Genomic DNA, 72,089 nt, shown 5'->3' with positions numbered 1-72,089 from the left:
GCTTAAGTGTCAAGTCACCATCTAGGACAACGCCAAGATTCCGCACACGATCAGTGGTTTGTGATTCTGAATCCCGAGTGTTCTTAGAGTATATACATACATACAAATATACTGACGGTTTACTCAGAGGTTACTACAGACTCTTACCAAGTCACCTGAGTGCTGTAATACTTTGTTGCCACACAGCCGTATTATCAGGTATAGTCGCTCATGAATACAATAGATTATGAAAAAAGATTATAGACAATTAGAGGAGAAATCCACCTACAGAAAATGAAGTAATAATCCAACAGATTTATTCCTAACCAAGTCAAGAGCAGTGATAGAAATATATAAACAAAATGGAACCCTAAGTAAAACTGAAGTGAAGTTCCTAGTACCAGAAGAGCCCATTGTACCAGTGTTATATATGCGCCCATAGGTGCATAATGATCTAAATAATCCGCCAGGCTGTCCTATAGTGGTTTGGAATTGGATCAATAAGTGCTAATTTATCACAGTATGTAGATTACCACCTTCAACCTTTGGTAGCATAAAACAGGTCACATCTAAAAGACACTAGAGACTTCCTGAACATACTGACTAATATTGTATGGGAAGATCTCTGGCTTGTAAGTGCCAATGTGAGCTCTCTATACACAATTATTGAACATACACAGGGAATAAAAGCATTGTCCAGAAGCTTACAGCAAACATAAGGACTTGCAGGAATTTAAAGTCAAAGGTATAATAATAATAATAATAATAATAATAATACCAAAAACATCCAATTAAGATTTGACAAAAGCCAGGCATCAGTTATATAAAGGATAATAATATTCAAACATCAAAAGCGTATGTCATATATCACCGCTCACAGTTGTCATCTTGCTAACTGGATACATTCAATACCAGGCGGACAATTTAAATGTTTAAAGCGCAACTCCAGTGTTGAGTACGTTTGAAGAACAGGCTTTAGACATGAAACAGAAATATATCTCCTGTGGTTATGATAAGGAAAGAGTAGAGGAGGACTTTAAAAAAGTTGATAAGATTGATAGAAAAGAACTTCTAACTGTAAATAAGAAAGGAAAAGATGAACCGCCTGAAAATAAGTACTCATGGGCACTGATTACTAATTACAATGCACATCACAAATAATTAGAAATGGTACTTAGAAAGCATTGGTCCTTGCTGTCAAGAGATCCTGTTTTGGGATTGTTAATCTCATTCACATCTCTCCCACAAACTCACACCCCCTATCCTGTGCCCTCTGGAATGCTACAGATCTGTTTGTAACAAACTGGTCCCCACTCATGACCTTTTCATTTCCAACTCCCTGCACCTACTAGTCATTACTGAAACCTGGATAACTCCCTCTGACACTACTTGTCCTGCTGCTCTCTCTGCTGGGACACACACACACACACACACACACACACACACACACACACACACACACACACGACCTGGGGGTCACCATGGTGGTGGTGTTGGGATCCTTTTACCTTCTAGTTACTCCTACCAATTCGTACCACCAAAACCATCCCTTACATTCTCTACATTTGAGGTCCATGCTATACGTCTCTAACAACCAGTCCATCTTAGAGTAGCTGTCATTTACCACCCCCCTGGCATAGCCTCCAAATTCGTCGACAACTTTGCCTCCTGACTTCCACTCTGACATTCCCTCCATTATCCTAGGCAATTTCAACATCCCTATCAATATCCCCACATAATCCCCTGCCTCTAAACTCCTTAACCTCACCTCTTCACTTGTTCTCTCCTAGTGGACCTCCTCACCCTCCCATGTGAATGGGAGCTCACTGGATCTGGTCTTCACTCACCGTTGTGGTATTTCTGATTTTTCCAACTCCCCATTTACCCTCTCCAGGGCCGAAACTAGGGGGGGGGGCTAGGGGGGCATACGCCCTGGGCGCCGGATTTGTATGGGCGCGAGATTCCCATTCAGCACCCTCAGACAGCTGCAGTAAGTCCCCGCTGTCTGAAATCTCTGCTTTCTCCTTTGCCGGCATCAGAGATTTACGGATCCATAATGCTGTCTGCTGCAGTCTAGATCAATCGACTGCAGAGCAGCGTATAGTGAGCGTGCCAGATCCCAGGCCAGCAGCAGCATATATCACACTGACAGCGTGCAGGATGTCCTATGAAGCTCTCTGTAGCAGCACAGCCCACATCCCAGGCAGCAGTCTCCTATCCTACAGACGTAAACCATGTATGTACAGTGCTATTATATGGGTCCTCTATCAGTATCTGCATACTGTCTATACCTGTAGCTGCAAACGTCTCTAGTGCTTATTAGGGTCATTAGATGGCTCTATGCAGTGGGATTTTTTTTAAATTCACTAACTTTCTTTTTTTAAAGCTAATTTAATATATTCTGTATGATGCAGTCTCTCTCTCTCTCTCTCTCTCTCTCTGTTATACCGGCAGGCACTCACATGTTCACACATAGAATACTTCGCCAAGTGTTCTCCAGTTGTGCTGCCCTCAGGCAGTGCGTCTAATAGCGCCGCCTTTTAACAGATATATAGATATATATATATATATATACACACACACACACACACATATTTCTTAAATTACCACTGCTCCATTAGTTGCTGCGCTGATCGCACTGTCAGGATTAACTGTTCAACCCCCCTAAAACAATAATCTAGATCCGCCCCTGCCTGCACGCATTACTGCTGTGTAGCACAATATGTATATGGGATACTAATGTGCAGTATATTGTGAATAAGGGGCTCTATTGTGTAATATGTGTGGCGTAATTTGGATTTATTGTATTTTGTATGGGGGGGGGAGGGGGCAAACTACTGCCTCGCCCCGGGTGCCGAAAATCCTAGTTTCGGCCCTGCCCTCTCTGACCACCACCTGCTCTTCTTTAACCTATCTCTCTCAGCTTCCCCATCTCTCCCTCCTAAGGCTACCATCACTAAGTGTAACATTGAGTCTACTGACACCACATTCCTTTCCTCCCTGTTTGACTCACTCTTCTCTCCTATTCTCTCTCATGCCCTGAACAAGCCACTTCCATATACAATGCATCCCTTACTTCTGCTCTTGACTCTGTCGCTCCACCAACCACTATTCACCTTCGCAAATTAACACCTCAACCCTGGCACACTAGGGGAAGTCACACTCTATTGCAGACTTCCTCTATTTCAAACTTATTCTCTCATCCTTCAATCCTGCCCTTTCCCTTGCTATACAGTTATTCTTCAAGAACCTCATCTCCTCCCAGTCTTCCAACCCACAGTGCCTCTTTGCCACTCTCAACTCACTCCTCTGCCCACCTCCACTTCGTCTCCGCTCCTCACTCTCTGCTCTTGACTTTGCCACTTACTTCACGTCCAAAATTTACTCCATATGTCAGGACATCACATCACACCAGACCATCAGCAACCAGCCTCCTCCCATAACTTACCACCCCTCCCCATCCCTCTCACCAACTCTTAAATCTTTCTTACATACATCTGGTGAGGAAGTCATGGCCCTCATTTGTTCCTCTCCCCATACCACCTCCCCTCTTGACCCTATCCCCTCCCGCCTCCTCCGCTACCTCTCTCTCTGTCACGCTCGGCTTGAGTTGGGGATCCGACGACTGATCAATGACAGAACAAAACACTAAGGAAAGATTAGTTCAGTTTTAATGAGACTTCAATCATACACAACGGCTAGGAGATAAGTCTGAGTGAATTCTGAAGGACGAAATGTTTGTGACTAGTAAACAATGATGAATATTGAATGAAGTGATTTATGATTTGTAAACAATGCCGAAGTTCACTGAATGACTTGTGATTTGTAAACGATGCTGAAGAACACTGAATGGAGATGACTTGTAATTTGTAAACGATGCTGAAGAACACTGAATAGAGAGATGACTTGTGATTTGTAAATGTGCTGAAGAACACTGAATGGAGAGATGACTTGTGATTTGTAAACAATGCTGATTTGTAAATGATGCTGAAGAACACTGAATGGAGAGATAACTTGTGATTTGTAAACAATGCTGAAGAACACTGAATGGAGAGATGACTTGTGATATGATGTTGAAGAGAGGATCGCTGTGAGCACCGTCAGCAAACGGAGATCCTCTACTGGATAGTGGACCCAGTGGTTGAATTGCAAGAGGCGGTGGACTTAGAGCAAAGGACTGCAATAACAGAACTGACCACCGGGCGGCCACAGCAGAACCAGGATTCCAGGGGTTAACCTGGGAGCACAGAGCTTGAGCACCTTACAGCAGCAAGTAACTCAAAGCACTGGCACCATAGCTAAACATCCACCCCTTTTTATAAGGGAAGACTGCGCCAGATTGGCTGGACGCGAACTGGGATACCTATTGGCTAGGCTTTGTCTCCAACATGGCTGCTCCCGACACAGAGGACACACGTGGAACCAGCACACAGCCACTACCTCTGGCCTCAGCCTCCCAGATGCTGCACTCCAGCAACAGGACACCGGGAAACAGACACCTCCGGCTGCCATGCTCCGCTCCCCAGGACCCGGATCCCGGCCTCCAGATGCTCGGCAGCCACACCAGAGGACCAGCTCCTATCCATCGCAGCCACACCAGCCAACCAACAGGAAGACCGCAGGGACCAGAACCGGAGGTAAGACTCCGGATGCTGACACTCTCCTTCTGTCTGTTCCCATCTTTCCCACCTTCTCAATCTCTCCCTCTCATCAGGCACTATCCTCTCTGCCTTCAAGCATGCACTCATCTCTCCTATTATTAAAAACCTACCTTGATCCAGGCACTTTCTCCATCTACTGACCCATCTCTCTTCTCCCTTTTGCCTCCAAACTCTTTGAGCGTATTGTCTACAACCGCCTTACTTCCTTTCTTTCCTCACACTCACTGCTTGACCCATTTCAGTCTGGCTTCCATTCTCTCTACTGAAACTGGCCTTACAAAAGTCTGCAATGACCTCCATGCTGCTAAATCTAAGGGCCACTACTCTCTACTTATTCTACTTGATCTCTCTGCTGCTTTTGACACTGCGGACCACCCTCTCCTACTGCAAATCCTTCACTCCATTGGTCTGCATGATACTGCCCTCTCTTGGCTGTCTTCCTACCTCTCTGACCATTCATTCTCTGTCTCCTCTCATGACTCCCCCTCTTCTCCACTAAATGTAGGTGTACCCCAAGGCTCTGTCCTTGGTCCTCTTCTTTTCTCTCTCTATACATCCTCACCAGGTAAGCTCATTAGTTCTTTTGATTTCCAATATCATCTCTATGCTGATGACTCAAATCTATCTTTCCTCCCCTGACCTCTCCACTGCTCTCCTCACTCGTATCTCCAACTGTATCTCTGCTATCTCTGTTTGGATGTCGCAGCGCTTTCTTAAACTTAACATGTCTAAGACTGAGCTGATCATCTTCCCACCCTCCCGCATAACCTCACCTCCCACAATCTCCTTATCTATTGATGTCACTACTATCTCCTCTAGCCCCCAAGTGCGCTGTCTTGGAGTAATCCTTGACTCCTCCCTCTCCTTCAAACCACACAATCAGCACCTCTCACAAACCTGCCGTTTTCATCTAAAAAATATTTCCAGGATCAGACCCTTTCTCACCCAGGATGCTACTAAGACCCTTATCCACTCACTGGTCATCTCCAGACTGGACTACTGTAATCTTCTCCTGACTGGCATTCCTGACAAATACGTCTCTCCACTCCAATCTATCCTCAATGCTGCTGCCCGCCTCATTTTCCTCACCAAACACACTACGTCCACCTCTCCTCTCCTACAAGACCTTCACTGGCTCCCCCTTCCCTTTCAGAATCCATTTCAAGCTTCTCACACTCACTTACAAAGCCCTCACCCACTCTTCTCCCATTTACATCTCTGACCATATCTCCGTTTACACTCCCACCCGTCCTCTTCGCTCTGGTAATGCCCACCGCCTCTCCTGCCTACTGATTACTTCCTCCCACTCCTACTTCCAAGATTTCTCATATGATGCTCCAATTATCTGTAATTCCCTACCTCTCCCCTCAGAATCTCCACCTCTCTACAAAACTTCAAACGGGCTCTCAAGACCCACTTCTTCACCAAACCCAGCCAAATCTCATCCAAACCCTCTGTTCCACATTCTTTATGTACCCCGTTTGTGTCACCCCTGTCTGTCTACCCCTCACCTTTAGAATGTACACTCTCACGAGTAGGGCCCTCTTCCCTCATGTGCTTATCCTTTCTTACTTTAATAATCTTCAACTGCACCAAATCCAGCAGTCCTCTGCCACCTGATACTTATTTCAGTGTTATCTGCTGATGTAGCTATGTTTATTTACCCTGTATTGTCCTATATTGTCTTCAACTTTAAGTTGTTGTTTTCCTGTTTTGATTATTTGTTTATGTACTCTGTAATTGGGCGCTGCGGAACCCTTGTGGCGCCATATAAATAAAAGATAATAATAATAATAATAATAAAATAATACCAAAGAAGCCGGCTTATATTTATAGAAAATCTTCAAGCCTAAAATATTATCTAGTGACCAGTGCACATTTAGAGAAAGAATATAAACCTGGACAGGTCCTTTCAGTAGGCTTCTATAGATGTGGGGGATGTGCTGGATGCCGGAGCATCAAAGGGACCACAACAAAAAAATGTGATTCGGCTATAATTAATGGCAGGAACATGTTAAATAATTTATTACCTGGAACAAAAAAGAAGTGATTTATGCTATACAATGCAGCTGCAATAAACTTTATATAGGGAGAACCACAAGAACCCTAAAAATAAGAATAGGGGAAAATTAGAAATATTGAGAGGTTTAGGAACCCATTCGCTGTCTGCACACTTTAAAAAAAGAACACTCTTCCTCCGGAGAAAATATAAGGAACGTTTATAGCAGAAAACAGGTAAAAAAGAATGTAAGATGTAGCTCACATACTCAGAATATTGCTAAAACAGAAATAAAACTAATTTATTTATACAATATTCACATGCTGTTATGAACCACAGGTAGTGGTTCATTTCTATTTTATGTTTATTAAGTTGTCTTGCATGCCAGGATTTCCTGTTGCTCTGTTTTAGTATGCTCTTGTCTGCTGCCGCTGGTTAGTCTGTGTAATTGCAGCTTGTTCCATGTGTTCAGCCTCACCTGGCTGCTAATTGCATCTTGTCAGTTGGACTCATGCAATAGGCCAGCTGCTCTGGATTATTAATTAGGCCTCTCTGTTATATGCTGGCTGATTGCAGTTCACAGACGCTGGTGATATTTCTGGATTTTCAGTCTGCTTGAGTTCTGAGCTTGGTTCCTGCTAGTTCCTGAGCTTCCTGTTTGCCTGTGTCTGCTACAGAGAGTTTCTAATCCTGCTCAATCCGGTTGTTCCTGTCCTCAGAGATCCTGTACTCGGAAGTTTGCCATCTATTCCTGGAGTCTGACCGAGCACCTTTAACATCCTGTGGTGTTCGTGAGTCGCGGCTCAGCCGTGTGTTGCGGCTTGTCCGCTTACTGTTTGTTATTTAGTTAATTTGTGTTCTGGAGCTTTTGCGGAGGATTCCGCTCCCACAGATCCACTCTGGTATCAAGCGGTGCTGGATAGGAGTAACGGATCAGTGGATCTTTGGTTGTCCTTTTCCCTGGCGGCTAGTCCGCACATACCTTTGGTTAAAGTTAGTTAGCTTGTAACCCCTGGCCTGGTTGCTTAGTCAGAGGGCCCCTTGTTATCACCCTGTCTCGGATTTCCCTTTGTCTCCCATTAAGACCTGCGGGGGCATCGGGGTTGGGCAGACATAATCCGCCCTTCGAACGCGGCTGCCATGGGCTCAAGCAACCATAGTCTCGCAAGGGATTTCTGATAACACGGGCGAGACAACGGAGTTAGGGCGCCAGGGGTTACTAGGCTCTCCTGCTCCCACAACCAGCATATCTTCCCAGTACTCAGACCTCTGCCATAAGATCTCCTCTGGTCTGGAGTACGGGAATCATAACACATGCCTTGTGGTTTACAGTGATTTAGAAGTAGAGTGGTTATGATTTTTTTTATGTTAGGTCTGTTTACGTGGGATTATTAAACTGCTTAACATTGTTTTCTATTTACCACTTTTTGTTAATGTTTTAGGAAGGATTCTGCCTTCTAAATTTGTAAAATTTTAGGATTTTTAGTGTGGCCAAATGACTAAACCTTTTACAATACACGGACTACTACAAAATGGCAGCTACAACCCATCAAAGATGGACATCAAACTACAACAAGATGGCCACCGCCTCAAACCAGGTTCCTAGACATCTTTGAGTAAAATGACGCTATCATCACTTCTGGGGAAGTGTGGCACGTCCTGGCCGCCGGCTCCATGTCAACCTGGATGCTTAGCCGATGTGGCGGGTGGGGTTGACGCTAGGCAACGTCTGCCTGGTGGCTTCTGTGAGTTACCTGGTTACGCAGACGCCAGGCACTCACAGGAAGACAGCAGGACGTGCAGTGGGGCAGCTGCATGGAATTGTTATCAAGGGGAGGCTTGGCTTAATGGAAATGCTTATTGGCTTATACTCCTTTTATCTTCCTGGTCTGCCTCTCACTCCTTGCTGGTCATAGTTCCTGGCTGCAGCGGGATTCCTGGTCTCTTGGTTGTAGCACTAGCCGTGGATACCTTTGTCTGGTTATCTTACAACCGTCCTCTGCAGAATTCCTGTGTCCAGCTCTGTCAGTTGTATTATCTGTCTCATTGCTTATTTGTTATTTCTGCTAATACTACCCCTCATCTATTTACTATACAGTCCTGTGTTTTCTCTGTGATCTATTTCTCCTGCAAACCTTCAGTACTCTCACTGCCAGTAGCTCCACCTGTTGGTTCAGAGCTTTCAGTGTTTTCGTGCTCTCACTTCTTTACAATCCAGTCCATTTTACAGCTGCCTTGTCGTTGTCTGGGACACTCCTGTCTAATATCTCTGGCTCTCCCACATTTCCCTTACTAGTGTTATTCTCTTACTTTTGCCTTATCTTTGCTACTCCTCTCTTGTGTACAAGGGTCATTGCCCAGAAGATCTCTGGAAACCTCAGCCTCCTCGGAAAAAAGATTCTTCAGTCATAACACAACCCCGTTACTCTTCACACTCCAGGTGGAGGGACAGAGCTGTATGTGGAACAGTCTTGATATACCTCTTGTTGTGAGTGCATAGAAGTGGGGGCCACCCCAATAACTGACAATTTAAGGAGGTGAATTGTACCCATGAATAGAAATTCAATATAATATACACACTGAGAAACTGTTATTATACATTGGTTAAACAGTATTTATGTACTACTTAATCACCAGATTAAGAGAGCCATCTACAGAATATGAACAGGGGGGTATAGTTATTTGTTATTTACCTGGCGCCTATCACCTAGTACCATTTCTTTTATGTGTTGCCTTGGAGTTGTGGTGAAAACTCTATTTACTAGTGTGACAGAATGCATTGGTTTGCGTATTGATAAGGTATCTACTGACCTATTGTTTCCGTATTAGCAGGAACTTTACAGCGGCTGCTGTGTGATTCTGTGCAAGCTGAAGCATGTTGCTGTATATGATCTAGTGCTGGGAGGTTGTTTTATTCTGGACCAGCAAACCACCTACCTGTCCTATGAGGGGAAGCATCTGCTCGCTCTCACCACTTGTCAGTCACTGCTATTACAGACGCATTCATTGGAGACTAGAGTCCAAACATCTCCCAGATCAGTCACTGCTGATTTCCCCCCAGGAGCTGGAGGTAATTGGCTTTTATTGCTGGATTATCTGGAGAATATACCTACCTAGGAGGTGGCGTAACGTGAGTAACGCAGCAAATCGCCCCAGATAACCATTACTGGACAGGACTCTTTGGAAACTCAGATTTCACATCACTAATCAATGTACAGGGGCTGGTAGATGCCATCAGGTAACAGCTATTTTTGAACACGGATCTGGATTAATAACGAAAACTGGTGATATTGGTTAATGAGTAATCACCAACTGCAGTGGTAAATAACTAGTGAGTTCTATATGTTTTTAACAATCACTTTGTGTATTGGTATATACATAATATATATTTTATGTGCTCATTACTACGGTAGGTGGTTTGTGGATAATAAATATTTACTGTTTTAAGAAACGATCCGGTCTTTAGTGTTAAAATGTATGCACCAAATTTTGTGATGATGTATTCCAGGGAAAGCCTTTGTAGTGGGCAGATGGCCGTCTGGTCCAACTCTGAATCGGGCCACAATGTCTGAGTCAGCCTCGACATTTGCCTCTACCAAGGATAAATATAAAAGTGTCAGTAAGCGCAGTCGCAGTGGTTTAACTTTTTATTGAAGCAAAGTATCATACAATCGTAAATATAAAAGTAAATTAATATTGTGTACATTACAGTGTAATTAAACAATAAATTCAAAGACGTTGTACAAATCTGTTGTCTGCATTTATCTCGTTTCTTTCAGACGTTCAGTCACAGAAAACGACACAAAAGTACAAGGATCGCACATTATTGTTGATTTTGGCTAGAACATATTATGCCAGCTATCATTCACATCCAACAAGAACTTGTTAAGAAATACTTGTGCTAGAAAAAACAAAAATGTTTTCTGCGCTCGCCCCTCGCCCTCCCATGGGACATATAAAATGGGTATCACAGAGAAATAGGTGGATGACCTCCCGATACGCTGGTCATATACCACAAAGTGTTGGCTAGGGAGGTGTGAATGTATCATCTTACTGAAGCAGATAACGTTGCTATATAACTCTCCCACACTTCAACATATTGCTTTACTTTTCTGTCCTTCTCTAGAGCCACTCCCACCCATTCCACTGGAAAAAGGTAAAACAGCTTTGCTAGGAATAAGGGTAATGACGGAGGTTCTGGGTGGATCCACACTTGTAGTATGGATTTGCGTGCTGCTAAAAGTCATTTTTTGCCACCTTCTGACATGGCTTGGTCATTTCAAAAATACCAAAGATTGCCCATTCTGGCAACAGGTGTAAATAGTTTACCAGGCAACATATCTACATATTTGTACCCAGAAGCTTCCAATCAGGGGGCATAACCAAAAACAGTGATAAAGGTCTGCTTGAGAGTCTCCGCATTTCCAGCAATTATGAGTGGTTAAAAGAACTATTAAAAATATTTATGAGAGAGAAAATGTAAAATTATGCACTTTGGGATTAAGAATAATCGGGCAGCATATAAACTAAATGGCAAAAATGTAGGGATAACGGTGGTTGAAAAGGATTTGGGTGTGCTCATCCATTATAGACTCCGTAGCAGTACGCAATGTCAAAATGCAGCAACAAAAGCAAATAAGGTGTTAGCATGCATAAAACGGGGTATGGAGACAAGGGATGAGAGCGTAATCCTGCCATTGTATAAATCATTGGTGCGGCCACACCTGGAATATTGTGTACAGTTCTGGGCGCCTCACTATAAAAAGATATCTTGGAACTAGAAAGGGTTCAGAGGCGAGCCACCAAACTGGTTAAGGGAGGCACTGAGTTATGAGGAAAGACTCACAAGGTTAGATATGTTTGTTTACACTGGAAAAGAGGCAGCTGAGAGGGGACATTATTAATATTTATAAATACTGTAAGGGACAATACAAGGATTTATCAGATGATCTGTTTATCAAAAAAATGCTACACAGGACACCCCCTGAGGTTAGAAGAAAAAAAACATTTCATACACAACGGAGGAAAGGGTTCTTTACAGTAAGAGCAGTAAGGATTTGGAATTATCTACCAGAGGAAGTAGTAATGGTGGACTCACTAAATAAGTGGATTAGATAAATTCCTAACTGATAGAAATATCCAAGGTTACTGCATCTACATTATATTTAATTTTATAATACAGGTTGAACTCAATGGATATTTGTCTTTATTCAACCTCACCAACTATGTAACTATGTAAGAGAGATACACTCTGTGAAGTATGTTCAGAAACATTTCTGTATTGGTTTAAAAATATTTGAATCATCTCCAATAAAACAAAGTTGCTCAGAGTTACACCAGTGTATCACTTTCCATATATAATTCCACTCCGCAGTGTCACATGACTTGGCTGTGATCTTTGGAAGCAATAGGAGTTGTTATATTATCATGAGACGCTTGAATAAGGTTTATCCCCATTTGTTTGTAGATCTGCTGTAATTGGATATAAATCCTGACTGGTCTGGATGGATCACATCTCCTAGATGAAAATGAATCCCTTTTCTCTGACGTCCTAGTGGATGCTGGGAACTCCGAAAGGACCATGGGGAATAGCGGCTCCGCAGGAGACTGGGCACAACTAAAGAAAGCTTTAGGTCACCTGGTGTGCACTGGCTCCTCCCACTATGACCCTCCTCCAAGCCTCAGTTAGATTTTGTGCCCGGCCGAGGTTGGATGCACACTAGGGCCTCTCCTGAGCTTCTAGAAAGAAAGTATAGAATTAGGTTTTTTATTTTCAGCGAGACCTGCTGGCAACAGGCTCACTGCAGCGAGGGACTAAGGCAGGCCTGGCCAACCTGTGGCTCTCCAGCTGTTGTAAAACTACAAGTCCCATCATGCTTTGCTACAGTTTTGCTATTAGGGAAGGATAAAACTGTGGCAGGGCATGCTGGGATGTGTAGTTTCACAACATCTGGAGAGCCACAGGTTGGCCAGGCCTGGACTAAGGGGAGAAGAAGCGAACCTGCCTGCTTGCAGCCAGCTTGGGCTTCTTAGGCTACTGGACACCATTAGCTCCAGAGGGATCGACCGCAGGCCCGTCCTTGGTGTTCGGTCCCGGAGCCGCGCCGCCGTCCCCCTTACAGAACCAGAAGCAAGAAGAGGTCCGGAAAATTGGCGGCAGCAGACATCAGTCTTCACCAAGGTAGCGCACAGCACTGCAGCTGTGCGCCATTGCTCCTCATACACACTTCACACTCCGGTCACTGAGGGTGCAGGGCGCTTGGGGGGGGGGGGGGGGGCGGGGGGAGGGCGGGCGGGTGGGGGGGGGGGGGGGGTCTGAGCAGCAATAAAAACACCTTGGCTGGCAAAAATACCACAATATATAGCCCCAGAGGCTATATATGTGGTAAATACCCCTGCCAGAATCCAGAAAAAAGCGGGAGAATAGTCCGCGGAAAAGGGGCAGAGCTATCTCCTTCAGCACACTGGCGCCATTTCTCCCTCACAGCTCCGCTGGAAGGAAGCTCCCTGGCTCTCCCCTGCAGTCTACACTACAGAAAAGGGTAAAAAAGAGAGGTCACTGAGGGTGCAGGGCGCTGGGGGGGGCACCACCCTTAGACGCAATAAATCGATAAAAACCTTATATGGCTAAAATAAATGCATCACATATAACTCCTGGGCTATATGGATGCATTTAACCCCTGCCAAAACATACAGAAAAAGGATGATAAGGACGCCGAGAAAGGGGCGGAGCCTATCTCCTCAGCACACTGGCGCCATTTTCCCTCACAGCTCAGTTGGAGGGAAGCTCCCTGGCTCTCCCCTGCAGTCACTACACTACAGAAAGGGGTTAAAAAAAAGAGAGGGGGGTACAAATTAGGCGCAGTATAAACAATACAGCAGCTATAAAGGGAAAAACACTTATATAAGGTTGTCCCTGTATATATATAGCGCTCTGGTGTGTGCTGGCAAACTCTCCCTCTGTCTCCCCAAAGGGCTAGTGGGGTCCTGTTCTCTATCAGAGCATTCCCTGTGTGTGTGCTGTGTGTCGGTACGTTTGTGTCGACATGTATGAGGAGAAAAATGATGAGGAGACGGAGTAGAGTGTCTGTAATAGTGTTGTCACCCCCTAGGGGGTCGACACCTGAGTGGATGTACTGTTGAAATTGCGTGACAGTGTCAGCTTTGTATAAAAGACAGTGGTTGACATGAGACAGCCAGCTACTCAGCTTGTGCATGTCCAGACGTCTCATACAGTGGCCCTAAAGCGCCCGTTACCTCAGATACAGACGCCGACACGGGTACTGACTCCTGTGTCGACGGTGAAGAGACAACCGTGATTTCCAATAGGGCCACACATTGCATGATTGAGGCAATGGAAAAAGTTTACACTTTTCTGATAATATGAATACCACCAAAAAAAGGGGTATTATGTTTGGTGAGGAAAAACTTCCTGTAGTTTTCCTGAATCTGAGAAATAAAATGAGGTGTGTGATGATGCGTGGGTTTCCTCCCGATAACAATTGATAATTTCTAAAAAGTTATTGGCAGTATACCTTTTCCCGCCAGAGGTTAGGGTGCGTTGGGAAACACCCCCTAGGGGGGATAAGGTGCTCACACGCTTGTAAGAACAAGGGCTCTACCCTCTCTTGAGATGGCCGCCCTTAAGGATCCTGCTGATAGAAAGCAGGAGCGTATCCTAAAATGTATTTACACACATACTGGTGTTATACTGCGACCAGCAATCGCCTCAGCCTGGATGTGCAGTGCTGGGTTGGCGTGGTCGGATTCCCTGACTGGAAATATGATATCCTAGATAAGGACAGTATATTATTGCCTATAGAGCAATTAAAAGATGCATTTCTATATATGCATGATGCACAGCGGAATATTTGCCGACTGGCATCAAGTATAAGTGCGTTGTCCAATTATTCCAGTAAAGTGGTCAGGTGATGCGGATTCCAAACGGCATTTGGAAGTATTGCCTTAAAAGAGGGGATGTACCCCAGGTCGCCTCTCAAAATAAGACGCCGTATTATCAGGCGCAGTCCTGGTTGACAAGCGGACAAAAGGGTTCCTCTTTTCTGCTCTTGACAGAGGGAGAGGAAAATGGCTGCAGAGATCAGCCAGTTCCAAGGAACAGAAACCCTTTTCCGCCTCTGCCAAGCCCTCAGTATGACGCTAGGGCTTTACAAGTTCAGGCACGGTGGGGTCCTGTTCTCAATGAATTTCAGTGCGCAGTGGGCTCACTCGCAAGTAGACCCCTGGATTCTTCAGATAATATTTCAGGGGTACAAATTGGAATTCGAGACGTATTCCCCTCGCCGTTTCCAAAAGTCTGTTTTACCGACGTCTCCCGCTGACAGGGAGGCAGTTTTGGAAGCCATTCACAAGCTGTATTCCCAGCAGGTGATAATCAAGGTACCCCTCCTGCAACAGGGAACGGGGTATTATTCCACACTATTGTGGTACCGAAGCCAGACGGCTCGGTGAGACCGATTTTAAAATCTAAAATCTTTGAACACTTGCATACAGAGGTTCAAATTCAAAATTGAGTCACTCAGAGCAGTGATTGCAAACCTGGAAGAAGGGGACTACATGATGTCTCGGGACATCAAGGATGCTTACCTTCATGTCAAAATTTACCCTTCTCACCAAGGGTATTTCAGGTTATGGTACAGAACTGTATCAGTTCGGACGCTGCCGTAGGGATGATCCACGGCACCCCGGGTCTTTACTGAAGTAATGACCGTAATGATGATATTCCTTCGAAGGAAGGGAATTTTAGTTATCCTTTACTTGGACGATTCCCTGATAAGGGTAAGATCCAGGGAACAGTTGGAGATCGGTGTAGCACTATATCAGGTAGTGTTGCGGCAGCACGATTGGATTCTCAATATTCCAAAATCGCAGCTGGTTCCGACGACTTGTCTTCTGTTCCTAGGGATGATCCTGGACACAGTCCAGAAAGAAGGTGCTTCTCCCGGAGGAGAAAGCCAGGGAGTTATCCGAGCTAGTCAGGAACCTCCTAAAACCGAACCAAGTCTCAGTGCATCAATGCACAAGGGTTCTGGGTAAAAATGGTGGCTTCCTACGAAGCAATCCCATTCGGCAGATTCCACGCACAGTGGAACCTACTGGACAAATGGTCCGGGTCGCATCTTCAGATGCTTCAGCGGATAACCCTGTCACCAGGGACAAGGGTATCCCTCCTGTGGTGGTTGCAGAGTGCTCATCTTCTAGAGGGCCGCAGATTCAGCATTCGGGACTGGGTCCTGGTGGCCACGGATGCCAGCCTGCGAGGCTGGGGAGCAGTCACACAGGGAAGGAATTTCCAGGGCTTATGGTCAAGCCTGGAGACATCTCTTCATATGAACATTCTGGAACGAAGGGCCATTTACAATGCCCTAAGTCAAGCAAAACCCCTGCTTCAGGGTCAGGCGGTATTGATCCAATCGGACAACATCACGTCAGTCGCCCACGTAAACAGACAGGGCGGCACGAGAAGCAGGAGGGCAATGGCAGAAGCTGCAAGGATTTTCGCTGGGCGGAAAATCATGTGATAGCACTGTCAGCAGTGTTCATTCCGGGAGTGGACAACTGGGAAGCAGACTTCCTCAGCAGACACGACCTTCACCCGGGAGAGTGGGGACTTCACCCAGAAGTCTTCCACCTGATTGTAAACCGTTGGGAAAAACCAAAGGTGGACATAATGGCGTCCCGTCTAAACAAAAAACTAGACAGATATTGCGCCAGGTCAAGGGACCCTCAGGCAATAGCGGTGGACGCTCTGGTAACACCGTGGGTGTACCTGTCAGTGTATGTGTTCCCTCCTCTGCCTCTCATACCAAAAGTACTGAGAATCATAAGAAGGAGAGGAGTAAGAACTATACTCGTGGTTCCGGATTGGCCAAGAAGGACTTGGTATCCGGAACTTCAAGAGATGCTCACGGACGAACCGTGGCCTCTACCTCTAAGAAAGGACCTGCTCCAGCAGGGGCCTTGTCTGTTCTAAGACTTACCGCGGCTGCGTTTGACGGCATGGCGGTTGAACGCCGGATCCTGAAGGAAAAAGGCATTCCAGATGAAGTCATCCCTACCCTGGTCAAGGCCAGGAAGGACGTAACCGCAAAACATTATCACCGCATTTGGCGAAAATATGTTGCGTGGGGTGAGGCCAAGAAGGCCCCTACAGAGGAATTTCAACTGGGTCGTTTCCTCCATTTCCTGCAAACAGGACTGTCTATGGGCCTAAAATTAGGGTCCATTAAGGTTCAAATTTCGGCCCTGTCGATTTTCTTCCAAAAAGAACTGGCTTCAGTGCCTGAAGTTTAGACATTTGTAAAAGGGGTACTGCATATACAGCCTCCTTTTGTGCCTCCAGTGGCACCTTGGGATCTCAATGTTGTGTTGAGTTTCCTAAAGTCACATTGGTTTGAACCACTCACCACTGTGGACTTAAAATATCTCATGGAAGTGACGAGTTAGCCCTGGCTTCAGCCAGGCGTGTGTCAGAATTGGCGGCTTTATCATATAAAAGCCCTTACTTAATATTTCATTCTGACAGGGCAGAATTGAGGACTTGTCCTCAATTTCTACCTAAGGTGGTTTCTGCATTTCACATGAACCAACCTATTGTGGTACCTGCGGCTACTAAGGACTTGGAGGATTCCAAGTTGCTTGACGTGGTCAGGGCCCTGAAAATATATGTTTCCAGGACGGCTGGAGTCAGAAAATCTGACTCGCTGTTTATCCTGTATGCACCCAACAAACTGGGTGCTCCTGCTTCTAAGCAGACGATTGCTCGTTGGATTTGTAGTACAAGTCAGCTTGCACATTCTGTGGCAGGCCTGCCACAGCCAAAAATCTTATAATGCCCACTCCACAAGGAAGGTGGGCTCATCTTGGGCAGCTGCCCGAGGGGTCTCGGCTTTACAACTTTGCCAAACAGTTACTTGGTCAGGAGCAAATACGTTTGTAAAATTCTACAAATTTGATACCCTGGCTGAGGAGGACCTGGAGTTCTCTCATTCGGTGCTGCAGAGTCATCCGCACTCTCCCGCCCGTTTGGGAGCTTTGGTATAATCCCCATGGTCCTTACGGAGTTCCCAGCATCCACTAGGACGTCAGAGAAAATAAGAATTTACTTACCGATAATTCTATTTCTCGTAGTCCGTAGTGGATGCTGGGCGCCCATCCCAAGTGCGGATTGTCTGCAATACTGGTACATAATTATGGTTACCAAAAAATTCGGGTTATTGTTGTAGTGAGCCATCTTTTCTAGAGGCTCCTCTATTTTCATGCTGTTAACTGGGTTCAGATCACAAGTTGTACAGTGTGATTGGTGTGGCTGGTATGAGTCTTACCCGGGATTCAATATCCTTCCTTATTGTGTACGCTCGTCCGGGCACAGTATCCTAACTGAGGCTTGGAGGAGGGTCATAGGGGGAGGAGCCAGTGCACACCAGGTGATCCTAAAGCTTTCTTTAGATGTGCCCAGTCTCCTGCGGAGCCGCTATTCCCCATGGTCCTTACGGAGTTCCCAGCATCCACTACGGACTACGAGAAATAGAATTATCGGTAAGTAAATTCTTATTTTTTCCCCCATCAGAAGAATTAAATGAATTGTGTGAAGAAGCGTGGGCTTTCCCTGATAAAAAATTGGTAATTCCTAAGAAGTTACTAATGGCGTTCCCTTTACCGCCAGAGGATAGGTCACGTTGGGAAACACCTCCTAGGGTGGATAAAGCGCTCACACGTTTGTCTAAAAAGGTGGCACTACCGTCTCCGGATACGGCCGCCCTCAAGGAACCTGCTGATAGAAAGCAGGAGGCGATCCTGAAGTCTGTATACACACACTCAGGCATTATACTTAGACCAGCTATTGCGTCAGCATGGATGTGCAGTGCTGCCGCTGCGTGGTCAGATAACCTGTCAGAAAATATTGACACACTAGACAGACACTATTCTGCTAACCATAGAGCATATCAAAGACTCAGTCTTATACATGAGAGATGCACAGAGGGAGATTTGCCGGCTGGCATCTAAAGTAAGTGCATTGTCCATTTTTGCTAGGAGAGGCTTATGGACTCGGCAGTGGACAGGGGATGCAGATTCAAAAAGGCACATGGAAGTTTTGCCTTGTAAGGGTGAGGAGTTATTTGGGGATGACCTCTCGGACCTAGTTTCCACAGCAACATCTGGGAAGTCAGCATTTTTACCCCATGTTCCCTCACAGCCTAAGAAGGCGCCGTTTTATCAGGTTCAGTCCTTTCGGACCCAGAAAAACAGGCGTGGAAAAGGCGGGTCTTTTCTGTCCAGAGGCAGAGGTAGGGGAAAAAGGCTGCAACAAACAGCAGGTTCCCAGGAGCAAAAGTCCTCCCCCGCTTCTACTTCCAAGTCCACCGCATGACGGTGGGGCTCCACAGGCGGAGCCAGGTACGGTCGGGGGCCGCCTCAAGAATTTCAGCTATCAGTGGGCTCGCTCACAGGTGGATCCCTGGATCCTTCAAATAGTATCTCAGGGGTACAAACGGGAATTCGAGGCGTCTCCACCCCACCGGTTCCTAAAATCTGCCTTGCAGATTGCTCCCTCAGACAGGGAGGCGGTGCTAGCGGCAATTCACAAGCTGTATTCCCAGCAGGTGGTAATCAAGGTGCCCCTACTTCAACAAGGCCGGGGTTACTATTCCACACTATTTGTGGTACCGAAACCGGACGGTTCGGTGAGACCAATTTGAAATTTGAAATCCTTGAACACATACATAAAAAAATTCAAGTTCAAGATGGAATCGCTCAGGGCGGTTATTGCAAGTCTGGACGAGGGGGATTACATGGTATCCCTGGACATCAAAGATGCTTACCTGCATGTCCCCATTTACCATCCTCACCAGGAGTACCTCAGATTTGTGGTACAGGATTGCCATTACCAATTCCAGACGTTGCCATTTGGACTGTCTACGGCACCGAGGGTGTTTACCAAGGTAATGGCGGAAATGACGATACTCCTTCGAAAAAAAGGAGTTTTAATTATCCCGTACTTGGACGATCTCCTAATAAAAGCGAGGTCCAAGGATCAGTTGTTGGTAGGAGTAGCACTATCTCAGGAGGTGCTGCACCAGCACAGTTGGATTCTGAATATTCCAAAATCACAGCTGGTTCCGACGACACGTCTACTGTTCCTGGGTATGATTCTGGATACAGTCCAGAAAAAAGTGTTTCTCCCGGAGGAGAAAGCCAAGGAGCTGTCATCTCTAATCAGAGACCTCCTGAAACCAAAACAGGTATCGGTGCATCACTGCACGCGGGACCTGGGAAAGATGGTAACTTCTTACGAAGCAATTCCTTACGGCAGGTTCCATGCCAGAATCTTTCAGTGGGACCTGCTGGACCAATGGTCCGGATCGCATCTCCAAATGCATCGCTTAATAACCCTGTCTCCAAGAACCAGGGTGTCTCTGCTGTGGTGGCTGCAGAGGGCTCATCTTCTAGAGGGCCACAGATTCGGTATACAGGACTGGGTCCTGGTGACCACGGAAGCCAGCCTTCGAGGCTGGGGGGCAGTCACACAGGGAAGAAACTTCCAAGGACTGTGGTCGAGTCAAGAGACTTCCCTACACATAAATATTCTGGAACTAAGGGCCATTTACAATGCCCTAAGTCAGGCAAAATCCCTGCTTCTACATCAGCCGGTACTGATCCAATCAGACAACATCACGGCAGTCGCCCATGTAAATCGACAGGGCGGCACAAGAGCAGGATGGCAATGGCAGAAGCCACAAGGATTCTCCGTTGGGCGGAAAATCATGTACTAGCACTGTCAGCAGTGTTCATCCCGGGAGTGGACAACTGGGAAGCAGACTTTCTCAGCAGACACGACCTCCACCCGGGAGAGTGGGGACTTCATCCAGAAGTCTTCCAAATGATTGTAAATCAATGGGAACGGCCACAGGTGGACATGATGGCGTCCCGCCTAAACAAAAAACTAGAGAGAGATATTGCGCCAGGTCAAGGGACCCTCAGGCGATCGCTGTGGACGCTCTAGTGACACCGTGGGTGTACCAGTCAGTTTATGTGTTCCCTCCTCTGCCTCTCATACCAAAGGTATTGAGAATAATAAAAAAACGAGGAGTAAGAACAATACTCGTGGTTCCGGATTGGCCACGACGAGCGTGGTACCCGAAACTTCAAGAGATGATCTCAGAAGACCCATGGCCTCTGCCGCTCAGACAGGACCTGCTGCAGCAGGGGCCTTGTCTATTCCAAGACTTACCGCGGCTGCGTTTGACGGCATGGCGGTTGAACTCCGGATCCTGAAGGAAAAGGGCATTCTGGAGGAAGTCATTCCTACGCTGATTAAAGCCAGGAAAGATGTAACTGCAAAGCATTATCACCGCATATGGCGGAAATATGTTGCTTGGTGTGAGGCCAAAAAGGCCCCAACAGAGGAATTTCAACTAGGTCGATTTCTGCACTTCCTACAAGCAGGAGTGACTATGGGCCTGAAATTAGGCTCCATTAAGGTACCGATCTCGGCTCTGTCGATTTTCTTCCAGAAAGAACTAGCTTCACTGCCTGAAGTTCAGATGTTTGTGAAGGGAGTGCTGCATATTCAGCCCCCGTTTGAGCCTCCAGTGGCACCTTGGGATCTCAACGTGGTGTTGAGTTTCTTAAAATCTCATTGGTTTGAGCCACTTAAAACCGTGGATCTAAAATATCTCACGTGGAAAGTGGTCATGTTATTGTCCTTGGCTTCGGCCAGGCGTGTGTCAGAATTGGCGGCTTTGTCGTGTAAAAGCCCTTATCTGATTTTCCATATGGATAGGGCAGAATTGAGGACTCGTCCCCAGTTTCTCCCTAAGGTGGTATCAGCTTTTCACTCGAACCAACCTATTGTGGTGCCTGCGGCTACTAGGGACTTGGAGGAGTCCAAGTTACTGGACGTAGTCAGGGCCTTGAAAATTTATGTTTCCAGGACGGCTAGAGTCAGGAAAACTGACTCGCTATTTATCCTGTGTGCACCCAACAAGCTGGGTGCTCCTGCTTCTAAGCAGACTATTGCTCGCTGGATCTGTAACACGATTCAGCAGGCGCATTCTGCGGCTGGACTGCCGCATCCTAAATCAGTAAAAGCCCATTCCACAAGGAAGGTGGGCTCATCTTGGGCGGCTGCCCGAGGGGTCTCGGCTTTACAACTTTGCCGAGCTGCTACTTGGTCAGGGGCAAACACGTTTGAAAAATTCTACAAATTTGATACCCTGGCTGAGGAGGACCTTGAGTTCTCTCATTCGGTGCTGCAGAGTCATCCGCACTCTCCCGCCCGTTTGGGAGCTTTGGTATAATCCCCATGGTTCTTTCGGAGTTCCCAGCATCCACTAGGACGTCAGAGAAAATAAGATTTTACTCACCGGTAAATCTATTTCTCGTAGTACGTAGTGGATGCTGGGCGCCCATGCCAAGTGCGGATTGTCTGCAATACTTGTACATAGTTATTGTTAACTAAAGGGTTATTGTTGAGCCATCTGTTGAGAGGCTCAGTTGTTTTCATACTGTAAACTGGGTATAGTATCACGAGTTATACGGTGTGATTGGTGTGACTGGTATGAGTCTTACCCGGGATTTATAAATCCTTCCTTATTGTGTACGCTCGTCCGGGCACAGTGTCCTAACTGAGGATTGGAGGAGGGTCATAGTGGGAGGAGCCAGTGCACACCAGGTGACCTAAAGCTTTCTTTAGTTGTGCCCAGTCTCCTGCGGAGCCGCTATTCCCCATGGTACTTTCGGAGTTCCCAGCATCCACTACGGACTACGAGAAATAGATTTACCGGTGAGTAAAATCTTATTTGGTCAAGGTCTTGGCTAATCGTAACATTTAGGGCCGGATGTAATGCCATCCCTGTTGGCCAGAGGTGCGGGTTGCCCGTCACACTTGGACATTTTTTAATGCGCCAGTTATTTACAATACATAGGGGGTCATTCCAACCCGATCGCTCGCTGCAGTTTATCGCAGAGATTGGGTAGGAACTGCGTCATTGCCTGATTGACAGGCAGAGGCGGTCGCAGGGCGGGAGGGGGCAGCACGACGGTGTTTGGCCATCCTTATGGGGGTGCAGTCCGGCAAACGAAGGTGTGGCCAGACCGTGGGGGGGGGGGGGGGGGTGGTGGTGGCCGTGCGACATCACACACAGCCGCTGCGACGATCAACTCCCGGCCAGCCGCAGGAGCAGCGCTGGCCGGGAGTTACTCCACAAGTACATAAGCATGGCCGCTGTGCGATGCTTCTGTACTTGTGCTGTGGGCGGACTGTATCCCTCTCCTATAACTATAACTCCCTCTCCTTACACTCAGACCTATATCATGGGTTCACTCTTGTGTGACTTTTCTGATGTTTAGTAAGTTCTGAATTGCATGTAAAGCATTTCCCGCATTCAGAGCAAGAATACGGTCTCTCTCCGGTGTGACGTCTCTGATGTATAACAAGTTCTGCATTACTTTTAAACCCTTTCCCACATTCCGAGCAAGAATACGGTCTCTCATCTGTGTGACTTCTCTGATGTCTAACAAGTTCTGATTTAATTGAAAAACCTCTCTCACATTCAGAGCAGGAATATGGGTATGCTCCTGTGTGAATCATCTGATGTCTAACAAGTAGTGCATTTACTTCAAACCCTTTCCCACATTCTGAGTAAGAAAACGGTATCTCACCTGTATGAAATCTCTGATGCCTAACAAGCTCTGGAAAACTTCTATACCCTTCCCCACATTCTGAGCAAGAATATGGTCTCTCTCCGGTGTGACTTCTCTGATGTACAACAAGTTGTGAATTACGTGTAAAGCATTTCCCACATTCCGAGCAAGAATACGGTCTCTCTCCGGTGTGACGCCTCTGATGTACAACAAGTTGTGAATTACGTGTAAAGCATTTCCCACATTCAGAGCAAGAATACGGTCTCTCTCCGGTGTGAAGACTCTGATGTCTAACAAGATGTGGAAGACGTGTAAAACATTTCCCACACTCAGAGCAGGAATATGGTCTCTGCCCCGTGTGACTTTTCTGATGTCGAGCAAGATCTGATTTCCGTGTAAAAGATTTCCCACAAGCAGAGCAGGAAAATGGTTTCTCTCCAGTATGCATTCTCTGATGTCTAACAAGTTCTGAATTACTTATACACACTGTCTCACATTCCGAGCAAGAATATAGTCTCTCACCTGTGTGACTTCTCTGATGTCTAACAAGTAGTGATTTAATTGGAAAACATTTCTCGCATTCCAAGCAAGAATAAGGTCTCTCACCTGTGTGACGTCTCTGATGTCGAAAAAGTTCTGATTTCACTGTAAAACATTTCTCACATTCAGAGCAGGAATATGGCCTCTCACCTGTGTGACTTCTCTGATGTATAACAAGTTCTGATTTCACTGTAAAACATTTCTCACATTCAGAGCAGGAATATGGCCTCTCACCTGTGTGACTTCTCTGATGTATAACAAGTTTTGATTTACCTGTAAAACATTTCCCACATTCCGAGCAAGAAAACGGTCTCTTAGCTGTATGAATTCTCTGATGTCGAGAAAGTTCTGATTTCACTGTAAAACATTTCTCACATTCAGAGCAGGAATATGGCCTCTCACCTGTGTGACTTCTCTGATGTATAACAAGTTCTGATTTAGATCTAAAACATTTCTTACATTCAGAGCAGGAATATGGGGATGCTCCTGTATGAGTCATCTGATGTCTAACAAGATGTGAATTTACTTTAAAACATTTCCCACATTCTGAGCAAGAATAAGGTCTCTCACCTGTGTGACTTCTCTGATGTATAACAAGTTCTGATTTACATCTAAAACATTTCTTACATTCAGAGCAGGAATATGGGGATGCTCCTGTATGAATCATCTGATGTCTAACAAGATGTGAATTTACTTTAAAACATTTCCCACATTCTGAGCAAGAAAACAGTTTTTCATCTGTATGAATCATCTGATGTACAAGAAGTTCTGAATTACTTCTAAACCCTTTCCCACATTCTGAGCAGGAATATGGTGGCTCTCCTGTGTGACTCCTCTGATGTATAACAAGGTCTGAATTAAGAGTAAAACATTTTTCACATCCAGAGCAAGACGCATTTGTAATGCAGTTGCTTTTTAGATGAGTAGATATTTTCTGTGTATGATCTGCGGCTGTATACATGTCAGTATGTGTGAGGTCTCCATCACATGAGACTGATTCCTCCTTTATATCAGTAGATGGATCTTTAGAGGAGTCTGTGGGTAAAAATATAGGAGGTTAGTCATTCAATGTAATTGTCCAATTCACTCCATGTGCTAACCAGCCCTTTCCTGGTGTACAGCCATACATCTGAATCTGTGAGGCCTGAGACACTCATCGAAATGTGCACCAGCCCTACGGTAGGTGCAAATTCTTCATCTGAGCAGGGTTGGCTGGTTTAAACCAAATGTTTTTTTTGTTTGTTTTTTTAAACACATTCTATTTTTTTTATCATGCTGTGACCACAGGCACGGTGCCGTGACTTCTTAAAAAAAGCCTATTACCTGTATAATGGAATCCCCCTGGTATTATTCCACATTCTTGTTGCTTGGATCTTCATTTGAGTGAGCTGAACCAATGCAGTAAATTCACACACAACAGAGAAATAGGTAAGATGGGAGGGTGAACCAGATCAGAGAGGTACTAAATCTTCCTAGCATCAGCTAAGACTCCACAAACTCCTCCCCAACAATCCTAAAGTACAGGAGAAAACCATAACTAATATTCTCATTTTCACTTATCTCGGAGTGTAATTTGTATATGTTTTAATATATTTAGTCTACCTACATATATTCAGATGAAATAGGAATAATAAGCAGTAAAAACTAAGAATTTACTCACCGGTAATTCTATTTCTCGCAGTCCGTAGTGGATGCTGGGTACTCCGTAAGGACCATGGGGGGTATAGACGGGCTCCGCAGGAGACTGGGCACTCTTAAAAGAAAGATTAGGTACTATATCTGGTGTGCACTGGCTCCTCCCTCTATGCCCCTCCTCCAGACCTCAGTTAGGGAAACTGTGCCCGGAAGAGCTGACATTACTAGGAAAGGATTTGGAATCCAGGGTAAGACTCATACCAGCCACACCGTACAATTCGTGATAACTATACCCAGTTAACAGTATGAAAGAAGAATGAGCCTCATTAACAGATGGCTCAAAACAATAACCCTTTTGTTAAGCAATAACTATATACATGTATTGCAGAGAGTCCGCACTTGGGACGGGCTCCCAGCATCCACTACGGACTACGAGAAATAGAATTACCGGTGAGTAAATTCTTATTTTCTCTGACGTCCTAGTGGATGCTGGGTACTCCGTAAGGACCATGGGGATTATACCAAAGCTCCCAAACGGGCGGGAGAGTGCGGATGACTCTGCAGCACCGAATGAGCAAACTCAAGGTCCTCCTCAGCCAGGGTATCAAACTTGTAGAATTTTGCAAAAGTGTTTGAACCCGACCAAGTAGCAGCTCGGCAAAGATGTAAAGCCGAGACCCCTCGGGCAGCCGCCCAAGAAGAGCCCACCTTCCTCGTGAACTGGGCTTTTACGGATTTAGGATGCGGCAGGCCAGCCGCAGAATGAGCAAGCTGAATCGTGTTACAGATCCAGCGAGCAATAATCTGCTTTGAAGCAGGAGCACCCTGCTTGTTGGGTGCATGCAGGATAAATAGCGAGTCAGTTTTCCTGACTCCAGCCGTCCTGGAAACATAGATTTTCAGAGCCCAGACTACGTCCAGCAACTTGGAATCCTCCAAGTCTCGATTAGCCGCAGGCACCACAATAGGTTGGTTCAAATGAAACGCTGATACCACCTTATGAAGGAATTGAGGACGAGTCCTCAATTCTGCCCTGTCCATATGGAAAATCAGATATGGGCTTTTATACGACAAAGCCGCCAATTCTGACACCTGCCTGGCCGAAGCCAAGGCCAACAGCATGACCACCTTCCACGCGAGATATTTTAACTCCACGGTCTTAAGTGGCTCAAACCAATGTGATTTTAGGAAATCCAACACCACGTTGAGATCCCAAGGTGCCACCAGAGGCACAAAAGGGGGCTGAATATGCAGCACTCCCTTAACAAACGTCTGAACTTCAGGCAGTGAAGCCAGTTCTTTTTGAAAGAAAATAGATAGGGCCGAAATCTGGACTTTAATGGATCACAATTTTTGGCCCATAGTCACTCCTGACTGTAGGAAGTGCAGAAATCGACCCAGATGAAATTCCTCTGTTGGTGCCTTTCTGGCCTCACACCAAGCAACATATTTTCGCCATATGCGGTGATAATGTTTTGCTGTCACGTCCTTCCTAGCTTTTATCAGTGTAGGAAAGACTTCCTCTGGAATGCCCTTTTCCCTTAGGATCCGGCGTTCAACCGCCATGCCGTCAAACGCAGGCGTGGTAAGTCTTGGAACAGACAGGGTCCCTGCTGCAGCAGGTCCTGTCGGAGCGGCAGAGGCCATGGGTCCTCTAAGATCATTTCTTGAAGTTCCGGGTACCAAGTTCTTCTTGGCCAGTCCGGAACGATGAGTATAGTCCTTACTCCTCTCTTTCTTATTATCCTCAGTACCTTGGGTATGAGAGGAAGAGGAGGGAACACATAAACCGACTGGTACACCCAAGGTATCACTAAAGCGTCCACAGCTATCGCCTGAGGGTCCCCTTGACCTGGCACAATATCTTTTTAGCTTTTTGTTGAGGCGGGATGCCATCATGTCCACATGTGGTCGTTCCCAACGGTTTACAATCAGCTTGAAGACTTCTGGATGAAGTCCCCACTCTCCCGGGTGGAGGTCGTGTCTGCTGAGGAAGGCTTCCTAGTTATCTACTCCCCGAATGAACACTGCTGACCGTGCTAGCACGTGATTCTTCGCCCATCGAAGAATCCTTGTGGCTTCTGCCATTGCCATCCTGCTTCTGTGCCGCCCTATCGATTTACATGGGCGACTGCCGTGATGTTGTCTGACTGAATCAGCACCGGTTGGTTTTGAAGCAGGGATTCTGCTTGACTCAGGGCATTGTAAATGGCCCTTAGCTCCAGAATATTTATGTGTAGGGAAGTTTCCTGACTCAACCATTGTCCTTGGAAGTTTCTTCCCTGAGTGACTGCCCCCCAACCTCGGAGGCTTGCATCCGTGGTCACCAGGACCCAGTCCTGTATGCCGAATCTGCGGCCTTCGAGAAGATGAGCAATCTGCAGCCACCACAGCAGAGACACCCTGGCCCTCGGGGACAGGGTGATCAACCGATGCATTTGAAGATGCGATCCGGACCACTTGTCCAATAGATCCCACTGGAAGATCCTTGCATGGAACCTGCCGAAGGGAATCGCTTCGTAAGAAGCTACCATCTTTCCCAGGATTCGCGTGCAGTGATGCACCGACACCTGTTTTGGTTTCAGGAGGTCCCTGACCAGAGATGATAATTCCTGGGCCTTCTCCTCCGGGAGAAACACCTTCTTCTGTTCTGTGTCTAGAATCATACCCAGGAACAGCAGACGCGTCGCAGGAATCAGCTGTGACTTTGGGATATTCAGAATCCAGCCGTGCTGATGCAGCACTTCCTGAGATAGTGCTACGCTGATTAGCAACTGCTCTTTGGACCTCGCCTTTATCAGGAGATCGTCCAAGTACGGGATAATTATAACTCCCTTCTTTCGAAGGAGTATCATCATTTCGACCATTACCTTGGTAAATACCCTCGGTGCCGTGGACAGACCAAACGGCAACGTCTGGAATTGGTAATGACAGTCCTGTAGCACAAACCTTAGGTACTCCTAGTGAGGTGGGTAAATGGGAACATGTAGGTATGCATCCTTGATGTCCAATGACACTATAAAATCCCCCTCTTCCAGGCTTGCAATAACCGCCCTGAGCGATTCCATCTTGAACTTGAACTTCCTTATATAAGTGTTCAAGGATTTTAAATTTAGGATGGGTCTCACGAACTGTCTGGTTTCGGTACCACAAACAATGTGGAATAGTAACCCCGCCCCTGTTGAAGGGGGGTACCTTGATTATCACCTGCTGGAGGTACAGCTTGTGAATAGCTGCCAGTACTACCTCCCTTTCTTTGGGAGCAGCCGGTAAGGCTGATTTGAGGTAACGGCGAGGGGGAGTGGCCTCGAACTCCAGCTTGTATCCCTGAGATACCACTTGCAGAACCCAGAGATCCACCTGTGAGAGAACCTACTGGTCGCTGAAGTTCCGGAGACGCGCCCCCACCGCACCTGGCTCCGCCTGTGGAGCCCCAGCGTCATGCGGAGGACTTAGAGGAAGCGGGGGAGGATATTTGTTCCTGGGAACTGGCTGTCTGGTGCAGCTTTTTCCATTTTCCCTTGCCTCTGGGCAGAAAGGAAGCGCCTCTGACCCGCTTGCCTTTTTGGGGCCGAAAGGACTGTACCTGATAATACGGTGCTTTCTTAGGCTGTGAGGAAACCCGAGGTAAAAATGTCGACTTCCCAGCTGTTGTTGTGGAATACGAGGTCAGAGAGACCATCCCCAAACAATTCCTCACCCTTATAAAGGCAAAACCTCCATGTGCCTTTTAGAATCAGCATCACCTGTCCACTGCCGAGTCCATAATACTCTTCTGGCAGAAATGGACATTGCATTAATTCTAGATGCCAGCCGGCAAATATCCCTCTGTGCATCTCTCATATATAAGACTACGTCTTTAATATGCTCTATGGTTAGCAAAATAGTATCCCTGTCTAGGGTATCAATATTATCTGACAGGGTATCGGACCAAGCTGCTGCAGCACTACACATCCATGCTGAAGCAATTGCAGGTCTCAGCATAGTACCTGAGTGTGTATATACAGACTTCAGGATAGCCTCCTGCTTTCTATCAGCAGGCTCCTTTAAGGCGGCCGTATCCTGAGACGGCAGTGCCACCTTTTTTGACAAGCGTGTGAGCGCCTTATTCACCCTAGGGGTTGTCTCCCAACGCAACCTGTCCTCTGGCGGGAAAGGGTACGCCATCAGTAACTTTTTAGAAATCACTAGTTTCTTATCGGGGGAACCCAACGCTTCTTCACACGCTTCATTCAACTGATGGGGGAAAAACCACTAGTTGCTTTTCCTCCCCAAACAGAATACCCTTTTTAGTGGTACTTGGGTTAATGTCAGAAATGTGCAACACATTTTTCATTGCCGTAATCATGCAACGGATGGCCCTTGTGGATTGTACATTAGTCTGATCCTCGTCGACACTGGAGTCAGACTCCGTGTCGACATCTGTGTCTGCCATCTGAGGTAGCGGGCGTTTTTGAGCCCCTGATGGCCTCTGAGACGCCTGGGCAGGCACGGGCTGAGAAGCCGGCTGTCCCACAGCTATTATGTCATCGAACCTTTTATGCAAGGAGTTGACACTGTCGTTTAATACCTTCCACATATCCACCCACTCTGGTGTTGGCCCCGCAGGGGGTGACATCACACTTATCGGCACCTGCTCCGCCTCCACATAAGTTTCCTCATCAAACATGTCGACACAGCCGTACCGACACACCGCACACACACAGGGAATGCTCTGACTGAGGACAGGACCCCACCAAGTCCTTTGGGGAGACAGAGAGAGACTATGCCAGCACACACCACAGCGCTATATAATGCAGGGATGCACACTATACAGAGTGATTTTTCCCCTATAGCAGCTTATATACACAGTTATGCGCCTAAATTTATGTGCCCCCCTCTCTCTTTTACCCTAGAAGTCTGGAACTGCAGGGGAGAGCCTGGGGAGCGTCCTTCCAGCGGAGCTGTGAAGAGAAAATGGCGCTGGTGTGCTGAGGAAGACAGCCCCGCCCCTTTCTCGGCAGACTTCTCCCGCTTTTTTATATGCGTTATGGTGGGGGATTATGCACATATACAGTATATTGGCTGTATTATGTGCTATTTAGCCATGTAAGGTACTCTAATTGCTGCCCGCTAGCTGCAAGCAGGTAGGTTTGCTTCTCTCCCCTCAGTCCCTCGTAGCAGTGAGTCTGTTGCCAGCAGATCTCACTGAAAATAAAAAACCTAACAAATACTTTCTTTCTAGGAAGCTCAGGAGAGCCCCTAGAGTGCATCCAGCTCTGGCCGGGCACAGATACTAACTGAGGTCTGGAGGAGGGGCATAGAGGGAGGAGCCAGTGCACACCAGATATAGTACCTAATCTTTCTTTTAAGAGTGCCCAGTCTCCTGCGGAGCCCGTCTATACCCCCCATGGTCCTTACGGAGTACCCAGCATCCACTAGGACGTCAGAGAAAATGGTTTTATTGAAAGATGTAACATTAACCCTTTCAGTGGTAACTTTTTTGAATTTTGTCACGCCTCCCAAGATTGTTTTTTATATTTTTTACCTGTTGCCAGGGGTTTCATTTGCATTGCCAGGGGTTTTACACACTAGGTGTCATACTCTTTGACAGGGTTTTCATGCACTAAGGGGGTCATTCCGAGTTGATCGTAGCTGTGCTAAATTTAGCACAGCTACGATCATATTCGCAGACATGCGGGAGGACGCCCAGCACAGGGCTAGTCCGCCCCGCATGTCTATCTGCCCTTCACCAGTCAAGTAAAAAAGCATTGCACAGCGGCGATGATTTTGTACTTGTTGAGCAACTTCCGGCCAGCGCAGCTCCTGCGGCTGCCCGGGAGTTGCCCGTCGCATCGGCTGCATGTGACGTCACGAAGCCGCTGCGGCCCGCCCCCCGAATGGTCTGGCCACGCCCCCACATGGTCCAGCCACGCCCCCATAATGGCCCCGCCCACCCACTACCTGTCAATCAGGCAGAGGTGATCGATAGGGAACGACGGCCTTTGCCCATTCGGCATGCTGCGGCGCCGGCGCATGCGCAGTTACGAACCGATCGCTGCGATAAACTGCAGCAAGCAATCGGGTCGGAATGACCCCCCTAAGATCCATGCTCGTTGGCAAGGGGAAAGCTAGTTGCCGAGGGGATGCTCGTTGCAAAGGAATGCGTACACACTAGGCTGTTTTATAATTCCGATGCGTTGGATCATGTCGTGCAGTGTATGCCTTAATGCAAAAAAAGAAAAAGAAAAACTACTTTCAAGTAAAAAAGAATATAGGATTCTCATACGTCCTAGAAGATGCTGGGGTCCAATTTAGTACCATGGGGTGTAGACTGGTCCCTTGGGAGCCATGGGCACTTTAAGAGTTTAAATAGTGTGGGCTGGCTCCTCCCTCTATGCTCACTCCCGCAGCACTGCCGCCACCCCCTAACAGAGCCAGAAGATACGGTGGTGAGTAGGATGCCAACGCCCCGGTAAGCGAGGAGCCGGTAAGAATGGCGGCATTAGGGTGGGAGCGCAGCACTGATGCTGCGCTCTGGAAGGCTCAGAGGTACGTGTGCGGTGCTGTGAGGGGCGTCCTGGGCCAGCGCAATACCCTAAAAACTGGTCACAGAAAGCTACAGGGGCTTGTACTACTGTTAGCTGCAGTTTCACCTCAAGCCAGTATAATACCATAAGTGTGGGAAGGCGCGCCATTACAGTGGGCGGGGCTTGTCCTCAGAGAGGATCCAGCACTCACCAGCGCCATTTTCTCCCTGCAGATCACACACAGAGACACTGACAGGGAGCGCTGCCCTCCACATAACTCCAGCTATCCTGTGCGGTACCAGGGGTTATAGAAGGGAGGGAGCGTGTTTTGTTAACTGTTTGAAGTTACTCCAGTCAGCGCCAGGCATTTATCATATAACTGCCTACTGGGGCGCTGTGTGTGCTGGCTCCTCATACTCTGTGTCTCTCTGAAATACTCTGTGGGGAAACGGTCTCTACATTTATTTGTGTGTGTGTCCTGTGCTGCAGAGTATTTCTCTTCTCCAGAGGAGTCTATTCCATGTACTCAGGAATGCAATATACTGTCTCAGCCTTCTGAAGCCGAACCACCGGAATTAGATTCTCTGGATAGAAGGGACATTGAAATGTTTTTACGTCACATACAGGATTCTGTAGTTTTCATGGTGGAGGCCATGAAGGACCTGGGTCATCTGAATGCAAGGACGTCTTCCATGGCTGTCTCGGCACGCAGGGGTCTCTGGCTACGCCAATGGTCTGGGGATGAGGAATCCAAGAAAAGCGTGGAGAACCTACCCTTCACAGGTCAGGCTCTGTTTGGGGAGGCATTGGATGCGTGGATTTCCACGGCAACCACAGGTAAGTCAACCTTTCTTCCCTCAGCCACCTCACCGACGAGAATCTTTTCTTACGTCTACAATGCAGTCCTTTCGGACTGCAAAAGGTTAAAAAGGCCAAGTTCCACTTTCTTCAGAGGTGGTCGAGGGAAATCCAGAAAACCTGCATCAACAGGTTCCCAGGAACAGAAGCCTGGTTATGCTTCCTCAAAATCGTCAGCATGACGGTGGATCTCCCAGCCTGGAGATCGGGCAGATGGGAGCATGACTGAGAAATTTCAGTCACGTCTGGGCGTCATCAGGACTGGACCCCTGGGTGCAAGATATTGTGTCCCAGGGGTACAGACTGGAGTTTCAAGAACTCCCACCTCACAGATTCTTCAAATCAGGCGTACCAGCTTTGCTGACAGAAAGGACTATCCTACAGGAAGCCATTCAAAAATTGGAAAAGGCAAATGTCATTGTTCCAGGTCCACATCATCTGAAAAAATAAGATTTTAAACCTACCGATAAATATTTTTCTCCTAGTTCGTAGAGGATGCTGGGGACTCTGTAAGGACCATGGGGTATAGATGGGCTCCACAGAAGACATGGGCACTTTAAGACCTTTTAATGGTTGTGAGCTGGCTCCTCCCTCTATGCCCCTCCTCCAGACCTCAGTTATAGGAACTGTGCCCAGAGGAGATGGACATTTTGAGGAAAGGATTTTGTTAATTAAGGGTGAGATACATACCAGCTCACACCACAACACACCGTACAACCTGGGATATAACTAAACCAGTAAACAGTATGAACAAATAAGATCAGCAACAGGTTGATCTGAACTGCAACACAACCCTTGTGTAGACTTATCAATAACTATGTACAAGTACTGCAGATTTATTCCGCACTGGGACGGGCGCCCAGCATCCTCTACGGACTAGGAGAAAAAGATTTACTGATAGGTTTAAAATCTTATTTTCTCTTACGTCCTAGAGGATGCTGGGCACTCCGTAAGGACCATGGGGTTTATACCAAAGCTCCAGACCGGGCGGGAGAGTGCGAATGACTCTGCAGCACCGATTGAGCAAAAAAAGAGAGGTCCTCATCAGCCAGGGTATCAAACTTATAGAATTTAGCAAAAGTGTTTGAACCCGACCAAGTAGCTGCTCGGCAAAGCGGTTATGCCGAGACGCCTCTGGCAGCCGCCCAAGAAGAGCCCACCTTCCTAGTGGAATGGGCCTTTACCGATTTTGGTAACGACAATCCAGCCGTAGAAGGGGCCTGCTGAATTGTGTTAAAGATCCAGCGTGCGATAGTCTGCTTGGAAGCAGGAGCACCAACCTTGTTGGCTGCATATAGGATACACAGAGCCTCCGTTTTCCTAATACGAGACGTTCTGGCTACATAGATTTTTAAAGCCATGACTACATCAAGGTACTTGGAATCCTCCACCGGCACTACAATAGGTTGGTTCATGTGAAACGACGAAACCACCTTAGGTAGAAATTGTGGACGAGTTCTCAATTCTGCTCTATCCACATGGAAAATCAGATAGGGGCTCTTGTAAGACAAGGCCGCCAATTCTGACAGCCTCCCTGCAGATGCCAAGGCCAATAACATGACCACTTTCCAAGCGAGAAATTTTAACTCAACAGTTTGAAGTGGTTCAAACCAATGTGATTTAAGGAACTGTAACACCACGTTAAGGTCCCACGGTGCCACTGGGGGCACAAAAGGAGGTTGGATGTGCAGTACTCCTTTCACAAAAGTCTGCACTTCTAGAAGAGAGGACAGTTCCTTCTGAAAAAATATTGATAAGGCCGAAATATGCACCTTAATGGAGCCTAACTTTAGGCCCATATCCAGCCCCGCCTGTAGAAAATGGAGAAAACGACCCAGCTGAAAACCTCCGTAGGAGCATTCTTGGATTCACACCAAGACACATAATTCCTCCAGATACGGTGATAATGTTTCACCGTTACCTCCTTCCTAGCTTTAAGCAGAGTAGGGATGACCTCTCCTGGAATACCTTTCCTAGCTAGGATTTGGTGTTCAACCGCCATGCTGTCAAACGTAACCGCGGTAAGTCTTGGAACACACACAGCCCCTGTTGTAACAGGTCCTCTCTTAGAGGAAGAGGCCAAGGATCTTCTGTGAGCATTACCTGAAGATCTGGAAACCAGGCCCTTCGAGGCCAGTCTGGAACAATGAGTATCGTTTGAACTCTTGTTCTTCTTATGATCCTCAATATCTTTGGGATGAGTGGAAGTGGAGGGAACACATAGACCGACTGATAAACCCACGGTGTCACTAGTGCGTCTACTGCTATTGCTTGAGGGTCCCTCGACCTGGAACAATACGTCCGAAGCTTTTTGTTGAGGCGTGACGCCATCATGTCTATTCGAGGGAGTCCCCAACCGTTTGTCACTTCTGCAAAGACCTCTTGATGAAGCCCCCACTCTCCTGGATGGAGATCGTGTCTGCTGAGGAAGTCTGCTTCCCAGTTGTCCACTCCCGGGATGAAAACAGCTGACAGAGCGCTTACATGATTTTCTGCCCAGCGAAGAATCCTGGTGGCCTCCGCCATCGCTGCTCTGCTTCTTGTTCCGCACTGGCGGTTTACATGTGCCACGGCTGTGATGTTATCTGACTGGATCAGTACAGGTAGGTTGCGAAGAAGATGCTCCGCCTGTCTCAGGCCGTTGTATATGGCCCTCAATTCCAGCAAATTTATGTGCAGACAAGCCTCCTGGCTTGACCATATTCCCTGAAAATGTTTTCCTTGTGTGACCGCTCCCCAGCCTCGGATGCTCACATCCGTGGTCACCAGAACCCAATCCTGGATTCCGAACCTGCGACCCTCTAGGAAGTGAGCACTGTGGAGCCACCACAGGAGATATCCTGGCCCTGGGGGACAGGCTTATCATCCGATGCATTTGGAGATGGGACCCTGACCATTTGTCCAGTAGGTCCCACTGAAATGTTCTTGCATGGAACCTGCCAAACGGAATGGCCTCGTAGGCCGCCACCATCTTTCCCGACACTCGAGTGCATTGATGAATCGACACTCTTTTTGGTTTCAGCAGATCCCTGACCATGTTCTGGAGTTCCAGAGCTTTTTCCATTGGGTCCAGAATCATGCCCAAAAACGACATTCGAGTTGTCGGCATCAACTGCGACTTTGGCAAATTTAATAGCCAGCCATGTTGTTGTAGTACCCTCAGAGAGAGTGCCACGCTTTTCAGTAACTGGTCTCTTGATCTCGCCTTTATCAGGAGATTGTCCAAGTACGGGATAATTGTGACACCTTGCTTGCGCAGGAGCACCATCATTTCCGCCATTACCTTGGTGAAAATCCTCGGGGCCATGGAAAGCCCAACCGGCAACGTTTGAAATTGGTAATGACAATCCTGCACAGCGACTCTCAGGAACGCCTGATGAGGAGGATATATGGGGACATGAAGGTATGCTTCCTTTTATGTCTAGTGACACCATAAAATCCCCCCCGTCCAGACTGGAAATCACTGCCCGGAGAGATTCCATCTTGAATTTGAATCTTTTCAAATACAGGTTTAGGGATTTTAGGTTCAGAATTGGTCTGACCGAGCCGTCTGGCTTCGGGACCACAAATAGAGTTGAATAAAACCCCTTTCCCTGTTGCAACAGGGGAACCGTGATAATCACTTGCTGTTGACACAGCTTTTGTATCGCAGCTGAAACTATTTCTCTCCCTGGGAGAGAAGCTGGTAAGGCAGATTTGAAAAATCGGTGTGGAGGCACGTCTTTGAACTCCAGTCTGTATCCTTGGGTTACAATTTCTAGCACCCAAGGATCCAAGAGTTCGAATGAATCCAGACCTGGCTGAAGACGTGCCCCCACCGGTGCGGACTCCCGCAGCGGAGCCCCAGCGTCATGCAGTGGATTTGGTAGAGGCCGGAGAGGACTTCTGCTCCTGGGAACTAGCCGCAGCTGGGTGTTATTTTCCCTCTACCCTTGCCTCTGGCGATGAAGGATGATCCATTTATGAGACCGAAAGGACTGCATCTGGTATGGAGGCATTTTCTTTTGCCGTGGGGGAACAAAAGGCAAAAAGAAGACTTACCCGCGGTAGCTGTGGAAACCAGGTCCGCGAGGCCGTCCCCAAACAAAAGTTCACCCATGTACGGCAAGGCCTCCATAAGTCTCTTGGAGTCAGCATCACTAGTCCATTGACAGGTCCACAACGCCCTCCTAGCTGAAATTGCCATGGCATTGGCCCTTGATCCCAAGAGGCCAATATCTCTCGCAGCCTCCCTTAGGTATAACGCTGCGTCCTTGATGTGACCCAATGTCAACAATACACCCTCCCTGTCGAGGGTGTCCATGACAGATGACAAGTTATCTGCCCATCCTGCAATCGCACTACTCACCAATTCCGACGCTACCGCCGGTCTGAGCAGGGTTCCCGTAGTTGCATAAAATAGATTTCAAGGTAGTTTCCTGCCTGCGATCCGCAAGATCCTTTAGTGTCGCCGTGTTTGGAGACGGTAGAGCCACCTTTTTGGATAAACGCGTCAAAGCCTTATCTACCGTGGGTGACGATTCCCACCGTAACCTGCCCTGTGAGAGGAAAGGATACGCCATAACAATTCTCTTAGGAATCTGCAGTCTTTTGTCTGGAGTTTCCCAAGCTTTTTCAAATAGAGCGTTCAGCTCATGGGATGGGGGAAATGTTACCTCAGGTTTCTTCTCCTTAAACATACAGACCCGTGTGTCAGTCACAGAAAGGTCCTCTGTGATATGTAATACATCTTTTATTGCAATAATCATGTACTGAATACTCTTGGCCACCCTTGGGTGTAACCGAGCGTCATCATAGTCGACACTGGAGTCAGAATCCGTGTCGGTATCAGTGTCTACTATCTGGGTAAAGGGACGTTTCTAGGACCCTGATGGGTTCTCTGACATTAATATCCATGGATTGTCTCCATGCTTGGTTCTGGGACTCAGATTTGTCCAACCTTTTATGTAATAAAGCCACACTTGCATTCAAAACATTCCACATGTCTACCCAATCAGCAGTCGGCGGTGCCGACGGAGCTACTATTACATTCTGCTCCGCATCCTTTCTGGAAGAGCCTTCCGCCTCAGACATGTCGACACACACGTATTGACACCCCCACACACACTGGGATATAGGGGACAGACCCACAGTAAGGTCCTTTAGAGAGAGACAGAGAGGGAGTTTGCCAGCTCACACCCAGCGCCACTGCAGTCTGAAATATTAATAATGTCCCAGACCTGTAAGCGCTTTTTGTATCACACTATCACCAAATTAATGTGCCCCCCCCCCTCCCTGATTTGCACCCTGTTACTTGTATACAGCGGTGAAGGGAGTCCGGGAGCAGCGTCTCTGCAGCAAGCTGTGGAGAAAATGGATCTGGTTAGAGCTGAGGGACTAAGCTCCGCCTCCCTCGATGGCACGCTTCGGTCCCGCTAATTTTTATACTGGCGGGGGTCTGTATATACTGCCCATGCAGTACCTATGCGTGCCAGTGAACGTTTATGAGGTAATTATTGCTGCCCAGGGCGCCCTCCCTGCACCCTTGCTGTGCCTCGTGTGTGTGTGTGTGTGTGTGTGTGTGTGTGTGTGTGTGAGCAATGGCGCGCTGCGCGGTACCTCACGAAGATCTGAAGTCTTCTGCTGCCTTTGAAGTCTTCTTGCTTCTCATACTCACCCGGCTTCTATCTTCCGGCTCTGTGAGGAGGACGGCGGCGCGGTTCTGAAACGAACAGCTAGGCGTACCAAGTGCTGCGACCCTCTGGAGCTAATGGTGTCCAGTAGCCTAAGAAGCAGAGCCTATCAGTAAAGTAGGTCTGCTTCTCTCTCTCCTCAGTCCCACGAAGCAGGGAGCCTGTTGCCAGCAGTGCTCTCTGAAAATAAAAAACCTAACAAAGTCTTTTTCCAGAGAAACTCAGTAGAGCTCCCCTAGTGTGCGACCAGTCTCCTCTGGGTACAGAATCTAACCGAGGTCTGGAGGAGGGGCATAGAGGGAGGAGCCAGTTCACACCCATTAAAAGGTCTTAAAGTGCCCATGTCTCCTGCGGAGCCCGTCTATACCCCATGGTCCTTACGGAGTCCCCAGCATCCTCTAGGACGTAAGAGAAACATGGGTTACTACTCAAACCTATTTGTGGTACTGAAACCGGATGGTTCGGCGACACCAATATTGAACCTAAAATCTTTAAACCCCTATTTGGAGGGAATTCAAGTTCAAAATGGAGTCTCTGAGAGCGGTCATCTCAAGTCAGGAGGAAGTGGAATTCCTGGTATCCCTAGATATAAAGGATGCATAACTTCACATTCCGATTTGGCCGCCACACCAGGCTTATCTCAGATTTGCTCTGTTACTATCAGTTACAGGCACTGCCATTTGGCCTCCCCACGGCACAGAGAGTGTTCACCAAAGTAATGGCAGAAATTATGCTACTCCTCCGCAAGCAGAGAGTGAACATAATTCCATATCTGGACGATCTACTGATAAAAGCATCTTCCAGGGAGAAAATGTTACAGAACATTGCTCTCACAACTCGAGTACTCCGGGATCATGGCTGGATCCTGAATCTTCCAAAGTCACATTTGGAGCAGACAAGGAGATTGTCTTTTCTAGGGATCATCCTCGACACGGAAGTGCAGGTGTTTCTACCGGTGGAGAAAGCATTGGTGATACAATCAATGGTCCGGGATGTCTTGAAGCCAACCTGGGTATCGGTTCATCAGTGCATTCGCCTTCTGGGGAAGATGGTTGCCTCTTACGAGGCTCTACAGTACGGAAGATTTCATGCACGGTCCTTCCAACTGGATCTCCTGGACAAATGGTCGGGGTCTCTACTTCACATGCACCAGAGGATACGTCTGTCTCCGAAAGCCAGACTCTCGCTCCTCTGGTGGCTGCAAACCTCTCACCTACTAGAGGGCCGCACGTTCGGGATTCAGAATTGGATTCTTCTAACCACGGATGCAAGTCTCAGAGGTTGGGGAGCAGTCGCCCAAGGGGAAACCTTCCAGGGAAGGTGGTCAAGTCTGGAAACCATTCTTCCAATAAACATTCTGGAACTACCGCCTGTAGAAGACCGTTGTACATGGCCCTTAGTTCCAGAATGCACATCTTCTGCAAGATCGTGCCATTCAGGTTCAGTCGGACAACGTCACAGCGGTGTCCTACATAAAACAGGCAGGGCGGAACGAAGAGCAGAGCTGCAATGTCAGAGGTAACAAGAATCATCCTCTGGGAGGAAAGACACGCAGCGGCGCTGTCAGCAATCTTCATTCCAGGAGTGGACAACTGGGAAGCGGACTTCCTCAGCAGACACGATCTATATCCGGGGGAGTGGGGCCTACACCCAGAGGTGTTTGCAGAGGTGACAAGTCTTTGGGGCTTACCTCAAATAGACATGATGGCCACACGCCTCAACAAGAAGCTTCGGCTGTACTGTTCCAGGTCGAGGGATCCACAGGCAGTGGCAGTGCACGCCCTGGTAACTCCGTGGGTGTTCAAGTCAGTGTACGTATTCCCTCCACTCCTGCTCATCCCAAGGATTCTCAAACTAATCAAAAAGAACAAGAGTTCAGGCGATCCTCATTGCTCCGGGCTGGGCAAGAAGGGCTTGGTACGCGGATCTTCTGGAGTTACTACTGGAAGATCCGAGTCCTCTTTGAGAGGACCTTCTGCAACAGGGGCCGTTCGCTTATCAAGACTTACAACGGCTATGTTTGACAGCATGGAGGTTGAACACCAGATCTTAGCTCGGAAGGGCATTCCGAACAAGGTTATTCCTACCCTGATACGGGCTAGGAAGAGAGTAACGTCAAGACCTTACCATAGGATTTGGAAAAAGTATGTGTCTTGGTGTGAATCCAAGAAGTTTCCTACGATGGAATTTCAACGTGGGCGGTTTCTCCTCTCCCTGCAAGCAGGAATGGATGTGGGCCTGCGCTCCATAAAAGTCCAGATTTCGGCCTTGTCCATTTTCTTCCAGAATATCAATTGGCTGCCCTTCCTGAGGTTCAGACTTTCTTGAAAGGGGTTCTGCACATCCAACCTCCCTTTGTGCCGCCTACGGAACCTTGGGATATTAACGTGGTGCTGCAGTTCCTGCAATCGGATTGGTTCGAACCTTTACAGGAGGCTGAAGTCAAGTTTCTTACTTGGAAGGCTGTCACACTGTTGGCATTGGCATCTGCTAGACGTGTGTCAGAATTGGGGTCATTGTCCTGCAAGAGCCCCTACTTGATTTTCCATGAAGATAGAGCTGACCTCAGGACGCATCAGCAGTTTCTACCAAAGGTTGTGTCGGCTATTCATATCAACCAACCTATTGTGGTGCCAGTGGCTACTGACTCCTCAATTACCTCAAAGTCCTTGGATGTTGTGAGGGCTTTGAAGATTCATGTGAAGAGAACTTCTCGTCACAGAAAGTCAGATTGTCTGTTTGTCCTTTATGATCCCAACAAGATTGTGTGTCCTGCTTCTAAGCAGATGATTTCTCGCTGGATCAGGTTCACTATCCAGCATGCTTATTCTACGGCAGGATTGCCGCGTCCAAAATCGGATAAGGCCCACTCTACTCATAAAGTGGGTTCTGCCTGGGTGGCTGCCCGGGGTGTCTCTGCTTTACAACTTTGCCGAGCAGCTATTTGGTCTGGGTCGAACACGTTTGCAAAGTTTTACAAGTTCGATACTTTGGCCTCTGAGGACCTTAAGTTTGGTCAATCTGTTCTGCAGGAGCCTCCGCGCTCTCCCTCCCGTACTGGGAGCTTTGGTATATCCCCATGTTACTAATGTGGACCACAGCATCCTCTAGGACATATGAGAAAATAGGATTTTAATAACCCACCGGTAAATCCATTTCTCGTAGTCCGTAGAGGATGCTGGGCGCTCTCCCAGCGCTTCATTTTCCTGCAGTTGTTACTTGGTTCAGTACTGCCTTGTTACTTGGTTAAGTAATGTTGTTCAGCGGTTGTTGACTTGTTTCAAGCTAGTTAGCTTGGTTGTCTGTTATGTGTGAGCTGGTGTGAATCTCACCACTATCTGTGTATTTCCTTCTCTCGAAGTATGTCGCCTCGGGCACTATTTCTAGACTGGGTCTGGTAGGAGGGGCATAGAGGGAGGAGCCAGCCCAGACTATTAAACTCTTAAAGTGCCCATGGCTCCCAAAGGACCTGTCTATACCCCATGTTACTAATGTGGACCCCAGCATCCTCTACGGACTACGCAAAAAGGATTTACCGGTAGGTAATTAAAATCCTATTTTTTTCCCAACCCCGCATCTATGATTTACTATGTAATCAGTGGAACATCTCTGTACGCAACCACCTTTAGCAACACACCCATAAAATGCTACCTGTACGTGCATCTTTTTATTCACGCCCCACCCCGTGTTACAGTTAACATTTTCCAGACCACCTAGCAGGTGCACAGGTGTATTCATTACTCACACATCTTAAAAGATCCACAGGTGGAGCTAGTTACATCACTTGTGATTCTGTGAGGAGACCTGGAAAGCGTTAACTGTTGGTAACTCTCTAGGACTGGAGTTGGCTACCCCTGCTCTATATCCTACTGGTAATGGTTGGATAACTACATTATTTTATTTTATAATTGTCTAACTCCTAAACCAGGTTATTGCCTTAACCCACTAATTGTTGTGTGCTTACTATAGTGGTGCTCCAAAGTTTGTGAACCCTTCAGAATTTTCTACATTTCTGCTGAAATTTGGACTAAAACTACCTCAGATTTTCAGTCCTAAAACTAGATAAAGAGAACCAAATCAAATGAAACAAAGAAATGAGACGTGCTCATTTTTATATTGAGGAATGATCCAATATCACATATCTATAAGGGGCATAAGTATGTGAACCTTTGCTTTCAGTATTTGCTTTCAATAACTACATCTGTTTCCAGTAATTGTTGATTAGTCCTGATCATCAGCTTGGAGGAATTATACCCCATTCCTCTGCAAAACAGCTTTACCTCTGTTATGTTGCTCGCTTCAGGTCATTCCACATCATTTCGATTGGATTAAGGTCAGGACCTTGACTTGGCCAATCCAAAACTTTACATTTATTCTTCTTTAACCCTTCATTGGTCAAATGACTTGTGTACTTGCTGTATGACCCACGTTCTCCTGAGATACAGCTCATGGACCTTTAGAATATTCTGGTATAATTCAAAATTCATTGTCACATCAATGATGGCAAGTGATCCTGGGTCAGATGCAGCAAAACAGGCCCAAACCATGATACCACCAGCACCACCGTGTTTATGAGGTGTTTATGCTGGAATGCAGTGTTCTCCTATCTCCAAACATAACACTTCTCATTTAAGCCAAAGAGCTCTATTGTGGAATCATCTGTCCACAAAACATTGTTCCAATAGCCTTCTGGATTGTGCAGGTGATCTTTAACAAACTGCAGATGGGCAGCAATGTTTCTTTTTGGAGAGCAGCTGATTTCTGTTTGCAATCCTGCCATGCACACAGAATTGTTGTTAAGTGGTCTCATTAACATTAGCTAATGTGAGAAAGGCCTTCAGTTGCTTAGCGGTTACCATGGGTTCCTTTGTGACCTTGTAAACTTTTAGACGCCTTGCTCTTGGCGTAATCTTTGTTGGTCGACCACTCTTGGGGAGGGTAATAATGGTCTGGAATTTCCTCCATTTGTATTCAATCTGACTGTTGATTGGTGGAGTCCAAACTCTTTAGAGATGGATTTGTAACCTTTTCCAGCCTGATGAGCATCAACAACTCTTCTTCTGAGGTCCTCAGAAATCTCCTTTGTTCATGGCATGATAGACTTCCTCAAACGTGTTGTGAACAACCGACTGATAGATTCCTGTTCTTTTAAAAAGACAGGTTGTCCACGCACACCTGATTGTCATCCCATAAATTGGAAATACCTTACTCTAATTTCACTTTCAAAATATCTGCTAAGCCTAAAGGTTCACATACTTTTGCCACTCACAGATACGTGATATTGGATAATTTTCCTCAAAAAAAAAAAAATATAAAAAAATGAGCACGTCTATTTTTTTTGTCTCATGTGTGTGATTTGGTTCTTTATCTTCTTTTAGGACTTGTGTGAAAATCTGAGGTCGTTTTAGGCCAAATTTCAGCAGAAATATAGAAAATGCTGAAGGGTTCACAAACTTTCAAGAACCACTGTATGTCTTCTATCTGTATGTCGGACATATCAACTAAACACATTTTGGAAACAAAAGAAAAAAAAACACGTTATCCTTACATTATAATACATATAATTTATAGTAGTCCATGGACTTAAACTCTTGCAGTGCTGGTGGTACTGGGAATTTCCTCTCCCGGACCCCGTGTTCTGCAATCCACACACATTGCCACTGGTGCAGCCCTGTAGCTTCTATGCCGGATTTTACACCGTACAGCACTGAGGGACTCAGCAGCCGGAATCAATGTGGGGCTGTGGTGAAACATATAAATACGTTTTTCTTAATTAATTTTACATTTTAGTTATTTATACATGACGCCTAGCGCCGACACTGCCCATAATGGCACCACCCCAGAGGGCGTACCATTCTGAGACCATGCCCACCATCATGGCTACGTGGAACAGGGTCCCAGCCACAGTAAGAAAGTATTAGAAGCCAAGGAGCATGTAGGTTCCAGCTAGATCTGTGGATAAGAAGCCTCCACTCTCCTGAAACTAAGGGGTTATATTTACTGAAGTGCGGGTTTTAGATTCTAATTGTCTACTAGAAGGTGCTAGATAAATAAGGAGAATGTGATTGGTCGCTATGGAAAACATGCCAACTTCTACAGACCCACACATTAGTAAAATATACCCCTTAGCATTACCAAACATACTCCTAAGCATGATCACTTTTCTGGACAGTAAGACAATGGGATTAATGTATCAAGAAGTAAAAAATAGGATTTCAATTATCTACCGGTAAATCCTTTTCTCGTAGTCCATAAGGGATATTGGGGAGACTTAATACGATGGGGTATAGACGCACTTTATATTTCTTCACTAGGTGTGCTGGCTCCTCCCCTCTATGCCTCCTCCTACAGGCAGTTATAGGTAAAATAGTGCCTGAAGGAGAAAGGACATATACGAGAGAAGGAAACATGATAACAAAGAGTGGTAAGATTTATATACCAGCACACCACGACCATATAACAACCGGCAATAACAACATCTGAACAGGTAACCACATAACGAGAACCTGCAGAAAAGTCAACGCACTGAGGCAGGCGTCCAATATCCCTTATGGACTACGAGAAAAGGATTTACTGGTAGGTAATTCAAATCCTATTTTCTCTAGCATCCATAAGGGATATTGGGGAATCTAGTACGATGGGAACGTACCAGAATGGGCAGGAACGTGTGGAGACTGCTTCAGCACCGCCTGCCCAAACTGGGTATACTCTTTGGCCAGGGCATCAAACTTGTAGAACTTAACAAATGTTTTCTTCCCCGACCAGGTAGCTGCTCAGCACAGTTGCAAGGCTGAGACTACACTTAGGTACAGGTAAAGCTGCCGACACATGGGCCTGTTGGATAGTAAGCCTAATCCAACGAGCAATGGACTGCTTCGAAGCAGGACAACCCTTTTTCTGGGCATCCTAGAGCACGAACAAAGGATCCGTCTTTCTGATCCGAGCCGTTCGCTTGCTATAGATCTTCAAAGCTCGTCCATCATCTAAAGCCTCCAGAGGAGGAGAAGAGTCAGAATTTGAAGGAACCACAATAGGTTGATTCGGTGAAACGCGGAGACAACCATCGGCAGGAACTGCTGTCCTGTACAGAGCTCCACTCTGTCCTCGTAAAAGTCCAAGTAGGGACTCTTACACGATAAGGCCCCCAATTCTGAGACACTTTGAGCAGAAGCCAGAGCCAATAACATCGCAGTCTTCCACGTGAGGTACTTGTCTTCAACCGTCATCAGAGGTTCAAACCAGGAGGACTGTAGAAATTCCAACACTACATTCAAATCCCAGGGTGCCGTAGGCGGCACAAAAGGAGGTTGGATGTGGGAGTACCCCTTGCAAGAAGGTCTGAACTTCTGACAACATTGTCAATTTCTTCTGGAAGAAAATGAAGAGATCCGAAGTCTGCACCTTAAATGGAACCCAGGCATAAGCCCTTATCCACACCAGCCTGCAGGAAACATAAGAAAAGTCCCAAGTGGAACTCTGCAGGTGGATATGTGTGTTTCTCGCACCAAGAGACATATCTCTTCAAGATATGATGATAATGTTTTGACGTCACAGGTTTCCTGGCCTGAACCATGGTAGCAATAACCTTTTTGGAAAGGCCCTAGTATGTTCCGCTCAACCTCCCTGCCGTCAATTGAAGACGTCGTAAGTCCGGGTAGATGAACGGTCCCTGTTGAAGAAGATCTCTTCTTAGTGGGAGAGGCCAAGGGTCTTCGACGGACATGTCCAGAAGATTTACGTACCACGCCCTCTGAGCCCAAACAGAAGTGCCTGGACTCCTTAATTCCCGATTCGCTTTAGCACCCTTGGGAGCAACGGAATCGGGGGAACCAGGTAGACCAGCCGGTAAGGCCAAGGTGACGTCAGTGCATCCACTGTCCTCGCCTGAGGGTTCCTTGTTCGTGAGCAATACCAGTGAAGCTTCTTGTTGAGTTGAGAAGCCATCATGTCTATTTGCGGGCAGCCCCACCGGTTGATGACCTGATGGAACACCTGCTGGTGAAGTCCTCACTCCCCCAGGTGGAGATCGTGACGACTTAAGAAATCCGCTTCCCAGTTTACCACACCCGGAATGAAGATTGCCGACATTGCTCTTGCATTTCTATCTTCCCAGGGGAGTATGTTTGACACTTCTCGCATGCAGGCTCTGCTTTTTGTCCCTCCTTGCCGATTGATGTACGCCACGGCTGTGGCATTGGCCGACTGTACTTAGATCGCGTGATCCCTGAGCAGAGGAGAGGCCTTAAGCAGAGCTTTCTAGATCAACGGAAGTTCCAGAAAGTTGCGGCTTTTCATGGGCTGACCACCTGCCATGGAACTGCGCCCCTTGGGTGACAGCTCCCCATCCACTTAGACTAGCATCTGTCGTAAGGAGGGTCCAATCTTGGATCCCAAAACTCCGGCCCTCCAGTAGATTGGAGGACTGCAAGCCACCACAAGAGGGAAATCCTGGCCTGATGTGACAGCCGAATCATCCGGTGCATCTGTAGATGTGATCCGGACCACTTGCTCAGGAGATCCAACTGAAATGTTCTGGCACGGAACCTCCCATATTGGATCGCCTCGTATGAGGCGACCATCTTTCCCAACAATCTTATGCAAAGATGGATGAACACTCGAGTAGGTCAGAGCACCATGCAGACCATCTCCTGAAGTGTTCTCGCCTTGTCCCCTGGTACCTTCTAGGCCACAGTATCCAGCAACATCCCCAGGAACAGGAGCCTTTGAGTTGGCTCCAGGTGGGACTTCTGTAAGTTGAGGATCCACCCATGGTGTGACAGAAGGTGGATAGTGCGGTCGATATGGAGCAATAAAAGCTCCCTATATCTTGCTTTTACCAGAAGATCGTGAAGGTAAGGGACAACATTGACCCCCTGGACCATTATCTCCGCCATCACCTTTACGATTAACCTCGGAGCTGTGGACAGGTCGAAGGGCAGGGCCTGGAACTGGTAGTGATCGTCCAGCAGGGCAAACCTCAGGTACAGTTGTGAGGTGGTCAAATCGGAATATGAAGGTAAGCATCCTTGATGTCCAAGGAGACCATGAATTCCTGTTCCTCCAGGCCCGCAATCACTGCTCGCAAGGATTCCATTTTGAACTTGAAAACCTTCAGGTAAGGATTCAAGAACTTCAGATTCAAAATGGGCCTTACCAAACCATCCTGTTTTGGTACCACAAACAGGTTGGAGTAATAACCCTTGCCTCGTTGTGGTATTGGTACTGGAACAATGACGTAGGACTGGACCAACTTTTGGATGGCCTGTTGCAACATAACCTGCATAGCCATCAAAGCTGATAAGCTTGATTTGAAAAATCGTTGGGGAGGAGCACCGTCGAACTCCAGCTTGTAGCCCTAAGAAATGAGATCTCTGACCCAGGTATACTGGCAGGAAGCCTACCAGACGCGGCTGAAGTGACGCAGTCGAGCTCCCACCTCGAGATCCCCTCGGGGTGGGTGGGCACCGTCATGCTGAGGTCTTAGTGGAAGCAGAACTGGTGGTCTGTTCCTGAGAGCTGGTGCTTGCAGGTTTTCTTGACTTACATCTGGTGCCTCTATTCGTATTTGAGGCACCTCTGGCCTTAGAACGAAATCTGTAAGACCGAAATGACTGCATAGACAGCCCCGTGCAGGAGCGTCTCGCCGGAGGGGCCACAGAGGGGAGAACGTGGATTTCCCAGCCGTATCTTTGGAAATCCACGCATCCAACTCAACCCCAAAGAGCCATTCCCACCGAAAAGAGGAGGGAATTCACACTGCGTTTTGATTCTGCATCCGCAATCCAATGACGCAACCACAAAGCCCTGCACGCCGACATTGCCATGGCAGAAGTACTAGCATTAATATTTCCCATCTCCTTGAGCGAGTTACACAGGACGCGTGTAGTGTCCTGAATGTGCTTGTGGAGAGTCACCATAGTGACCGGCACATAGCTCTGGAGAGGCCCTCCTGAATCTGAGTAACCCACATATGAATGACATGGGTCATCCAGCTATGACCGGCCTCTGTGATACACCTGCTGCCACGTAAATAGATTTTAGCGTAGTCTGTATTTTCCGGTTCCCAGGACCCTCTCCCACAGCCCCTTCACTGATTTGTGAAGATTGGCTGCATTGTTCACAAAGAAACAGAATCAGATGACAATAGAGAGAATCTGGTGTGGCATACACGGCATAGTTTGTGTTTACCCAAGATTCACAGTAAGCACAGTAGAGGGGAGGAGCCAGCACACCCAGTGAAGAAATTTAAAGTGCATTGGCTCTTTTGGACCCCGTCTATACCCCATCGTACTAGATTCCCCAATATCCCTTATGGATGCTAGAGAAAGAGTGGAGATGTGGACCACGAGAAAAGTTGCCCCTAGCAACCAATCAGCTTTGAGGTAGCATTTATATAGCATCACATATATATGTATAACATACATTAGTGCTGGTATACGACTTGTCTCAGACGCAAATCAGAAAAGTATTTCATATACAGATATTATTACTCTTATTGCAAAGGGAGGACAATATGTAATGTCAGGAGGTTCTTGGAATATGTGACACCACATCTCTTTCCACTATTCAGAGAATGAATGGCTACAATGTTTCAAAGGTCAGAAAGATGTTACACCTAGTGTTGTATACCAAACACCAGAGAGTGTGGGGAGGAGACTGGTCAGATCTCTGGGCTGGTAACACACAGTGACATGATGTGAGGAGGAGAGCAGGAGTATAATAGGTTCTGATGGCTCCTGATGTATGAGATACACCAGAGAGTGTGGGGAGGAGACTGGTCAGATCTCTGGGCTGGTAACACACAGTGACATGATGTGAGGTGGAGAGCAGGAGTATAATAGGGGCTGATGGCTCCCGACTCCAATGGGCAGATACTTTGCCCTTATTAGTCTGTACTAACAGTAGATGGTGGAGAATAACAGATTGCTGTAGTGACTGAACAAGGAGAATATGTGATTATTACTCACCTGTGCTGATATCTGTAGGGATTTCCTCCTCCTTACACTGCTGATCACCCATCACATGCGTCTGCTCATCTACTTTTATATCTTCTACTTTAACATCAATAAGATCTTCACCCTAAATAACATAAAAATATCAGTGTTCAATATTCAAACACCTTCAGTACAGATCCTTAAGTGTATATTCATCTGTATTTCAGTATTGTGTGAGACCCTACCCGTCTCTCCTGTGGGACACTGTGATTCTCCTCTGCATGGTCCTGGGAATAAAGAGGACCTGGGGTATTCCTGTTACTGGACCCATCTGTAGGAGACACACAGTGACTGAGTACATTGTATATATGTGATTATCAGATGATGTGTATCTAGGTGGTCCCATAGCTGCTCTCTCCATTACACTACACGACAGTCTCCTCTTACCCAGTGATGTGAGGGGCCGGTGATTCTTCATCATCACGTCCTTGTACAGACCCCTGTGTTCCTCTATATACTCCCACTCCTCCATGGAGACATAGACAGTGACATCCTCACACCTTATAGGAACCTGACACACACAATGATACAGTCATCACCCAGACACTTCCCCCGGTGTTCCTGTATAATGCCCCATTCCCAGCAGTCACCTCTCCAGTCATCACCCAGACACATCCCCTGATGTTACTGTATAATGCCCCATTCCCAGCAGTCACCTCTCCAGTCATCACACAGACACATCCCCTGGTGTTACTGTATAATGTCCCATTCCCAGCAGTCACCTCTCCAGTCATCACCCAGATACATCCCTTGGTGTTACTGTATAATGTCCCATTCCCAGCAGTCACCTCTCCAGTCATCACCCAGACACATCCCCTGGTGTTACTGTATAATGTCACATTCCCAGCAGTCACCTCTCCAGTCACATCCCCTGGTGATACTGTATAATGTCCCATTCCCAGCAGTCACCTCTCCAGTCATCACCCAGACACATCCCCCGGTGTTACTGTATAATATCCCATTCCCAGCAGTCACCTCTCCAGTCAGCAGCTGAATGATCTTGTTGGTGAGATCCAGGATCTTCTGGTCATTGTGCTTCTCATGTATCAGTGAGTGAGGTGGAGGCACTGTGACGGGGCTCTGGGTCCTGCTCAGTCCTCCTGACACACGGTGATGGCTGCTGGGTGGCTCACGCTCTCCAGATGTTCCCTTCACTACTGTGTGATCCTGTGTACAACATTCATTAAATTCTACCATGTGAACAGTAGATGCTTACATACATGTACCGTGTCATTAATACTAATTAAAACTGCTGCATTAGAAGAAAGCAAAATCTGCATATTGGGCCGATATATCAGATAGTAAGGAGTAAATTGATTTTGCATATTCTGGTCAGTTCAGGGTCATTAACAAAACTTAAAATATTAAAAGAATATTCATATAAAGTTTTATTGGAGAAATAAGAGGATTTTGGTACTTACCGATAAATCCATTTCTCTGAATCCTCTAGGGGACACTGGAGTCCTATACAGTAGGGGTGTGAAGCCTTGAACCGGAGGTGTGGCACAATCTTAAATTAGCATTGTCTGCACAGCCGGCTCCTCCCCCTTCACATCCCTCCTCCCTCAGTTTGAAGAATTTTGACTGAGAGAATAGGACATGACACTATAGCGCATGGCGAGGAACCGAACCGTACAACATATCAAACAACGACCAAGACTCGTAACCGAACAACCAATGCTGTTTGCACGAACTGTCTAACACAAGAACTGTTTGCACGAACTGTTTACAACAAGAACTTAGAACACAGCAGGTCGACAGCACCGAGGCGGGCGTCCAGTGTCCCCTAGAGGATTCAGAGAAATGGATTTATCGGTAAGTACCAAAATCCTCTTTTCTCTTTCATCCACTAGGGGACACTGGAGTCCTATACAGTAGGGGACGTCCCAAAGTTTTCCCCCAGGGAGGGAGTGCTGTCGGTGGCCTGCAAAACTAAACGTCCGAACTTAGATTCTCCGGACGCAAAAGTATCAAACTTGTAAAACCTTGCGAACGTGTGGGCTGAAGACCACGTCGCCGCTCTGCAAAGTTGAGTAGTGGAAGCACCTCTGGCAGCCGCCCACGAGGCACCCACTGATCGGGTAGTATGAGCACCCGTCTGAACCGGAACCTGTTTGCCACAGGAAATATAAGCCTGCCGAATGGCAAGTCTAATCCATCTGGACAAGGTCTGTTTAGAGGCCGGCCAACCCTTCTTTGGCCCATCATAAAGAACAAACAAATGGTCCGACTTTCTGAAGGACGACGTAACCTGTACATATACCCGTAAAGCTCGGACAACATCCAATGACACGTCCTCATCTGTGAGACCGTGGAAGGACGGGACCACTATTGGCTGGTTTACATGAAACCCCCGAAACCACCTTCGGAAGGAAGTCTGCTCTTGTACGGAGTTCCGCCCTATCCTCATGAAAAACTAAGAAAGGGCTCTTACAGGATAAAGCTCCCAACTCAGAAACCCGCCTAGCCGAAGCCAAGGCAAGTAATAACGTGACCTTCCAAGAAATATATTTCAGGTCTGTACTTGTCAACGGCTCAAAGGTCGGTGACTTCAAATATTCTAACACCAAACCTAAGTCCCATGGTGCCGTAGGAGGACGAAACGGGGGTTGAATCCTCAGAACCCCTTGGAAAAAGGTTTGAATCTCTGGCAAGGATGCTAGTCGCTGTTGGAAAAGGATGGAGAGAGCCGAAATCTGAACCTTCAAAAGAGCCCAGTCTGAGTCCTCCTTCTAGACCGGCCTGAAGGAACAATAGAAGTCGCGATAAATGGAAATTTGATGAGTTCCATCCCCTTTCCTGACACCAAGCCATGTACCGTCTCCAAATCCTGTAGTAGTGCCTGGCTGTGACCGGCTTCCTAGCGGCAATCATTGTAGGAGTGGCCGTTCGTGGGATCCCTTTGTCTCTTAAGATCCTGGTTTCAATAGCCACGCCGTCAAACGCAGCCTGTTTAGGTCGGGGTGTAGGAATGGTCCCTGAGATAGTAGGTCCTCTCTCTGAGGTAACCTCCAAGGATCCTCCGCCAGTAACCCTCGCAGGTCGGTGTACCAACTCCTGCGGGGCCAATCTGGTGCGATTAGAATAACCCACACTCGTTCCCGCTTTACTCTTTTCAGAACCCTGGGTATGAGTGGGAATGGTGGAAATATGTAAACCCTTCTGTAACACCACGGAAGTGTCAATGCGTCCACTCCTTCTGCTGCTGGATCTCGAGTTCTTGACACATATCTGGGCAGTTGATGGTTTTGTCGAGACGCCATTAGGTCCACCTGAGGTAGACCCCATCTTCTCACAATCATGTTGAAAATCCGTGGATGAAGGCACCACTCCCCCGGATGCATGTCCTGGCGACTGAGGTAATCTGCTTCCCAGTTCTCCACACCTGGAATGAACACTGCGGAGAGAATGATGTCTCGTCTTTCTGCCCACAACAAGATCTTTGTGGCCTCCTTTAACGCCATCCTGCTCTTTGTTCCTCCTTGACGGTTTATGTAAGCCGTCGTTGTGACATTGTCTGACTGAATCCTGATGTTTTGATTCATGACTAGGTCTTCTGCTAAGAGAAGAGCATTGTAGACTGCTCTTAGTTCGAGGATATTTATGGGTAATTTGCTTTCCTGTAGCGTCCATCGTCCCTGAAACTGATGGTCGTCTAGGACGGCTCCCCAACCTCTGAGACTGGCGTCCGTCGTCAAGATCTTCCAATCCCAAATGCCGCATTTCTTGCCGGCTGTAAGGTTCTTGTGTAAAGACCACCATATCAAGGAGACCCTTACTTGTGGTTGAAATCGAATTTTCCGTTGGAGAAGCCAGTGTGAGCCTGCTCCCTGAGCAATGAGGTTCATTTGGAATGGTCGTGAATGAAGTCTGCCGTACTGGAGCGCTTCGAACGACGCCACCATCTTCCCGAGAAGTTTCACACAGAGGTGCAGAGAAACGGTCTGCGTCCTCAGTACCTGAGCCACTAATCTCTGTAGGTCCTGCACCTTGTTCTCTGGTAGGAACACCCGTAATAGGACCGTGTCCAAGATGAGACCGAGGAATTGAATCCGTTGAGTCGGTATGAGGTTGGACTTCTTGAAATTGACAATCCATCCATGTTGAATTAAAAATTGATGGGATGTCTGAACATCCTTGATCAGTCGATTCTGAGATGGAGCTTTGATCAGTAAATCGTCCAGATAAGGTATAATCGTGACCCCCAACAGTCTTAGTCCTGCCACCATGATCGCCATGATCTTTGTGAAAATTCTTGGGGCTGACGCTAGACCGAACGGCAAGGCCCGGAATTGGTAGTGCTCCGCCACCAGTGCGAATCGCAAGTAAGCCTGGTGAGGAGTCCAGATTGGGATATGCAGATATGCATCCTTTATGTCCATGGATACCATGAACTCGCTTGGTTCTAAGCCTGTAATAACCGATTGGATTGATTCCATCTTGAATCTGTAGACTCTTAAAAACTGGTTGAAAACTTTTAAATTGAGAATTGGTCTGACCGTCCCGTCTGGTTTTGGCACGACAAAAAGATTGGAATAGAACCCTGTTGCTCTCTGAGAAGCGGGAACTGGAATAATGACCTCTGCTTGTAGTAATTTTTGAATTGCTGCCCGTAGTGCCCTTGCTTTTTGAGGGCATTGAGGCAATCCTGTTGTAAAAAACTGACTGTGAGGCCTCTGTTGAAACTCCAGTTTGTATCCCTGAGAGATTAAGTTGTTCACCCAAAGCTCTGGTGAGGTTTTGGCCCAGATGTCCTGAAAACCTTCCAGTCGGCCGCCCACCAAGGGGGACCCCAGGTGAGCTGGGAGGCCGTCATGCCACGGTCTTGTCAGCAGGTTTATCCTGCTTTCTGGTTGCTGCTTGCGAGCGGCCTCTACCTCTGCCCCCGCGTGCTTGTGCACCGAAACCTCTACCTCGGGCTCGAAAGGACTGTGATCTAAATGAAGTAAACGATGGTCCCGAATAACCTCTCCTAGTCTGTGGAGCGGTTCTCGTATAAGGAGTAGGCAGAAAAGTGGACTTCCCCGCTGTAGCCTGTGAAATCCACTTGTCCAACTCTGGTCCGAACAGCATTTCACCCCCAAAGGGGATGGATTCTACCGCCTTTTTGGTGTCAGAGTCTCCTTGCCATTCTCTGAGCCATAAAATCCTCCTAGCCGATATGGCCGATGCAGATATGCGCGATGCTATTCTGCTAATATCCTTAGAAGCCTGACACAAGTATGTAGCAGATTCTCTAATGTGTTCCGCCAACTGTGTTATCTCTTCTAAGCTATTTTCCTCCTCAATCGCTTGTACAATACGGCCGGACCATGCACCCATGGCCTTGTTGACCCAAGCACAGATGATCGCAGGTCTCTGCGCTGCACCTGCTGCTACAAATATTGATTTTAACGCAGTCTCAACCTTACGGTCGGACGCATCCTTTAAAGTAGTTACGTTAGGAATTGGCAAGATTGTCTTCTTTGACAACCTTCCTAGTGAAGCATCCACTACCGGTGGGTTTTCCCACTTGTCCATTACCCCCTTAGGTAGGGGGTAAGTTACCTGAAAACGTTTCGGAAATTGAAAACGTTTGTCAGGTTGTTTCCAAGCCTCCTCCATCTGAGACTGGAGGGATTTAGGAATGGGGAACGCTGCTGAACGTGGCTTCTGGGATTCGAACAAATCGAAATCCTCCGGCTCCCGTACTTCCTCTTCCTTAAAGCTTAGGATGTCCTTAACCGCGTCAATCAAGGAATCCAGACCAGAGATCGCCGAGTCTTCTTCAGGAAAATCGGCGTCTAGGTTAGGTTCAATTAACTCACCTTCTTCCGTGTCCAGAAGAAAACTCTCTTCCTCCTGAGTCTCTGGTATAATAGGAAGAGTTCTTTTAACAGCCTTGCGCACACTCGTTTCTGCGTGTGCGGGCGGTGTTAACTTAATGAGAAATTCCTCCATTGTCTTTGAGAATCCCGCAGCCCATTCTGATTGCTGCTTGCGGGATTCTGCCATTTCCTTGGAGATTCTATTGGCAAGGTTGTCTTCCCAAGCCTTAGACAGAGCACTGCTCCCCGGTTGAGCGTCCTTGTCTAAGCAGGAGTCGCACACCCCGGAGCTGCCAACCCGCGTGCTCTTCTTGTTACATTTCGTACAAACATAGCAGGTCTTTGAGGTCTTGGTAGCCTTAGACATGTTGTTTTTCTTTTAAAAAAAAACCCCTTACCAGGGTATTACGCAGCTCTTTCACCCTTAAACTAGGAAGAGAAAGACTGGGGGATGACGGAAGCAAAGGTATTGGACCCGGCTGGAATTACCTGTCCCCTTTTCTTTATAAAAGGAACAGGTCAAAAAATTAAACTACAAAAAAAAAAATAATAATTAATACACCAGCCGCCTCTCAACCCTCACACCCCAACTGTAATTCAGCTACGATGTTAGAGTTGGCTTGCTTCCGTGTATTTTCTCCGGGATCTTTGAACAGACGTCCCTTGAAAATATAATTTGTAAAGTTTAATTTTCAGGAGATCCCCATAATTTATATATATATATTTTATATACACATTTTCCACAGCAGAGGGAGCTATCTTATATACATATTTTCCCCAGCAGAGGGAGCTGTTTCCTAACTTTCTTTTTAGTTTATGCCTGTACTATCCAGGCCAAGCAGCAGGGGGAGCAATTACTTCTGTACACTACTGGTGGGGGAAGGGAGGACCCATCCCTCACCTCATCCTGGCGCCAAAACGAACAACCCTGATCCTCACTATGCTTATTTCTATTGGGATTCTTTAAACACTTATGATCCCCTCTGCCGCTATACAGCGCCGGACCCGCCGGCTGGCGTGCACGTGACGGGTCCGTCTTCTGCAGCGGTGCCCGTGCTCTCCGCACGCGAGTCACCGCATTTGCCGATCACCCAGGGGCCGCCGGCTGGCGCGCGCGACGGGTCCTGTTCTCCGCTCCGTTAGTGCTGCAGCAAGCCGCTTCCGCCATCCCCCCCTGCTACAGGGAAGACAGGCTGTGTTTCTCTGCTCTCTCGCGGCGCACTAAGCCCACGCGCCGTCATGCCCTTACACCCTGATCTTTTTATAAAAGGGAGTTAGGCAATGTTTAGGCAATGTTCGCATAGTAGTTTGAGATGATAATAAATTAAATAAATAAAAGTAAACATCCTATTCTACCTGGATTTTTCTTTTTTTTTTTTTCTTTTTTGTACCAGTACTCACTATTTGAGGATCTCCTGTGGAGAGATGCAGGTCCCTTCAATAGGGATCTTTGTCTCTCTGCTAACAGGCAACTTTGTCACCCCTTTATTAGGGTTACGCAGCCCCTTTGTGTTTTTCAGTCAGGAGCTCAGTGCTCCACGTATTGTGCCTCCAGCACAATTCTTCAAACTGAGGGAGGAGGGATGTGAAGGGGGAGGAGCCGGCTGTGCAGACAATGCTAATTTAAGATTGTGCCACACCTCCGGTTCAAGGCTTCACACCCCTACTGTATAGGACTCCAGTGTCCCCTAGTGGATGAAAGAGAAAAATAATGAAAACATCACATAAAAAGAATCTATAATCGCCTCCTTCACTATTTTATCACCAATGTCCTATATAATCTACAGGCCTCTGCTGTCATGTATGAGACAAGAGGACATGACATTCCCAGAATCCCTCACCTCTCCAGTCAGCACACAGATGATGTCCAGGAAGAGATTTATTATCCTCTCAGTCATATCCATCTTCAATGCCTGGTGATTCTCCATCATCACGTCCTTGTACAGGCCCCTGTGTTCCTCTATATACTCCCACTCCTCCATGGAGAGATAGACAGCGACGTCCTCACACCTTATAGGAATCTGACACACACAATGATACAGTCATCACCCAGACACATCCCCTGGTGTTACTGTATAATGTCCCATTCCCAGCAGTCACCTCTCCAGTCATCATCCAGACACATCCCCTGGTGTTACTGTATAATGCCCCATTCCCAGCAGTCACCTCTCCAGTCATCACCCAGATACATCCCCTGGTGTTACTGTATAATGTCCCATTCCCAGCAGTCACCTCTCCAGTCATCACCCAGACACATCCCCTGGTGTTACTGTATAATGCCCCATTCCCAGCATTCACCTCTCCAGTCATCACCCAGATACATCCCCTGGTGTTACTGTATAATGTCCCATTCCCAGCAGTCACCTCTCCAGTCATCACCCAGACACATCCCCTGGTGTTACTGTATAATGTCCCATTCCCAGCAGTCACCTCTCCAGTCATCACCCAGACACATCCCCTGGTGTTACTGTATAATGCCCCATTCCCAGCATTCACCTCTCCAGTCATCACCCAGACACATCCCCTGGTGTTACTGTATAATGTCCCATTCCCAGCAGTCACCTCTCCAGTCATCACCCAGACACATCCCCTGGTGTTACTGTATAATGTCCCATTCCCAGCAGTCACCTCTCCAGTCATCACCCAGACACATCCCCTGGTGTTACTGTATAATGCCCCATTCCCAGCATTCACCTCTCCAGTCATCACCCAGATACATCCCCTGGTGTTACTGTATAATGCCCCATTCCCAGCAGTCACCTCTCCAGTCATCACCCAGACACATCCCCTGGTGTTACTGTATAATGTCCCATTCCCAGCAGTCACCTCTCCAGTCATCACCCAGACACATCCCCTGGTGTTACTGTATAATGCCCCATTCCCAGCAGTCACCTCTCCAGTCATCACCCAGACACATCCCCTGGTGTTACTGTATAATGTCCCATTCCCAGCAGTCACCTCTCCAGTCATCACCCAGACACACCCCCTGGTGTTACTGTATAATGTACCATTCCCAGCAGTCACCTCTCCAGTCATCACCCAGACACATCCCCTGGTGTTACTGTATAATGCCCCATTCCCAGCAGTCACCTCTCCAGTCATCACCCAGACACATCCCCTGGTGTTACTGTATAATGCCCCATTCCCAGCAGTCACCTCTCCAGTCATCACCCAGACACATCCCCTGGTGTTACTGTATAATGCCCCATTCCCAGCAGTCACCTCTCCAGTCATCACCCAGACACATCCCCTGGTGTTACTGTATAATGCCCCATTCCCAGCAGTCACCTCTCCAGTCATCACCCAGATACATCCCCTGGTGTTACTGTATAATGCCCCATTCCCAGCATTCACCTCTCCAGTCATCACCCAGATACATCCCCTGGTGTTACTGTATAATGCCCCATTCCCAGCAGTCACCTCTCCAGTCATCACCCAGATACATCCCCCGGTGTTACTGTATAATGTCCCATTCCCAGCAGTCACCTCTCCAGTCATCACCCAGATACATCCCCCGGTGTTACTGTATAATGTACCATTCCCAGCAGTCACCTCTCCAGTCATCACCCAGATACATCCCCCGGTGTTACTGTATAATGTCCCATTCCCAGCAGTCACCTCTCCAGTCATCACCCAGACACATCCCCTGGTGTTACTGTATAATGTCCCATTCCCAGCATTCACCTCTCCAGTCATCACCCAGACACATCCCCTGGTGTTACTGTATAATGCCCCATTACCAGCAGTCACCTCTCCAGTCATCACCCAGACACATCCCCTGGTGTTACTGTATAATGTCCTATTCCCAGCAGTCACCTCTCCAGTCATCACCCAGACACATCCCCTGGTGTTACTGTATAATGCCCCATTCCCAGCAGTCACCTCTCCAGTCATCACCCAGACACATCCCCTGGTGTTACTGTATAATGTCCCATTCCCAGCAGTCACCTCTCCAGTCATCACCCAGACACATCCCCTGGTGTTACTGTATAATGCCCCATTCCCAGCAGTCACCTCTCCAGTCATCACCCAGACATCCCCTGGTGATACTGTATAATGCCCCATTCCCAGCAGTCACCTCTCCAGTCAGCAGCTGAATGATCTTGTTGGCGAGTTCTAGTATCTTCTGGTCACTGTGCCTCTCATGTGTCAGTGAGCGAGGTGGAGGCACTGTGATGGTGCTCTGGGTCCTGCTCAGTCCTCCTGACACACAAGGATGGCTACTGGGTGTCGCACGCTCCCCAGATGTCTTCCTCACTACTGTGTGATCCTATGTATTGAGAGAGCCATCAATAAAACTGAATGGAAAACGACATCTATATCTCATGCCTAAAGCTGGATTCAATATAACCAACAGTATGTTAAAAGTAAAACCTGGTAAAAGAATGCAAAAGGACCATGTCACCGCTCTCCACAACTGCTCCAGTGGGGTACCATGGCAAACCAGCCAAGAGGCCACGACCATACAAGTCGAATGAGCCCAGAGGGACGTCGGACAGGCGCATCGAGAGATAGATATGCCTGACGAATAGTGGCAGTTATCCACTGAGCAATAGATCCTTTGGAGGCTAGTCAGCCACAATTGGGAGCTACCACAAGGATCAAAAGTAAAAATTGAAAGCAAGATCTCTTGGTTCAAATGGAAAGCACCTTAGGTAAAAAGAGGTCTTCGTCCGTAACACCACCCTATCAGAATTAAGGATAAGTAAGGGAGGCTTAGAAGACAGGGCCACCAATTCCAATATCCTCACAGAAAAGGCAATACCTAGGAGGAAAACCACCTTCAAGGTAAAGTAGCAGAATTTCACCATCTCAAGAGGCTCAAAAAGGAGGTGAAGAGTCTCCATAACTAAAATTTAAATTCCATGAAGGGATAGGAAGAATGTATGACGGGAGTATATGAAGGACCTCTTAAAGGAAAGCTTGCACAGCCGGAATGAAAGTCATCTTTGGAAAAGGACTGAAAGTGCAGACACTTGTCACTGTCACTCTCCCTCACCTCCCCAGTTATGTCCCTGTGTTAGACACTCCCAGATCTCACCTCCCCAGTCAGGTCCCTGTGTTAGTAATACGAATATGAGTGATGTCACTGTGACACTCCCGGGATGAGCATTTGTATTCACACTGAAAGTATGATGCTTATCCTGGACAATGCGGCAATAATTCAGTGAAACGCCCTGTCATGGAGCGCTATTAACAGCTTGTCCACACTGAAATAATCAGTAACAATTAAAGTGGGCACAATTCTACTGTGACAAAATACAACATGGATACATTTGTATATAAATTGGCTTGTGTGGGCAACATAGTGTAGAGTTCAGAGAACAGAGGATTGTTGAACCATATCTGCACAGCTAACTCTAATCAATTGATATCTTCATAAGTTTATGAGCAGTTGTATCCACACTGACAGCACGAGATTGATACTAAGAATCTGCCTTCTTGGGACAGTCATTATTAAAAATTAAGACTGCAAGAGAACTGATTTATATACATCCTAATTAATTTTGTATGTGAACACAAAGGCTGATATTACAGCGAATAATAGAGTTTAAATATATTAATTTTGTGACTGACAGTATAGTTATCGACATTTTGAATCACAAATGAAGTAAATATCAGGAGTGTTCATTGACATCCCGGTACTATATATTTTAATTCTTTTTTCTTTTCTTTATATCTATCTTTTAATATTTCACCTTTTTAGCTTCAATAGATGGGGATTTATTAATTGCATATATCTAATAAAAGTTATGTTTTATAATTGACCATTACATTAGAGTGTTATTTTAGGTGGGGAATAATTAATCAATTCATAATCTAACTATATATATATATATTTATTATATATTTATTATATATATTGTGAATGGTCGTGGTGACTGAGGCCACGGACCATGGACCCCCTCACCACAGAAGCAGGCGGCACTCCACGGATTTGATGGTGAAAAAAATTTTTATGAAGCAAAATACATGACAAGTCCAACGTTTCAACACCGCAATGGGTATTTTTGTCAAGGACACATGGTTTGCACCATGTGTCCTTGACAAAAACACCCATCGCGGTGTTGAAACGTTGGACTTGTCATGTATTTTGCTTCATAAAATTTTTTTTCACCATCAAATCCGTGGAGTGCCGCCTGCTTCTGTGGTGAGGGGGTCCATGGTCCGTGGCCTCAGTCACCACGAACATTCACACCGTGTATGCATCTGAGGAGGGCACCCTGGTCTGTATCCACGTTGCTCCTGAGTGCCAACTATTTCTACTATATATATATATATATATATTTATTTATTAATTAAAGATATATTTGATATTGATTGCGAAACTCTAATCGCCGTTGAGCACAATAATGCTACCACCTTTCCTCTGGTAGCACGCCCCCATACATGGCTACAATTTCTTTTGGGTTGACATTGTGAATGGGATGTAACCGTCGAATTGAACTTGCGCGGGAACGTTTGTCTGTCTGCCCCTCACCTTTCCTGTCAGCAGCTGGATGATCTCCACAGAGAGGTTTAATATCCTTTCAGTCACATGACTCCTGTCCTTGTCCATCCTCCGTGACTTCTAGTAAAGGGTCTCCGGTTCCTCACAGCTAAATGGTCTAAGAATAAATGTAATAATTAAAATAAATATCAGAGAGAGTTTACAAGTACCATAGTCATACAGCAACTCTGTATTACTGTCTGCATAATTCATTCTTCTAGTCTCACACATTAAGATTCCTTATAGAGCTCTGGGGAAGAATCATTCAGGATTACGGTCTGAATACGGACACAGACAAGTCTGAAACTTAATCCCAAATTGGAACTTTAAAAAAAATAAATCCCATCTCTTTGACCGTCTCGCAGTCATCCGCATTGTCAGATCTGGAGCTGCGACTCCCTCCCATCATAGCTGCCTGAGATGTGACTGGAGTGCGGCCGGAGGGGTTACTTCCCTGACAGTGCAGAAAACACTAATGATCGCAGCACAATGGAAATGTATTGAAGTTAATGGCCGGACTGTGCAGCTAATGAGGCCCCAGGTGGCTTCCGGCATCTGACCTGCTCCATAAAACAGACGCAAACTATATAAATATAATCTTATCTCCAAACATATAGATAAAAGTGCCCATCCCCAATTGTTCATCCCAGAGACAATGTGGCGTGTAAAGTGTGCTGATAAGCACTGCTCCTGCTGTGTTCATATATACGGATAAATGGGGGCGCTATTCCCATTTGCCACCAATTGAGCGCCATCATTAGCAGCTTCACATGACCCGGTTCTCATCACTCTGGGGGCGTGTCCAGCGTTCTCCGAGCTGCTGAGCTGCCACTGGACCCTTCCAGCACTGTTTAGGTGACGTGCACATTTCCTCCCCCAACCATCCCTCTCCGCAGGATGCTGGGGTTAGTAGGTTGGATGGTGGAGTAGTGCCCGAGAAGAGGGAAGAGGAGAGGGGGGAGGCAATTGGCTGGAAAGTGTCGACCTTTTGGCTGTTGACCCTTTGACCCGAATGGCCTTTTGACCTAAGTACACCAGAGTACATTGCATCCGGGAAGTATTCACAGCGCTTCACTTTTTCCACCTTTTGTTATGTTACAGCCTTATTCCAAAATTGAACAAATTCTTTTCTCTCGAAATTCTACACAATACCCCATAATGACAACATGAAAAAAGTTTGAGATTTTTGCAAATTTATTACAAATAAAAAACTAAGAAATCACATGTACATAAGTATTCACAGCCTTTGCCATGAAGCTCAAAAAGGAGATTTATGGTAGACTTAACATTGTTAAAGCTCTTTCTGCGAGGTACACTGGATTCCACAGGGAAAACATCGGGTGTAGAGTGGACCCAGAGAAGCACCAACAAGCTAAAGCTTTAGGCTGTCCCAGGAAGTATTAGGGGGGGGACGGGACGGGACTCCTCTATAACCCCACCTCCAGGCACTGTGAGCTCAGTTTTATTAACCAGTCCAATGCAGGAGAAGGTAAAAGAAAAGGTAGATGTTAGTCACACGACAGGAGAAGGTACCAGCAGCTAATGCCATACAAACCCATAGAAGCTAGGTGCGTCAGGGTGGTCGCCCAGTGGAACCCAGTGTACCTCACAGAAAGATTTAACAATGGTTAGTCTACCATAAATCCCCTTTTCTGCAGCAGGGAACACTGTGTTCCACAGGGAAAACGTCGGGTGATATCCTAAAGCAGTTCCTCAAGGGAGGGGACGCGCCTTAGCGGGTATGAGAACCCGGCGTCCAAAGGAAGCATCCTGGGAGGCGGAAGTATCAAAGGCATAGAACCTTATGAACGTGTTCACTGAGGACCACGTAGCCACCTTGCACAATTGTTCCGTGGATGTGCCACGGTGTTCCGCCTACGAAGGTCCACCAGACCGAGTAGAATGGGCTTTAATGTCAACAGGAGCTGGGAGTCCAGCATGCGCATACGCTTGTGCAATCACCATTCTAATCCATCTGGCCAAGGTTTGCTTATTCGCAGGCCAGCCACGTTTGTGGGAACCATATAGTACGAAAAGGTTATCTGACCTCCTAATAGAGGCAGTCCTCTCTACATAAACACGGACAGCCCTTACCACATCCGTAGACCGCTCTTTGGGAGATAAGTCAGAAGAGATAAAGGCCGGAACAACAAGCTCTTGGTTAAGGTGATATGATGACACCACCTTAGGTAAATAACCAGGGAGAGTTCTAAGAACTACCCGGTTATGATGAAATATCAGACAGGTGCTTTGTCCTGTCGTCCACCCTAAGTCCAACACCCTTCTAGCAGAGCCAAAAGCCAGTAGAAACAGGACCTTGGTCGTGAGCCATTTTAGGTCCACCATCTCAAGAGGTTCAAATGGAGACTCTTGCAGGGCTTTCAGAACAATAGACAGATCCCATGGAGCCACAGAAGGGACAATGGGAGGCTGAATTCTTAACACACCCTGAGTGAATGTATGAACTTCAGGAATAGATGCAATCTTTTTCTGAAACCAAACAGTGTTAGGGTCTCCTGCCCTGTGCTGCCACGTCGTCAAGGCAACCGGGAGACAAATGCTAGCAGAGTAACCTGAGCGCAGCTGATACTCCGGTTCGGGTCTTTTGCTGTGCAGTGGTTACAGGCTCTGTGCACGGCAGGGGATCCGGTGCTGGTTTTTGTGCTCACAGTCTGTGAGGTCTGAGTGGGGCGTGGACAGCACCTGCTATATAAGGCCTCTTCTCAGGTTAAGCAGATGCTGAATCTTTGTTGGTTAGTCAGTTCCTGAAAGTTAGCCAGTACTGTGTAGCTTTGTATTTGTTGTTGCTTACTGCAAATAGGCCTGGGGATTTGGTACTACACTCTGCCAATCCAGACCTAGCAGTAAGACTGGAGTCAGTCGTTTAACTTGCTGGGGTTCTTTTGCTACTCTGTGAACTTAGCAAGTTTGCGGCTGTATTCTCAGATTTGCCTGCTTAAATCCTGTCTCACTGTGCAAGGTGTTCAGGTGTCAGTTTAGTGGCAGTAAGCTGAACCTGTGCACTGCAAGTGAGGATTAGGATTGTGGAGACTCTCCTTGTGTCTATCATTCCATCTCTGACCAAGGAGTTTACTGCCACACCCGTTGGTAACCCTTTAGGGTTTTGCTGTTGCCCTTAGCAACAGCATTTCGGGTTCTCTACGTATTAAAACACAACATCTTGCTTTTTCCATCTGAGCATTACTAATACTAGGGAGACACCCAGTTTTTTAGCCTCTGGGCTTCTCTGTTCACTTTGTGTTTATTTTGTTACCCTATCACCTTCTGTGTACGTAATGTCATATTCCCCAGTCTGTCTGTGAGTTCATTTGTTTTGCATCCCTATCCGTTCAAACACCAGTACATTCCTGCAGGCACTGGTGTGCATAACAGCTCAGACACCAGTACATTCCTGCAGGCACTGGTGTGCATAACAAACAGACAACAAGGTAGATAAATGAACCTTGAGGGAGGCCAGATGAAGGCCTAAACCCAGGTCTTGTTGTAGAAAAGCCAAGATTCTAGAAGTTTTGAATCTGTAGGCATCAAAATTCTTATCAGCACACCAGGTGAAGTAAGAATTCCAAAATATAAAAAGTACTAAATTGCGCTATGAACGGGATTTTTTTAGCAGCTCAGTTCAAGGTTTTCATATAGTGTAAAAGTAAAAAAGCGCTTGATATGTGTAAATATGTGTATGCGCAAAACCTGTGAAAAAAGAAAGATTAGTAAAAAATGTTTACAGCCCTTTTTGGACTATTTGGGACTGGATTGCAGTTCAGCCAAAAAGAAGATCAGGATAACTATCTACCCCTATCTAAATAATTAGTCCGTAAGTTGTAAATGACTGATATTTATATTAGGAGTATCTTAACCCTGTTCGTTCTTGCTTCTTAGCAGCGGTCCCGACACCCATGGTACAAGGTGTTGTTGTTAGGTAGGCGGCTGATGTCTAGCCGCTCTTTGATCAGCGGCTGGCGGACTTGATTGGCGGCTAGCTGGCTGCTAGTTCCCCGTCCAAGCGGCTGGCGGCTTTAATTAGCGGCTAGCTGGCTGCTAGTTCCCCGTCCAAGCGGCTGGCGGCTTTAATTAGCGGCTGGCTGGCTGCTGGTTCCCCGTCCGTGTTCCACAGTCTGATTTTGCAAATTCGGTGCACAGTAGGGGTTCCTTAGTGTATATTCCAACGCGTTTCAGGCATAAGCCCTTCATCTAGGATAACTGATGGACTTCCTCAATCCCTTTTTATAGGATAAAAAAACTTTATTAAAAAACGGAAATTCAATTAAAACAGGCGGTTACCATGTGTCCTGATTTTTTGTTAGGAGTGAAAAAGCAGAAAGCTGTCCATAAAATTACTTTTTTCTTTCGATGTTTATATGGTTTTGCGCAATTCTAATAAGGTGATATGTATATAATATATTTATACTAATTTATAAAAAGGCATTAAGTTCTAGGTCAATGTTTAAACCCGTGGGAGTTAACGTATCCATGAAATAAATCCATTTGGTTTCTTTTTGTCTCAAAATTTGTGAAATGTCGCCTCCTCTCCAATTATTTTCCACCCTTTGTATGCCCATAAATTTAAACTTTGAAGCATCTTTATTATGACAGTCTAAAAAATGTTTGGACACACTGTGGGTCTCCAAGCCTTTTTTAGTATTTAGTATGTGCTCAGATATGCGAATCTTCAATTTTCTTTTAGTCTGTCCTATGTATCGGTGTCCACAAGGGCACTCTAACATGTAGATTGCCTTTTCGGTGTCACAAGTAATTCTACCTTTTACATCAAATTCTTTTTTTGTGACATTGGATTTGAATTTCTTTATGGGCTGTACTGATGTTTGCTTGGTTGTCTTACATGCTACACATTTTAAGCAAAAGAAACTTCCCTGATTTTCCTTTAATTTGTTATCTTCAGATGGTAAATAACTTCTAACCAGACTCTGTTTTAGATTCTGTGCCTTTTTATATATGATCTGTGGTTTATCTTTGATCAGTGGTTTTAACTTGGTATCCAGTTGTAAAATATCTCCACGTTCCTGCATCCGGAGATCCACCTTGACGCAGAGAGAGGTCAGTTCGTCCAACGAATCCGGGAGTTCCCTAGTGACCAGCTCATCCTTCAGGCGATCAGAGAGACCGTTCCAGAAAGCAGCTCTCAGGGCGTCATTATTCCAGCGAAGTTCAGAAGCAATGGTCTGAAAATGAACCACGTACTGGCCCACGGATCGGGAGCCCTGACGGATGCGTAGCAAGTCAGAAGAGGCCGTGGTCATCCTGCCGGGCTCTTCGGAAGGACGTGATGAACTCAGTGTAATTGGAAACCAATGAATCAGATCGTTCCCAAAGTGGAGACACCCAATCCAATGCAGAACCTTCAAGCAAATAAATAATATATGCCACCTTGGACCTGTCTGTGGGAAAATTATGTGCGAGTAGCTCGAAATGAACTTCGCATTGGTTTAAGAAACCTCGACAATTTTTGGGATTCCCATTATAATGGGAAGGGGTAGAGAGTTGAAGGTGCGGACTGATACCAGCCAATGGTTGAACATTGCTGGGGGCGGCAACTGGTGCGGCTACGGGAATCAGGGCCGGAATTACAGAAGCTAAGGATGCTTGAATCTGATCCAGACGACCGGACAACTCCTGGAGGTACTGCATCACTTAGCCCTGTGCTGCTTCCTGACTTTGCACGCGGGAAGCCAAGTTCTGGATGGCACTTCAGTCCGTGTTCCGATCCCCCGGGTCCATGAGGCCTGAGTATACTATCACTGACCTGGTTTGGAGGTGTTGTGGACTCGGGGTTTCTTCCGTTGACCGGGAAGAGGAACCGCAACTGGGACGCAGCAGAGACGGCCGAATATAGGTTTTCCTCATGCAGTATTTGGTCGGCAGACAGGAGGCACGTGTGGACGCTGGAGGTCTCCTGAAAGACAGAACTTGAAAAGGCGTTGATGAATCGGTGAAGAGTATCAGATGCTGGAGACACCAACCGCGCTTGAGAGCACTGGGTGCTTGGAGGCACCGAGGTGCTTGTAGGCGCTGAAGTGCTTGGAGGCACGGAGGTGCTTGGAGGCACGGAGGTCACAGCTTCTGTAGCAGAATAGATGATACTCAGACGCCGGAGCTCTGCCCGGCGTCCGAATTTGAACTTCCCGCCAGCGTCTGATTGGAGAAGCGCTTGATGACGTCACCCGCACCTTCAGTGAACGCCGGGCGTACCCGTGACGTTCACACTATGAGCGCTGGACGGAGCGCCGGGAGCCGGGGACCGCCAGCGAGGACGGCTGCCCGGAGATCCAGCGCCCCCGGAGAGGCAATTACGATCAAATTGTAAGAATGGAGTAATAGATCTTTAACCGCCTTCTGCCTCTTAAACATATTAGTTTTCTTAGTGACAGTAGTGGATTCCTCATCATCATCAGTTTTTTGTAGGACTTGCTTAATAGCAACCACTAGAGCAGGAACATCAATCTGCACTTCAGAGTCCTTGTCAGAAAAACTGATTCAGTGTCTGACAGGACAGTACCCTCCTCTTCAGATGAAACATCTGAGAGATTCGTGGATTCAGAGGAAGAAGCAGCCCGCTTAGATGACCCAGAGACACGGGAGTGACCTGAGGTAGATTAACCGCAACTGGTTAGACCAGAGGTTCTCAATCTCGGTCCTCGGGAGCCCACACAGTGCATGTATTGCAGGTAACCCAGCAGGTGCACAGGTGTATTAATTACTCACCGACACATTTTAAAAAGGTCCACAGGTGGAGCTAATTATTTCACTTGCGATTCTGTAAGGAGACCTGCAAAACATGCACTGTGTGGGCCCCCGAGGACCGAGTTTGAGAACCTCTGGGTTAGACAAACCATCCGCTCAAGGCGGATTCATCACAGGGACAATTTGAGGCTGTAATGGCACAGGTGGTCCCATAGGGGGCGTCAAGCTTTCCACTAGAGTACCCAGTAGGTTTGAGAACGTAGCCCAGTATGGCTCCTGATTGGGTACGGACTGACTGAGGAAAGTATGACAGAGTAAACAGACCATCATACACAGATTCCCCGCTCAGGTAAATCTGTGGAGCATACTCTGCACGATGCAGGAGCGCCCCAGATTTCCCGCTCTTTCTGTAAGACATTGTACACAAATGCAACACAGAGCGATTTAGTAAGATGAAACCAGACAGAGTAGAATACCTGCCAATAAATCCGTTAGTATGTGACTGAGTCCCCAGTACACAACACCTGTGATTAATTCTGGTATTATGTGACTGAATACACAGTAGAACACCCGTAAAAGGTAAATACTGTGACGCGGTATATAAATGATCCTGACGCATCTAGTCCTTAGGGAAAGTGAAACCTCACAGCAGATACAGGCACACACAGTCACAGTGACAATGCAGATAATTATCAGTTATGACAATAAAACTGCACTGGACTAGTATACAATACTAATATATATATATATATATAATTTTTTTATTTTTTATTAACACAGTACAGTCCTAGACCGGAGGTATTTATCTATATCACAATACTCGTACAATGGGGGTCATTCCGAGTTGATCGCTAGCTGCCGTTCGCAGCGCAGCGATCAGGCTAAAAATCTGCATTTCTGCGCATGTCCAGCAATGCGCACACGCGTCATACGGGTACAACGTCCGTTGTCGTTGTGCACAGGTTCTAGCGATGTTTTCAGTCGCACTGACGGCCGCAAGAAGATTGACAGGAAGAGGGCGTTTCTGGGTGTCAACTGACCGTTTTCAGTGAGTGTTTGCAAAAACGCAGGCGTGGCTGGGCGGGTGTATGACGTGAAATCCGTACACTAATAGGCTGCAGTGATCGCAATCGCTGAGTAGGTTCAGAGCTACTCAGAAACTGCACAAACTGTTTTTGCAGAGCTCGGCTGCACATGCGTTCGCACTTCTGCTAAGCTAAAATACACTCCCCAGTGGGGGGCGGCATAAAGTTTGCACGGCTGCTAAAACTAGCTAGCGAGCAATCAACTCGGAATGACCCCCAATATATCCTGTATTTGGTACACTTTTTCTTAACGAACGCTGTCTGTACATGTAGAATACTCAAGTGTTTGTAAAGCCACAGCGCTGTATACAGGCGGCTTTACAAGGGAGACCTTGCCCTGCAGTCCTGAAGACCAGCTGCAGCTATTCCCAAGATGACGCCCAGCGTCTCAGTCAGGGAGTGAGGGAGAGTGTGAGGAAGCTCCAGGGCGGGAAAATCTGCAGTAGATGGTGCCCTGGGCTGGGGAGGGGCTACAGGTCAAGTGCCGGCTCCCCTATGCTGGGCCTCACTGCCTGGTACTACGCAGCCTTACTAACAGGGGCGTTAGTACACCCGACCTGTTCTCCTATGTCCTGGTGGATATAGTGGGGTCCCTGTGCGTAACAGCTGCGAAGATGGCGTCGCAGTCCATCTCCCTAGACTGCGATCGTAGCATGATTTAGTGGAGGGTCCCATCTGGGGGACCCTCTTATCTCCTCCTTGTAGCAGCCACGCGAACCAGAAGAGCGTCTGCAACCGTGTGCCTAGAACCAGAGATTATCCGCCGCAAGTACCCACGAACTGAGCAGCGGGAGTATGTGACACCACTTGGGAGGTGACGGAGACGCAGCACTGAATGTCACTCTGATGCACATCAGAGCAGCCGCGACAGTTGTTCGGTGCAGGGACCGCGTATTGGTTCCCTGCACCGGAACAGAGACGAGCAGAGCCGCAGCAGCGGCGCTTCAAACTTGGTGGTATTGGCAGCCAATCTGAAGCGCTGGCAGCGGGATTTCAAATCTAGCGCCGTCCACAAGCCAATCACGGCTCGCGGGGCGCCGGCCAATCACGTGTGGGTGCGGCGATCCAATCGGTGCTCACCGCGTAATAGGCCCCGCCCCCAGGGTGTGATGTCAGACGCCGCCGGGAGCAAGAGAAGACGGGAGGCCGCGCTGAAGAACGGTGAAGAGCCGGGCGGTGCTGAAGGAGGAGAGTACGCCGCGGGAACAGCTCCGGTGGCTGCGGAAGAGGCCAGAAGACACCGGGCTCTAGAGAGAAGATGTCAAGCGGCGGCTGGGCGCTGAGAAGAGGCGGCAGGACGGGCCAGCGGCAGAACAGCGCAGCTGAGGACCCGGAGAGGCCACCAGGGGAGGAATGCAGAAGAGCCAACGAAACTCCCCCCTGGTGCCTCTCCCACCGTAACAGGTAGGCCCTCGGTGAGGGCACCGGTTAATCCCTTCCTCCCTAGAGCACCAGGGAACGGGCATTAGGCCCGTGGGCACAGTCAGGCCACAGGCCTGTGGCGCTGCAGACAGGCACTAGGCCCATGGGTAATAGCAGGCATTAGGCCTGAGCTACATTAGAGGACATTAGGCCCTAGTTTGCGGCCACTAGGGATATAAGGTGACCGTGGGCATTAGGCCCAGGTCACCACACGAGCCCAAAGTTAGGCGGGCGCTAGGCCCAAGGACAAAGTCAGGCCTCTGGTCAGTAAGGGGGCAGTAGGCCCAAGTAAGTGTACGGGAGGTGGGTAGGCTGTACGGCGCCCACTCCCCAGAGAGCAGGTAGGAAATTAAAAGGACAGCACCATTTAACCTTGTACTGTGATATTGTGTTGTGTTTGGTTTCCATGCAGGTTTGCTGATAGTTTGTGTCTAGTTTGTTGCACCACACACACACAGCTAGTTTGAGGGCTCTGGCGTTATAGTTAGTGTAGCGGTGTTACACCAGTATAGAGTTGGGCCCTGCACGGCTGTTGTTTCTCTGCCTCCTTACAGGGACCTGTAAGTGGAGAAGGAGTTTGCAGTGCAAGATTGGCAACGGTGAGAGTAACATCTGTGTCCGTCTATCTGTCCCCTGAACGCCGGAATAGGGTTTTGCTCACGGACGTGAGAACCCCTTTTATCAACTACGCGCGAGTGTGTGTGAAAATTGGGTGGCTGAGGCTGTGATGACCTTTCACCCAAACGGTGAAGGACGCCGCCACCTCTGGGGTATCCCCTTTTCCGGTGGAAGAAGGATTGATACCCCCCCTTAAGCTGGTTTACTTTCTCCCCAGTTCGTCCGTCGTCGGCTCCGAGAGGGGATCACCGTGTCCGGGTCCAACTGAAGATTTCCAGGTCCGTTGAAGGTTCCGTGACCTGAGGGCGAGAGAGTGCGGCGCCTGGTGAGTAGTGAGTCTACACCTGCACGGCAGCAGGCATTACACCGCACCGCCACCCTCTTACACCGACATGTAACAGCGCTGCAGCCCTTGAAGTCTTTTTTACTTTTCTTCAG

General features: G+C 47.3%; 1 protein-coding gene across 1 annotated transcript; it reads right to left on the bottom strand.

Annotated features, from left to right (window-relative positions):
- Positions 1-22,956: 22,956 nt before the first annotated feature.
- Positions 22,957-49,593, bottom strand: LOC134983617 (zinc finger protein OZF-like). Its single transcript, XM_063949293.1, has 3 exons — positions 49,486-49,593; positions 24,043-24,879; positions 22,957-23,790 (listed from the first exon to the last, which is right to left on the bottom strand). Exons 1-3 carry the CDS (start codon positions 49,535-49,537, stop codon positions 22,973-22,975), a joined length of 1,707 nt encoding a protein of 568 aa, XP_063805363.1. The 5' UTR covers positions 49,538-49,593; the 3' UTR covers positions 22,957-22,972.
- Between the last annotated feature and the right edge of the window lie 22,496 nt (positions 49,594-72,089).

Source organism: Pseudophryne corroboree, assembly GCF_028390025.1.
Source record: "Pseudophryne corroboree isolate aPseCor3 chromosome 3 unlocalized genomic scaffold, aPseCor3.hap2 SUPER_3_unloc_2, whole genome shotgun sequence".
Taxonomy (NCBI): Eukaryota; Metazoa; Chordata; class Amphibia; order Anura; family Myobatrachidae; genus Pseudophryne; species Pseudophryne corroboree.
Note: the sequence above shows the minus strand (reverse complement) of the source record. Positions and strands in the feature narration are given on the sequence as shown.

Bases quoted from the DNA above. Each gene is read 5' to 3' on its own strand.
- LOC134983617 (XM_063949293.1), bottom strand. From the start codon at position 49,537: ATGGGTGATCAGCAGTGTAAGGAGGAGGAAATCCCTACAGATATCAGC. The intron at 24,880-49,485 runs GTGAGTAATAAT...TTTTACCCACAG, and splicing joins CCCTACAGATATCAGCACAG to ACTCCTCTAAAGATCCATCT. The intron at 23,791-24,042 runs GTTTTACAGTGA...AATGTGAGACAG, and splicing joins CTGCTCTGAATGTGAGAAAT to TGTGTATAAGTAATTCAGAA.